General features: G+C 27.3%; 3 protein-coding genes across 4 annotated transcripts; all 3 read right to left on the bottom strand.

The window, feature by feature from the left end:
• Window positions 1-15,695: 15,695 nt before the first annotated feature.
• LOC145849136 (uncharacterized) lies at window positions 15,696-25,682 on the bottom strand. 2 transcript variants are annotated; one of them, XM_082954232.1, is made up of 17 exons: window positions 25,607-25,682; window positions 24,899-25,060; window positions 23,872-24,451; window positions 23,469-23,742; window positions 22,856-23,302; window positions 22,418-22,609; window positions 22,227-22,331; window positions 21,834-22,028; window positions 20,870-20,975; window positions 20,415-20,481; window positions 19,470-19,528; window positions 18,896-18,941; window positions 18,515-18,526; window positions 17,690-17,810; window positions 17,415-17,529; window positions 16,946-17,150; window positions 15,696-16,727 (listed from the first exon to the last, which is right to left on the bottom strand). In XM_082954232.1, exons 1-17 carry the CDS (start codon window positions 25,647-25,649, stop codon window positions 16,088-16,090), a joined length of 3,369 nt encoding a protein of 1,122 aa, XP_082810358.1. In that variant the 5' UTR covers window positions 25,650-25,682; the 3' UTR covers window positions 15,696-16,087. The 2 variants fall into 2 exon arrangements, with proteins under 2 accessions (XP_082810358.1, XP_082810359.1); XM_082954233.1 differs by lacking the exon at window positions 18,515-18,526.
• Window positions 25,683-30,772: 5,090 nt separating this feature from the next.
• LOC145836189 (NTPase KAP family P-loop domain-containing protein 1-like) lies at window positions 30,773-39,142 on the bottom strand. Its single transcript, XM_082944010.1, has 15 exons — window positions 39,091-39,142; window positions 38,799-38,960; window positions 37,765-38,341; window positions 36,878-37,301; window positions 36,366-36,557; window positions 36,167-36,271; window positions 35,844-36,038; window positions 35,653-35,746; window positions 34,964-35,045; window positions 34,195-34,253; window positions 33,770-33,827; window positions 31,996-32,116; window positions 31,722-31,836; window positions 31,231-31,423; window positions 30,773-31,025 (listed from the first exon to the last, which is right to left on the bottom strand). The coding sequence occupies exons 1-15, from the start codon at window positions 39,140-39,142 to the stop codon at window positions 30,773-30,775; spliced, it is 2,682 nt and encodes an 893-aa protein (XP_082800136.1).
• An 8,444-nt stretch (window positions 39,143-47,586) lies between these two features.
• Window positions 47,587-53,866, bottom strand: LOC145832625 (nucleolar complex protein 4 homolog). The gene is made up of 4 exons (XM_082939929.1): window positions 52,982-53,866; window positions 51,189-51,338; window positions 48,807-49,005; window positions 47,587-48,211 (listed from the first exon to the last, which is right to left on the bottom strand). The coding sequence occupies exons 1-4, from the start codon at window positions 53,857-53,859 to the stop codon at window positions 47,912-47,914; spliced, it is 1,527 nt and encodes a 508-aa protein (XP_082796055.1). The 5' UTR covers window positions 53,860-53,866; the 3' UTR covers window positions 47,587-47,911.
• Between the last annotated feature and the right edge of the window lie 18,223 nt (window positions 53,867-72,089).

Here is a 72,089-nt window from a genome sequence, read left to right as displayed (position 1 = left end):
ATTTAAACATCGAAATTTGCCCAACAACTACCAAACACCTGCCGACCTCTGTTTTAATGTTTTAAACTGAAGTAAAAAATCTATACTTATTTTATTTAAAAAGTTGGTTTAAATCTTGCAGTTTGCCTGTTTTTTGTGCATAAAAATATATGGAATACTGATATAATTTTTCAATTGATGTACGAGTGATAAACGACTTGACAACCGAGAAGTCTTTTCGTAAACTCAGGTCTTTAGACCAAAATATTTTTGATCATCTTTATTTGTTTGTTTTTTGTTCAATAAATTTATAACTTATGAATGTATGATTTAAATTTCCATATAAAACACGCCAGTATTTATTTCGGCCATCGTCAACAAGTTGAGATGTTTTATGCCATCGAATATAAACAATGAACTTCACCGCACGATCTACATCAACAGCATCCGAGACAATCCTACGACCGGTCGTAGGATTGTCTCGGATGCTGTTGTTGTAGATCGTGCGGTGAAGTTCATTGTTTATACATATAAAACACGAAAATACTCGTAAGTAGAAAGTATTAGAAAGTAAACAAAATAATAATAGTACATAGTAATGGATAAGAGAGTAATACAAAGCAAACAATCTATTAAAAAGTAAAGAACAAAGTTTTATTTCAATTTTTTGAACTTAAAACTTTACTTATTTTTCTGTTACTTTTCACCATAGTTTTGTTTAAAAAACCTTCACTTCTAGTTTTTATGGACAAGTGTAAAAAAGTATTTAACTTTAAATATAAATTAGATTAAAATAACAAAACTTTAGAAACAAATTGTTTTGATTAATTGTTATTCACAAAATTTTTTAAACCTCTGATGAAATAAGAAACTGTTTTATGATTAGAAGAACTAAATTTTTAAGTAATACATTAACAAAAGTAATTTAGATAACAGAACCATATAACTTTATTTCGTTTTAAAACGAAATTTAAGGAATAACAATTAAGCGTTTTTATTTAGAGTTAATTAAAAGAAAAATGATAAGATATTTACAACATGATTTTTTGCCAAAGTGACCATTTTTTTAAACATTTTAAAACAAACAACCTTACTAACACTTTTTTATTTCAGCCTTTATCAATTACTCTATCAAAATTGGATTACATGTTGTGAAATTAAACTTTAAAATGTTGAATCTAGTTTTGTTAGACTGTTATGAACTTTTGACATTAGTTGAGAAATAGAGCTGAATTGTTATTAGCCTCAAATTAAAAAAAAATACTATATCAAAACAGGTTTAATTAAGTAAATTTATAAAAAACAGGTTTATTAAAACAACAATTTATCCTATAGTAAGATACAAGTGTTTACTCTATTAGCTGAGATGAAAATTTGTACTTTCAGTACTAGTTCATGTCTTAAGACCTTGGAGTATGAATAAAACTTGTAATTTAAAAATAAATCACTACCATTAAAATACATAAGTTTACGACTCTCTCTGAATCTTATGAATATTCTTTAATTTTTATTTTAAATACAGTTAATATTTTTTCATTTAAGGATTATATTGTAAGTAAGAACAAAGTGCTTAAAAAAAATTTATTTTATACAGTGCATGTTTGTCATATTCACTGTATTATATCATAATATTTTAAAACAAAAAATTGTAATCATACCATTTTTTTTTGGATATATGTCACTACTGTTTTTCGTTTTGAAAAGTTCAACACCTAGTTTGAAAAGACCTTTTAACACCTACTTTTTCTTTAAAAGACGGAATAAAAAATATATTATTATCAAAAATAATTATACTAAAGTATTTATTAACCTTAAAAATATAAATATATATATATATATTTTTTTTTTTTAATGGTATTTTAAATATTAAGAGCTGCTTATCAGGGTCCCCATTATACTGTATAACTAATGAAAATACAAACTTGACAAAAAAACAATAAAAAAGCACTAGTAGATAAAATGTAGAGTATTGTATGAAAACACTGGATTATATATTTCATGGCAAATAATAATAATAATATTAAAAATAGTTAATTATAATAAATATTTACTTATAAAACAAGTAATTGTTTATAATAAATGTAATTGTTTGTTATAAAGATTTATATTGTTTATTTTAAAAAATAATCAAGTTAAAATATTAACAAACATTTAAAAACCTGTACGTTTATTGTTTTAACATCTTTTTATATTTTTATATTTTAACCTGCTTTATCTTCAGTATAAAAGTCACATGTGTTGTAAAACTTGGTTTTAAGTTTTGGGTAACTAAGGAAAATATTAAAATCTTTGAAAGCATCCAGAAGGTTTAAGAAAAGTGAATGTTTTACCTGGAAACATAGAAAGTTTTTACAAAATAGTGAATTGTGCAAAAAAGAGTGAATTCAGTGTAAAGGGGTTTTTGTAATTGAGCATAGGGAAAATATTAAATTGTGGCGTTAGATGACAAGTTGAATTGGAAGGAACATTTTAAAATACTTTAAATCTAAGTTCTGAGAAGTTGTTATATGATGTCAATATTGAGATATGATTTAGATTTTAAAAACCTTTGAGTCTAGTACAATAATTATATGTAAAACAATGAGGTGTTTATTATGTTACAATCAGGGTTGCCACACACTCAGGGAACTCAGGGAATATCAGGGAATTTTCAAACTGTAGAAAATCTCAGGGAATCTCAGGGAAACTCAGGGAATTTTGGCATTTTTCTTTTAACTCAGGGAAACTCAGGGAAGTTTTGATTTTTTCTCTAAATTTCAGGGAAATTTTTGAAAATCTCATGGAAATTTTTTTCTAGATCTAGAATGAGGTTTAGTTAATCCAGTTTCAATATTTTGTTCAAAAGTAGTAATTTTTATTATTTAAGTGGTTATTTAGACCACAAGATGGTTAGAGTCAAAGCAGGTAGCTGACAGAGCCATTTTAATTTGGCCTAATGTTGTTAAAATGGTACAGTACTGGAAAAAACTGCCTGGTTACAAACAGCCACCAGGTCAAGATTTTATAACTATAAGCAATGCTATAAAGGATGATGTTGTGAAATTGAATTTTTTTAGCTTTGTTGCCTCAATTTTGGTTCCATAGTTAACAAGCTATCAGGAAAACAGCCCAAGCATTCCTTTCATGTATGATGATATACAGAAGTTAGTATACAAGTTAATGAATATTGTTTTTACTACTTCTTTCATGGAAGCCCATTTAAATGGAAAAAAGCTACTTGAACTAAATAATGAGCATTTTCAAGATAAAAGTTTTCACAAAAAAGATGTAGAGTTAGGATGTGCTGCTTCTACTTTAATTCGAGATTTGCTAAATCAAGGTAAAGTTTCTAACATTTTTTTCAAGTCATTTCACAATGAATGTAAACTTTTTATATTTGCTATAATAATAAAAATTAAAACACGACTGACTGTTGGTTTGAACTTTTTAAGAAGGGCTGCTGTTTTAAATCCGGCATGTCTAATTGGAATGGGTAAAGACCGTTGTGTCAGAAACTTTACAAGGTTGGTCCAACAACTTGTCAGCATGAAGATACTAAAAGCAAAAGAGGGTGATGACAGCATTAATCAATACATTGATTTGTTAAGTTCTTCTAACACTCAAATACTTTTTGAAAATTTTCTTGAAAAAAGTCACAGTTTAGACACCTTTTATTTTGACACACTCGATATCCCAAGCAAGTATAAAGATTTAACAAGAGTCCTTGAGGCTGTTTTTGTGCTCACAATGGCCAGGCAAGTGTTGAACGGGGCTTTAGCTTAAATAAGGAAGTAATATCAACTAATATGGGAGAGATGACAATAAGGTCCCGAAGAATGATCAAAGATCATCTATATGCAAACAGTCTAGAACCAAGCACAGTTGAACTAAGTTCTGAATTGTTAAAATTTGTAAAATCTTCTAGGGCCCAATATTTAGCATATCTTGAGCAACAGCGCTTTGCTTAAAATGTTCCAAATAAAGGTGATGCTTTGAGCAAGTTAGGAGAACAAAAAAGTAAACTTACAAAGATTGAGTTTTTGAAAACAGTTTTTTTCATAAATTTAATGCAGAAGCATACACATACAACCTTCCTTTTATTATTAAAGAAGAAAAATGACAATGAGGTATTAATAATTTGTGTTAGAAGAGAAAAAAAAAATTTTAAGATTTGAAAAATACTCAGGGAAACTCAGGGAAATTTAAGGTTACTCAGGGAAATTTTTGGTCACTCAGGGAAGATTTTTTGGCTCAAAGAGTGGCAACCCTGTACAATTGCTATATATTTCAAAAAAGTGTAGTTTTTTTATTACAAAATACGCTTTATAGTATCATTACAGTATCTTTTCACTAACTTTGTACTGTTAAAACAAACTTTTACATTTTTTTTTAATAATAAAGTATACCAAGAAAACTTGTACTTTTTATTAAAAAAATGAAAAAAAAAGTTTTAAAACCTAGAGGACTTTTTTTTAATAACCAGTAACCACATTGTATGAGGAATTATGCAATATTGGAAAGTCCTTGTCCAAAGTGTCTTAGTGGGATATTGGTATACTAGTATGGTTCTACTGCACCAAGTAAAATATTACACATAATAAATACAATAAACATTTTATTAAGTTAACTATACAGTAATTAAAAAGAAAACAAACTCTGTTTAAAAGTTATTTTTGATAATTATCATTACGTCTTGAAATTATCTTCTGTAGTCAAATGTTTCAAAGTTTGATGCACAATAATCTAGTTCATGTGCTCTTTTTGTGAATTACTGGCTCAAAACTGCTTGAACCAGTTTAACTGCTCAAATAATCACTTGAAAAAAAAGATAACTTCTAATTTTAGTATATAAATTTTAATGTTGAAATTTATAATTAACAAATATTTATTTTTAAAACAAGAATTTTATAAAAATTGTAAACTTGCTTATTCCTTCTGCAAAAAAACATTATCTTCTAAATTTAAATCTTAAAAGTTTTGTACTACATTAAATTAAATAACATCTTAAAAAATACTAATTTGTTTAAAATTCACAAATCTATTTTTTGTTTACTTTTTAGTGCTCCAAAACAAGAAAACTAAACAATGTCTACTATTTGTAAACAAAATTAAAAATGATTCTCAATTATTAAATAGATTGATTAGTAACACATAACTTGACAGATTCACAGCTAAAAGTTGTATATTTTTCAAACTATTATTCTATTGTTTTTTTTTACATGTACGTAGTATAAATAGTGCTTGATAAATAAAAAAAGAAGTTTGCACAGAGGTGCACTTAAAAATCAGACCTGTGCAAACTCAACAAGTGACAGAAGCTATGATATCATAGAAGAGTATAGCAATATATACTACCTTAAATACAGTATTTTCTATAGAGATATATGTTTTTCTGCAGTTTTAATATAATTGTACAATTGTTATAATATAGAATAACATTCAAAGTAGTTTAAATCACACCCACTATAATATTATCACCTGTTAGTCCTGCACTATACCACTAAAATTATACTATTTTTCAAAAAGCTACTATTTTTCTCAATTAATTTATCTCTGTTTTTACAAATTTATTAATTTTTTTTTGAAGTATTAACAAATTTCATGTTTAACAAAAATTGGATGTTGCAAATAATTCTCATAAAACAATCTAAAATGTTTAAGACTATGTGCACATAAAAAATATAATATGTCCACAAAAAATCTCTGATTTAAGTGATAGTATATTAATTTAAAATGTTTTAAGCAATTTCAAATTAATATGTTTGAAAATTATTATTCCTGATCTTTCAATTTAAAATTAAAAAATGTTTAAACTCACAGCAAGCATAGTTTTAAGAAAAGTTTTTTGTTATGAATACAACTTTGCAAAGGTATTCTGAACCAGGTGAGATACCTGAATCAAGTAGTTCTTTTGAAACCAGCAATGCTTGGGAAAATATTCAGCCTGATGAAGTTGTACAAAATAGCTCTTGCAGTTCTGACCCAATATCGAATGAACTAAGATCGCCTTTGTTGGCAAGCAATGAAAGCTCAGATGAAGACTTGGACTTTTTTGACTTTACTTACGATTTGAACTCTGAAGCTTGCAAAAGCAACCAAGTATCAAGGCCTCTTGTGCATGGTAATAACAGCTATTCTGAGCCAAAGCAAAGCTATCACTGTTCAACCTCAGACGTAATTGATTTGCCACCAAAGAGAAATTGGATGCAAATAAAACGCCTAGATAGGGTTCCTCGTAAAAAGCATGGTCTGCCCTTGTTTGACAGAGATTTTCGCATCTTTAAAACTTCAAAAAGTGCTTATGATGCCTTTACTGGTTAGTTGTTTGTAGTATAGTTGCTGAAATTAAAATTAAATGTCTTAATGTTTGTTAAGTTAGTATTGTAAGATATGTTAAAAGTTATTATTTATAAAGTCTGCTTTGTTTTCAAATATCAGATTTAGGTTTAGAAGAACTAAATTTTGACATTTCTTTTTTTTGAGTTTTGTATTTAGAATTTAATTAAAGCAATAGTGTAGATGAATTTATTTACTAATCTTGAAAAAGTTTTTCATTTTAAAGTATTTTTTAGATGTTGGAAGCCTAAACTCTAGCTCTGATGGAAGTAAGGTAATAGTTGTACTTAATTTGTTTCTCTTATAACAGTTGAATGAGTAAATTAAAAATTAAACCTCACAATCAGTGATAATTTAGTATTTTTTGTTGTAGGTAAATAGTGAGATTCAAAGCAAAGAAAATGTACTTGGTTAGTTTTGTTATGTTGAAACTTAGTTGCTAGTCAAATTAGTAATGTAGTTTTTCATAAGCATATTACTAGAAATAAGACTAAATGTTTTATTTATATATAAATATTCTTTACATCTAAGTCAGGTAAAAAAGTTCATATTTTATTTTGTATTTGAATTTTTTTTTTATATATATTTTTAAAAGTGTACATGAAAAAGTTTGTTGTGTTTATACTTCTTTTTGTTGTAACTTAAAATTAAAACTTAATTTTTATACTAAATTAGTTTAGTTATAGTTACTTGTAAATATTTGAGTATTATGTTTTTGATATTAAAAAAAGAACAAATTAAAAGATTTTAAAGCAAAAATCAAGTTGAAAAATCTTTGGTGTAAAGTTCATGATACTATAAACCAGGGTTTCCCAAACTTTATTTTAAAATGCTCCTTTTGAAGAAATTAAAAAAGCTATGGCCCCCTCCAACAAGACTTCTCAAAAAAACTATCATTAAAACTGCCTAAGACCTTTTAATTTTTTTGCTCTTATCATCAAATTAAGAATATCTAGTGTGAATTTCAAATTATGGCCTTGTGGCTCCCCCTTTTACGGCTTGTGGCCCCCTAAATTTTTAAAGTTTTTTCCATATAATATCTAGTATAAGTTTCATAACTACCATTTAAAACGCTTAAGACTTTTTTTTCTCTTCAGCATCAACTCCAGACTTTATGGTGTAAGTTTCAATTTATGACCTCATGGCCCCCTGTGGCTCATTTACTGCTCTTGGCCCCCTAATTTTTTTAAATAGCTCCCAATGGGGCCATATGACCCAGTTTGGGATACCCTGCTATAAACACTTGTATTTTACAACAACAAGTTATTTATTTTTTTGTACTAATTAGGGGTAGGGAGTACACCACATTTTTTTGGTCATGTTGTAAAATTTATATTTTTCTTTTTGATTTAGATGTGTTTTAGCATCATTAAGAAGAATTTAATATTAAAATAAAAAAATTGCCAAAAAAAAAAATTCCAAACCCAAAAATTGATTTTGACCCCAAAAATCACTTATTTTCATTATTTTTGACTTAAATAGTATTAAAGTCACTTATACATGTCCTATACTTATAGTTTTTATCTTAAATTAAAGTTTACAGTTATAGGCAAACATTTAAAGACATTTCAACTGTTTTTGTTACATTATGATGTCATAATCACACAAAATATGTAAATGTTTTCGATAAAATAGTACTTTTTAAAAATTTAATAAGCATAGCTCTATTTAAAATTTTTTATTCTAAAAGTAACAGTTACTTTAACATTTTAAACAAACTTCTTACTTACCTTTAAAGATTCAAATGATGTGGTACTGGTGTGTATATTAGCGTGATGTTTGATGTCATAATTCATTTAGTCATAAGTGTTTAAAAAACTCTTAGATAATTATTCAATTAGTATAACAACAAAATAAATAACCAAACATTAAAAAATTATAATGTATTATAGGCAAGCCATTGTATATAAAGCCATTGCTGCTTGATTTTCATGTTGCACAGCCTTAAACTGCTTGTGATCTGTTAAGGTGCGTGTGCTTGGAAGAACAAACTCATAGATCTTCCATTCTTCAGTAGTGTGCGGAAGGTTTTTAGCAGCTTCAGACAAGGTGAAAGAAGACAGTCTACTACGTTTGGGAGGTTTTATTGATAAAGGAGAAGATGATGAAGTCGACAAAGAAGTTCTTAAATCTAATTCAGATTGATTTTGGATGGCTTCATCTTTAGATAAAAAATAATTATGACCATAAAATGAGCCACAAGCGGTTTTAAACGCAAGCCTAGATGCTTCTAGTGATAAATTACATTTTACTGAAATTTCACACAATGTGTTTTTTATAGTATCAGTAAAATTTCTAACTGTTCGAACTGAAGGACGATTAGAAAGACAACACTGGACAGCAAAATGTGAGTGGTTTTTAGTTAAACGCACTAATCCAGAACGATTAGTGCTAATGATAGTACTTCTACCATCATTTGAACTGGAAAATGAAGGTTCAACATCAACTTCCGAAATGTATGACTCCTCACACATGTCTCGCTTCAGAGCTGCTTGTGCTAATTCTAACTCAGTTTGCTTTTCAGTTACATATTTCAAATCAACATCTTCACTTATACGGCCACAACGGGAACTTAGTTGATCAGTATAAAAACATGCCTCATCTCCAGTAAGAGTATCCATGTTTTTGCCTATGTCAAACAACTTGTCAACAACTAGAGGTACGTTTTTATGTCTACCTGTAAAGATATTAGATTGTCTCCATTCTTTGTTGAGCTGCCTCAAACTCTTTTTGACACCTGATTTATCTCGGGTCTGCTCCTTATACACTTTACTAAAGTAATTATTTACTACAGTTAACAACTTTGATTGTACTTGTTTTATTTTTAGAACATATTCTTCACCAAATGCTTTGGTCCACTGTAAAATGAGAGCTGTTGCATACGCCTTAACACAATTTTTCATCTTTTGTGATTTTGGGTTATAACAAATGTTAAAAATGTTAATAGCAACATCATAAGTTGTTGGTAAGCAATCTCCCAGAATTATACTGAAATTACTACTATTATTCATCTGTAAAAAATTAACAAAAACTGTTTTTTTTAATCTTTAACAGTATAGTGAACTTTATAAATCTTTAGTACAAAAGCAACTAAGAAGTAAGTAATCAAATTTTTTTGAGTAAACTATAAAACACTTGAAGATCTTGTAGATATTTAATACTTTTCAAACCACTTAAACAATAAACAAAAAATTAAATAAATTTCTATCTAGTGTGTAATAAAACTATAAAAAATTTAATAACTATTAAACTTTTAAAATAAATAAATTAAAGCAGATAACATATAATTTAACTTTAACTTTTTATCTAAAACTCAAAATTAATATATTGATGATTTGTTGCACTAGCCAGTTTTACTGCACTGATAAAATAAAACTGATAAAAAGTTGCATCATTGATTCTAAACTTCATTTCTCATAACTGCAACAAGCTCTAAATATTCTCTTGAGTTCAACAATGAATGATGCAAGCATTAGTTCATTACACTAATGTAAAAGCACAACAGCAGAATAAATTAGCTCTTTTTAATAAAATGTACCCTTACAGTCAAATTTTACATATTTTGTGTGATTATGACGTCATAATGTTACAAAAACAGTTAAAATGTCTTTAAATGTTTGCCTATAACTGTAAACTTTAATTTAAGATAAAAATTATAAGTATAGGACATGTATAAGTGATTTTATTACTATTTAAGTCAAAAATCATGAAAATAAGTGATTTTTGGGGTCAAAATCTATTTTTGGGTTCGGAATTTTTTTTTTGGGAATTTTTTTTTTTTTAATATCAAATTCTTCATAATAATGCTAAAACACATCTATATCGAAAAGAAAAAAAAGTCTAGCAAACATCACCCAAGTACTCCCTACCCCTATACTAATACTCATAATTTTACATACAAATTCCAATAAATAAATTTTTTCAATATTTTGTTTATTGTATATTTTTTACAACTTTGTCCAGTATATGCAAACTTCTTACTATTTGTTTTTATATCTTTATTGTTAATTCTTTGTTAATGTAAACAATATTTATAAACAAATGTTTGACATGTCTCACTAATATTTTCAATGTTTCAGGTTAAGTTTTATAATAGCTAAAAATTTTAAACATAAAAACTTGTATTTTTTAGTTTTAACAATTGAAAAATATTTTGTTGTCTGAATACAGCTAGATCAATCAAAGTAATCAAATAAAAAATCAAAATTTGTACTTAATATCAACATAAATAAACTTTGTTTTGTAACTGTACATATTAAACATAGATTTTTCTCACTAATAGTATTTATTATTTATTCAAAGTTGGCTGAGCTAATAGATGTTGATTATTAAATGAAATTGTGATTTTTTAATGTTTGTAATCTAACGAAAAACACATGTTCAACTTAAGATTAACTTATTACTAAAAAAATGTCAAAAAAGGTGTAATATCAAAAACCTGGAGGAATTAAAAAACTTTAAAAAAGTTTTGAAAAACCCTATGGTAACCCTGTATCTAAAAAATAACACAACTAAAGCATCCTCAAAAAAACTTGCAAATTTCAAAATATTAATCAAGGAATGGAGTATGTAGTTAAGGAGACAGGATTTTACTGCCAGCTGTGCAGAAAGTTCGTGGATGGCAAGGCCGATAAAGCGAGGAAATATCACTGTCTTTCGAGCAAGCACAAGAAAAAGTATGAGGTTTGTGTTCAGTTTTCGTTTATTGTTGGGTTTATTGGGATTGTATGTGTTTTTTCAGTAAATGTAAACAAAAAATATTTCTTAATTTTAAATTAATTTATGAATACTTGTTATTTGTAGGTTTTATAGAAAGTGTTTTATAATGAAAGTAGTTTAAAAGAGTTCTATATCTTAGTTAAAAATTATTAGTTAGCAAAACACTATTTAATATTATTCAACTCTGTTATAAAAAGAGTTTTACTTGTTTTTTTTTTATATTTTAACATAAAACTAAAAAGTAGAATATTTTAAAGTTAGTGTGTTCAAAATAAGTCTTCAATAAATATTGGTTTTTCTTTAGGCTTTAATTCGATAAGCAAGTATACGTGTTTTTATAAGATAAAGTTTAAACGTTTGTAAATTCAAAAGTACGTAAGCTGGAACTAAAATAAAATAAAGTAATGTCATTATGATTCTGCAATGAAAAACATGTCTGCAAATTTTAAGTTGTTTATATAAAGAATTTTTTTTATTATATATGTCAAATAGTATTAATTATATTTTTTAACCTAAGAAGAACAACCCAAAGAGAAATCAATATTAGTAAATTACAAATTTCGAGCATGTAGAAAAGACTCACTTACATTTAAAAAAAATTTAATAAATTACAGTGATATAATTGTTTATAAATTATAATTCTGTTTTTATACAGAATCTCATACAAAAAGCACATAGTAAAACTCGAAAAGAAAAACCAACAGTTAGTTCCAAAAAAAGTAAGTCCAATTTGAGATTTATTTAAAGATTTTAACAAATGCATTTATAGACAAAGTGTAAATGTGAAAAAAGAATATATTTTGAAGATTTATTATAAAAATAATAATTTAAACTTATTATAAAATAGTATCTGATTCTTTTATATTTTTTTCCTTCAGTTGTTGTCATAGTTTAGTTTTTTTATTATATTATAACAGAGTTATATTATAACAGATCGACTTAATTCAAAAAGTATGAAAAAATTCACTGATTTCGCCTGCAAGAAAGTTTGTTTTTGTTCGAGTGTTTCCTTTTTATTTTTATAACTTTGCTTATTTAAAAAAAAAGTTTTTTTATAGACTTGATAATTAGCATTTTTTACAACAACTCGATTGTTATTAGTTATTAAATGAAAGTTTTTTTTTCAAGGAGCCTTTAACAGATCCACGCTTAGCCGATATAAAAGTGGCAGGACTTGTTGTGAAAAAGGAAATAAAAGTTGAGCCAGAAGTCCAAGGGTTCTCAGGTTTACTTTAGTTATCAATTAATTTCAAAAGATAACATTTTTCTTTCTTTTTAGCAGCTTTATTCTAGCAATGTTTTTAAGTTTAACTAATTTCCTTTTTAAAACAAAATAAATACACACAAAAATAATTAATCAAACAAAATATGGGTAAGCTTAAGAATTAATGAATAGTTTAATAATCAAAATAAAACTAGTCAAGTTGATTTATTTTTAAAACTAAAACAAATAATTAGAACAAAAGTGTTTTTGTTACTTGTGTTTTTGTTATTATATTTTCGTTCAACCACAAGTATGTATTATTTTTCAAAAGAGCTTCAGCTGCTTAAAAATATTTTTATTTTTTAAGTAAACAAATACTTGTTAATCTAAAACTGCTATTTACAATAGTTTTGTTTGAATTAGCTAAAAAAAGAATAAATAATGAAGTAAATAATCTCATAATTATCTCAAAAAACAAAATTATTTATGCCTCATTTTTTTTTTGTTTTTTAAATTTTGTTCAACTGAAATATACACTATTATAAATAACTTGAATATTTTTCTGATTCATATTTAAGATGTTTTTCAGAAAATATTGAAGCTGTCTGCACATACAAAATGACCGAAAATTGCAGCATAAATAATGGTTGCTCTGCTTTGAACAGATTAATGTTGTACAAGTTGTTGGACAAAGTTGGTTGCTTTTATGTTAGGTATTACTTTTCAATTAAAAAAGGAACTGGTTGGTTTTGAAGTGTAATAATTTTGCGCAATAAGCAAATATGTTTTAGTCATTTTGTTAATCTTTGTTTGTTAAATTAAATTAAACATTTTCAAGTTGCTGAAAGTGTTAATTAGATTAAAAAAGTTTTTTTTTTTTGTATTTTATTGTGTAAATGGTATTGTGTGTAAGTAATATAATCTAAAAACGTCTTTTAAGCTCTTAAATTAAAAAATAGTTTTAATAACTAGTTTTTTTTGTCTACCAAGGTTAGATAAAATGTATATTTTAAAACATAGTCTTTTTATTTAACTTTTTTTAATTAAAAAAAATATACAAAACTGCAAAACCACAATTTATTAAAACTATGTTTAGAACGGGTAGCTGTCAAATTTGCATGAGTGTACAAAGTTGCACGAGGGCACAAAATTGCACGGAGACACTTTTGCACGGGCAGACAATTTTGCACGGGTTGATTTTTTTTTATTTTATCACTGTTACCCCTAACCCTTACCCTCGGTCTGTAACTTTTTTTTTAATAATACTTTTTATAAGTAATTTTTAAATTTTTACTATAACTGCTAACCCTTACCCTCGGTAAGTAACTTTTTTTTTCTTTTTGTGTTTTGATTAATTTACTCGCGCGCAAAAATGACCCTTTGTGCAAAATTGTGACTCGTGCAAAATTGACCCTTGGTGCAATTTGTCCCCTTGTGCTAAAGTATCTTCGTGAAATTTTGACCCGTTGCCGTTTAGAAGGTTGAGTACAACATTAAATTTTACTTAAATCGAAAACTGCTATTATTAAGTGAATAACAAATATTAATGTTAATACATTTACAGATGCCGCAAATAAGTGAAGTGATCTCGGTGAGAAAGAGGTCTTCGGAAGAGGACATGCGAATGAAGTGGAAAGTCAAGGTGGTAATTGAAAGTTCGATCAACGAGTTCACAGTTCGGAACGAGGGAGCCGAGTATCTGTTTCGCAAGCGTCCGTAACGTTTGATCATTTTCCGACGAACTTTACGTGTTTTCATTTTGAAACGTTTTTTATATGCGGTCTAGTCAAAATAGGGATAGTCTGAATTTTATAAGCTCACTTATCAAGCACAAACTTTGTGCTGGTAGATTGCACTGGCTTTTTTAGAACAAGTAACTTTTGATCAGTCACCCCGTACTCCAGTGAGTTTTTATTTACTTTTATTTTCAAATTTCTTTCAAATCATTATGCAGTTTAGTCAAAATAGACAGTTTAAGTTGCACTAGCTCACATTTTAAGAATGAGTTTATTAATACACACCTTTTACACTGGTTGTTTTAGAAGAAGTTATTCGATTTAAAATATTATGAATTTAAACTTTTGGTTTAAAATTAAGCTTTTTATAAACTAAACACCTAGTATCCCTGAAATTCTAATAATTTAAGTCATGTTTTTACTGTAGCAATTTGAATTAATTAATAAGTACAGTTTACTTAGTTTTAAATGACTTTATAAGGTAATTGTAATTTAAAAAAATTGAGTGTTTTTTTTTCGTTTTATTGTTTAAATTAAGCAGTTTAATTTACCAGATTATGTATTTTTTGAATTTTCAAAAATAAAAGCTTTGATTTTATAACACTTTTTTTAAGTAGTTTTATGTGATGGTATGCCAAATTTCTTTAATGAATAAAGAGTGAAAAAAAAGAATATATAAAATTATTTCATATAGTTTATGGTTTCAACATATTTTAAACGACAATTATGAAAGGATATTCTAATAATCTAATATTTATAATAATGATTGCCTTGAAAAATAGTTTTTAAGTTCTTTACAAATTATTTATAAAACTTTTAAATTTCTACATGTGCTATTTGTTAAAGTTTAGTTGTGTACTAGTTTCAGCCCAGCTAAATATTTATCAACTTGTTGATGGATAATGCTTTACTTTGACCAGGGTTTCTCAATATGGGCGATTATCTTATAAACTAGAAAATAGTACCTTTATATAATTAACAATAAATTTCAAGTACATCAGTTTAATAATATTTTTAAATGTAATTGAAGAGATTTAAATAGTAAATTATTTTTGGTAAAGAATGTTAAGCTTCGAACCAATAGAAACGCGTAGTATTTTTGATAGGGAGTGGAAAAAATAAAAAAATATATAAACCTCCTTATTTGATATTTAAAAAAGGTAATTTAGTAAAATAAAACTACTATGTATACAACAATCTGTTGGTAAATTAAAAATATTTTAGAGCATCTGCTCCACGACACCCCTGCTTAGTTTTTTTTTTTCAATAAAAAAACCATTATGTTTACTTAGTTGTTCTACAACCGTTAATTTAGTTTCGTCCTTAGTTATATAAAAAAAAAACTTATACTATATACTTTGTTTTATCCAAAACTTTACTTCTGTTGATAGTTGACTTTGCTAAGTGTTTAAACAACAAATATTGAATTAGAAGATTAAGAAAGATTTCACGCATGTTGTGCACAACTAGCAGTAAGCTTAAAGAGATTTAGAAACAAAAATTTAAAAATTATGTCACAATGAGTTTATATTTTAAAAGAGCTTCCATGTCAAAGGAAACTTTTTTATTAACCTCCTTTTTTCAGTTGAAATTATTTGTTTAAGTAATAGATGATCGCTCTGCATTGTTTTTTAAGTTTATCTTCATAAAACTAGTATCAAATACTGTTGACTTACAAAACAACTAATTTAGTTAATTAAGCGTTTAACACTAAAATATAAAACATATTGAAGCCAGCATTTTTTAACCTTTCAGAAATATTTTATACAACAAAAACTTTGCCTAAAAAGTAGTCTCCCAGTAAAAAAAGAAAGAAAAAAGACACTTGCACAAATAAGGTACTGTAATTACAACGATAGCATTTGTGTAATTTATAGTGAAAAACAGCTGAAAAGAGTTCTTATTCAGAAAAAGTATTGAATGTTTTTTGATGCTAAGTAGTCAATTTTAACACTTTATCTAAAAAATCACTTGAACAGACATTAAATTCATACAAAAGTATTAGAAAACCTAAATAATTAAACTTTAAAAGGTCTAGAATTTTCAAAAGTACATATTCTACCAACTTACTTAAGTCACTCATATGCTTTCACAAAATTACTTTTTAGTTTGTTTATGAATTTTATACAACTTATTAATCTTCTTCCTCTACCTTTGAACTTCCATCGACCGCGTCTTTTGGCTTTTCAACTGCAGCTGGAGGTTTTTCAACTGGGGATTTTTCAGGTGACAAAGCAGAAAAAGCTGGTTGGCTAGCAACGGAAGGCTGAGCGGTAAACGAATTCACAGGTCTCAACTGGTTGCCACCCGGATATGGCATCCTGGGGTCGTTGCCACCCTGATAAGGCATTCTGGGGTCGTTGCCACTCGGATACGGCATCCTTGGGTCGAAAGCGGCGTTATAAAGACCCGCACCGTAATATCCCGGCCCGTAAAAGTACGGGTGTAACATTTCAACCGAGTCCTCTTTCTTCACGGGATTCCCCTTTTCCGGAACCTCTGGCTCCACATCAGCTGTAGGCTCCATCGCGTCCATGCACGACTCGACGTCGGAGACGGACCTCAGGTAGGCGATGTTCTGCCGCAAACTCTGGTCCAGGTTGACGGTGAACTTCATGAGGAGCTTGACGGTGCGCTTGGTCAACCGCGGCTTGCGGTCGTTCTGCAGGTCCATGAGGAAGCTGAAGAAGATGTCGGGGTCGTGATCCAAGGACATGAGTGACGCCTCCTCGTGGCCGGCCTTGAACTTGTGCAGCAGCGGCACCACGTGTTTTCTGACAAAAAGTTAAAACACTTTAAACAACTTAAAATAATTAGAAGTTTGTTACTAACACTTTTCTACAAATTTATATCTCTATTTCTAACGAAATATTGTTACGATTTTTTAGAAACTATATGCTTATTACTTTCATATTTTAGACACTTAAATTTTATAATTCATAAATTTATGGTACTTGGGAAATATTCCAGGTTAAACAAAAACTTCACATACCGATAAATTTCAAGCAGGGACATATCTTCGTGGATGGCCTGGTCTTTTTTTCCGGCCAAGTATCTCTGATCTGCATCTTCTATTATCTGCAAGATGAAACTTATTCTGTACGGCCACTGGTCCGTCAGTATGATCCAACAAACCAAATTTTCAGCAAATAATTTCGTACGCACGTCTATTTCTTTGTAATTGTCTTCGCTTGGTTCTAAGTTACAAAATAAACACATAACTAAAAAGTTTTCTTTAAAATTTGATTAGTAAATAAAATTTCAAGTTTTGTTGAGTTTTATTAATTTTATTAGTTTTGATGGTTAATTCAAAAAATTAAAAATATTTATCTAACTGTTTTAATTAGTACGATTAGTCTAATATTTCTGTGTCTTGTACTAAAACTGCACTTTTACTGTGACATTTTTTAAAACTTATTTTATTAACGCAAATTGTTTGCAGACATCAGAGAATGCCTTACCTTCAGTTTGATTTGTTTCCATCATAACTTTACCGGCTGGTTGACTTATGGCCCCATTGTTTTGTTTATTTCTTGATTTTTCCGATAAGTTTCTCAAGAAAGCTTGCTTCTTTCTCTAAAATTTAAACATCAAGTTTTTTAAACTATCAATACCAAGTTATAAAAACATGTAACTTAGGTTCAAATTATTCATAACATTAGCACTTAAACAGAAGTTTGTCCACTTTCCTAAAAAACCAGTTCAATAAATAAACCATATGTTTGTTTAAAAATACCTTGTTGTAGTAGCAGTTTATCATCAGTGTAGTGATTGAAAGTATATTGAAAATACGCTTGATATTTCTCGGAACACCATGTAAATGTTTATGCACTGTGCTACTCTGGTAGAAGAAGCGTCTGCAATTCCATTTTTTCAATTACTTTATCAGCAACTTTTTAAGTTTTAGACTTTAATATAAACTCTAATTAGATACGCTTTTATGGATACTTTAGAAAAATTAAGTATAAATAAAAACTTTACTTAACTATACACATTTCTTTTTTGAATAAAGACGAAAAAGAAAACAAATTTTATTTAAACTTAAACGAATGAAATAACATTAGATTACAAACCATATTATACTTTAGTACTTACCAAACTAAACTGTACAACAAATACAGTAACAAAATCTATCTAATATGAACAGTACTATTAACTAGTTCAGTAGTTGACTAATTTAATTTACTTAACAAAATGATAATGTTCATAAGTGATGTATTCATGAATTACATTAAAACGTTTGTTTTATGTACACCAAATTAGAAACTTTAAGTTTATGAGTTTAACTTTGTTTTAAATGATCAAAGCTTTTATATGATACTCACATAATTAAAAAAAAAGCTTTTTCAACTGTATAAAAACTAAATTAAATTTATAATGTATATATTCTACAAAAAAAAACTTACACAATTTTTTTTACAGTTTAGCAGTTTAAATTATTTATTTTCTATGTTTTTTTTTTAAGTATAAAAGAAGACAGCAAAATGGTTGTAAAACAAACAAAAAGCAATAAACCAAAAATCAAAAGTAGGAAAAAAGAAAAGATCGAAAGAAAACTTACGCTATTTCAAAGCTGAAAAGAAAAAGAAAATTAGAAAAAAGATAAACATAGAAATGCAAAAAAATTATAACTTACATAGTTTAAAAATTTTCACTAAAATTTTTAATAATCAAAAATTATATTGTTAAAATACTTTATAAGATAAAGTAGGACTATAAACTATAATGCTTGTTATAACAACCAAATACAAATTACTTTAATAGTAAATAGCTTATATTGTCAAATAAAACTTCTTCATTAAGATTTAATAACTATTTTTTTGGTTTTCAATTAAAGTATACAGATGTTTAATGAAGTAGTATAAAAAACTTATACATAATAAATAAACTACACTTTATTCGAAAACTCTAAAAATTATGTATAATATAAAAAATTACATACCTGCATTCAAATAAAAAGTTTTTGTCTCCAAAATTTGGTGTCATACCTATTTTTTTTATATACTATCAGTTACAATAAGAATTATGATTTTATTTAAGCTAGCTAGAACTAACTAGTATAATAAATTTGTTCAAAGAATTTATAATAGTGTGAAATATTAATAAAAACAGCTTTACAGCTACTATAATAGTTACATTAAACGATAATGTGGCTTATAAGGGATTAAAGTAACTGGCTTTAAACAGTTGGCACAACATCATAGCTTTAAATAACACTTACAGTAAAACTTAAATTTTATCAACTACTAAAATATTGAAAGTTAAAAAACATAGCATATTTTATTGATTTACTACTTTTATGATCGTAAAGTTAAAATACTAGAAATTTTGTTTATTTAGATTTTAATCATAAATAACTGCTGTGCAAAACATTTTACTAAGATTAAATTTTTTTAAACAAAATTTTGAAAACTTGTTTCCTTGTGTCTACATAATTTAAAACTTTTATTGATCAGTTATGACTATAGTTATAACAAAATCAAATAGCGACTAATAAAAAATAGAATATAACTTACACTTATTATTTCTAGCAGTTGGTATTTCTCTTATAGAATCAACGTCATCGGAGCGGTTTCTGCAACAATCAGTCAATTAGCTGGCTTATTGCTTACAATAAATGAACTATTGATACCTTGCAATTTATATTACTTACTTCAGACAGAAAGTGTTTACGATTTGTTTCATACTAATAAAAAATCCACGATCCAATTTTTTGTCAGCTAGTTTGTTTTCGTTAAAGTATAAGTTTTTATAATCTAATTTATGTACATTATGAAAATAGAATTTGATGGTAAAATAAACTTGTAAGGTTGTTTTCGTTAAATTATAGTTTTTTAATTAACTTATGTATCTTATAAAATTTAAATTTGTTGGTAAACTAAATTTCCAAGTAAAACGTTTTATATTTTAAGATTTTGATTTATTTTACAAAGGCTTTTAATAACAAGAAACAACATTTGAAAATAATATAAACGATTTTCATTGTTTTGATTAGTTTTGTATTTAATTTAAGTCGTTAAAAGTTTAATTAAGTAAAAGTTTGATTTGAAGTTTAGAAAAATAGTTTTTAAGGAATGAGATTTTAAAACATAACACATTTTATTTGTAATTTAGTTAAAAACAAATTTAATATTTATAAAAATTATTTAAAATTTGTCTGCCTTAATAAAAACAGCGCTTGGTTCTAATTCTTTTAAAGTAAAAGTTGTAAGATCAGTATTACTTAAGATGATAAAATTATTTTTGTAGTTAAAAAAGCACTATTTGCATTTAGTCTTAATATATTATCTTATCTTTGTATATTAATCTAAAAAACCTTTTTCAGTTGATTTAAGTTTTAAAACACTCAAAGTTGTTATGGTAAAACCAAGAACAAATTGTTAAGTAATTAACTTATATTCGCTTGAATACAGATAAAAATTACAATATAGTAGTGGTTCAAACAAATAAAAAAAGTTTACGTGATAGGAGTAGAAAAAGTGTTTGTTCTTCCGACTTCTACTAACGTCGGATGTTGTGTAGTAGGTGCTGTAAAATAAAGTAGAATATATAAGTTACGCCATAATTTAAAAACTGAGCAAACATAAAAACATGCATGATGTGATATTTTTTGATTAGATATGTTTAATTTTTTTTTATATGATATTCTTTTACACAACAGTATTAAACTACTTAATAATAGTATTTAAATATTAGAAAGTAAGGTTGTTAATAGAATAATTAGTTTAAGCTTTCGAAAGCAACTAATTTTCAGGTTAAATTAAATAAGTTATATGATTGCATTACTACAAAAGTGCCATATTTCTTTATATTTTTTAAGACGACAGTGTTAAATTGTAAACTAAGCATAGAGTACCTATTTAGTTTCATTTTACTTCTTTAAAGACAGAAAGTTCTGGTATGTAAAACAACTCACCAGCAAAGCTGCTAGCTTTTGTGTTCTTGACCATCATGATTCTCGTGGTCCTATCCGATTGGTCCATTAATCCGTCAATAAAACTCTTCTTATGTTCGTCGTCGATCTGAAGTTTAAAAAAATCAGTATTGTTGCATCAACTTTCATACAAACAATAAAGTAAGTTAAAATTTATTTAGAAACAACATTCTTATTGGTTCAAAAATTTACTGTAAGTTTTGATAAAATTTTTTTTTGCACAACAACTAATTTGTTAGCAACTTTTTTATATCTTAAGATTTGGCACAAATGTATAAACACAAATTTAGATAATAAAATTGTAAAAGTATATGTGGCAAGTGTTTCACTCAATTGCGTAAAAAGTTTACTCAGAGTATAAAATAAATACTAAGTAACAATTTATACATACAAATCAGCTTAAAGTATTACATTAGAAAGTTATTATCGCAATGGATTATTTCTTTAATATCTATTAAATGATGTTTATGACTCTACTTACCAAAAGATATGATAAAAATATATTGGTTAAAGTCTAAAATTCTTTAAAAAAAATTAAACAATTACATTATTAGTTAGAACTTTGAATTTATAGTTTGTACAAAGATTTTTCGAGGTAAAATTGACTTCGTGTAAAACTGACCCGTTTAGAGTCTGTAGATCAAGGTTTCCCAAAGTAGGCGATGCCGCCCCTTATGACGTCTTTTTTTACCAGGAAAAAAATAAGTTGGCAAAAAATGGGATTGAACTAGGAAAGTGGCGATATCTAATAAAACAAGGGGCGATCATTTATTAAACTTCTGCAAAGGGGGCAACTACGAAAACAAGCTTTATGAACCCTTTTCTATTTGACGAAAATTCGTTTTAAAGTAAATAAAATTCTAATGTTATTTCTGATACGCTTTATACTTTTTCATGATAAATTTACAACTCAAACATCGAGTTCACAAGAAAGTTGAAAAACAACCTCTGGTATGCAAAATGGCAGGTTGATGATTTTTCGCATATATTCATGCCCGTTCACATTAGCCTTCAGCAATGTTGAACCCATCTCACCTTCTATGCACTTCACTGCGATGCGAGAATCTACCGCCACCAGGCATATAAATGGGGAATTCCCATCGCTGAGAAGTATGCTTACCGCGTCTAAGATCGACTTTATCTGAAGAAAAAATATTAGCTAAACATACTATTAGCAATTATGCGCAGCTAAAAGATGTACAGAGTGATAAAATAAAAACACAAACTTTGTTAATGGTGAGTTTAAGTATAAAACTTAAAGGAAATTAAGTTTATACTTTTAAGTTTTTTCAAACCTTAAAACTGTTATAATATATTTTATACCAAAACTTCAACATACCTTATCAAGAGGAACTCGGTCAAGGTCGTCAATGCTAATTACGACCTTGTATTCCCTTCGATTGACATATTCAATCAACTTTATCAGTCTCGTCATTGTTCGGACCTATCAAACGATTTTGAACTTAAAGGATGCAATGTTTTTCATTATTATTTTATTAAATTTTAATTTAAAAAAAATTGAATACCAACCTCAGTTTTTACCTTGTCCATAAACCCTAACTTGTCCTTCATGTTTCCCCTGCTACCTTCCATTGCCGCCTGAACCCTGCTCCTTTGCGAGTTGAACATGGCGTACACGAACCTGATCAGGACGAAGCTGGCCGACGCTGCTCCGGGAAGCCACGCGAATATCTGGATTCCAACAGGCACGCTTCGCGGGTACTAGTGTAAATAGTGTTGTTTTTACAGTTTAAAGTTAATGATAATAAGCAAAGTTAATAGTTGTTAAGTATAAACACCAAATTACGAAACAACCATTCACAGCAAGCATACAGCAAGTGCAATAAAAATTAACTTGTGACAAATGTTACTGAGCAAGCAATATTATGTGTTTTGTGACAATTATGATAAAACACTAATTTTTAGTTGTAAAACAAACACCACTTGACACGACACACACACCTTTACCTTGAAAACTTTCAGGTCGAACATGACTGCGACCACATACGTCAGCACTGGAACCATGACAGCGGTCGTCAGAAGCAACACCCACCAGTATAAAGTGGGCACTAGGCAACTGGTCTTCGGGTACCGTCTGTGGTGAGAGCAAAACGACCGCTGGTCCTTGTCCTTGGGTTTTTCGTCGCCTTTTTCATTTTTCGGGGAATTTCCCAAGAGCGCGCCCCTTTCTTGCATTTCGATGTTTTCAACTTTCCCGAGCTTCTTCTTTCTCGGCACGGCGGGTTTGTGCGGATCCGACAGGCTCGTTTGCACGCCCCGCAATGTCAGGTTCTGGCAGGCCGACACGGCGGCGGACGCCTGGGTGAACTCGACCACGTACCAGCCCCGTTGCGCGCCCCTCGTTGCCCGGTAACGCTTGGGCCACTCCTGGTACTTGTGGCAGCCGTGAACAACCTGTTAAATTAAAATCAAATTTAAAGCACATCAAACCAAATGCTTCATAAAGCATCTTCTACTTACTTAGAAAACTTATTTTTACCACCCATCTAAAAGTGCTAGAAACTATTTTTTTTTTTTTTAATTCTTAAAATTTTATTAAAAATAACCAAATTTTTCTAACCCCAAATTCTTTCATGTTGTCAATGAGCTCATCAGACTCTATTTCGGTTTCCTCGCCAAGGTTCACGAACAGAGTCTCCCAGAAATTCTCCTTTTTTCTCGACTTGCTCTCCGCAGGGTCCTTGGAGCACGTAGCCAGGCTGATCGTGCGGAAGAGACGGCAGAGAACGACGCCGAAATGAGCTTCTATGACGTCAGAAAGGTTGGTGATTATTCCCGCCCACAAAGTGTCGCTACCAATATACTCCCACGCTTTGAAATTGACAAATATAAACCTGTTAAAAAAAAAAAAAGTAAATAAAAGTTTTTCTATCCACCCCATTTTGAAAATAAAAAATGTTCAGGTAGAATTAGCTGATTTTGATTTTTTTACATTGATCTACAAAAAAAGAAAAGTTTTAAACCTACGATTGGTTTTCGCCGGGGTGATTTCCCCCACCCCGAAGTTCATCTGCAGGTTCTGGTTAGTCCGTATATCGTGCTCGGGAACATGACTCTTGACTCCAGAACTGCTCGCTGGCTCTTCAACGGGCAGCTTCGTGAAAGCGGCGAACATCAGCAGGTTAATGCAGTCCATCGCCGAGTGGGCCGTGGACTTGAACATGGACCCGGCGTCCACGCAGAACGTCACCATCGACAACGAGAAGATAAGCACCAGGGCAACTATGACGGCACCGGCAATCCTCAGCCGACGCATTATGACATCATTTGTCGACTCGACTGTCGCTTGAGTGGTTGTTGCATTTGTCGTTGTTGGTGTTGGTGTTTCAACTTTTTGTTCAACGATTTGGTTGAGGACGATCTCAGGGCTGAGGACAAGAACGAAGGCGAATATGGTGCTGACAACGAGAAGCAGAAGGACTATAATTGGACAAACGATGCCGAAGGCCGACTTTTTATTGGTTGGTTTGTTTTGCTTTCTCTTTTTGTTTGACTGCAAAGTCTCGCCGGTTATGCTCTGCTGCTCGAACTTCTTCAGAAAACCTATGTAAATGTTAACGTTAGAAAATCTACATTAGTGTAAGATTTATATATTTGCAATCTATAATGTGTTGGTTTGTTTCGTGCTAACTTCACTATTTTATAGCTACCAATATTAGTTTATACAAGCAAGATTAAAATTACGTACTGATAGTTCCTTTTTTAGTTCATAACATAGTTTTAAATTTCTTTCAAGCTAGAAACTAAAAAAAGACAAAAAAATGTTAACTGTACACAGAGCTCACAAAAAGGCAATTTTCTAGTTTGAATATTTAACAGCTAGAAGCTTTCATTGTAAGATAATAACGACTACGCTTATACAATATTTTAGATAAAGAAAATAAAACTTGAAACACGTTATCAAACAAAAAAAAATTAAATTATAAAAAGATTACTAATATATTTTTTCATCTTATTTATACAAAAACATGTTTTTAAAACGGTGTAAACTTTGCACATGTTTCAGCAGAAACGACTTTCCACTGCCCCACCGTGCGAACACACCGATGGTCAGGGGAGTTGGAACATTGAGTATCCTTCTAGCAAGAGCTTCAGCGTACACTGTTGTGCCGAGGTAGTCATTTTCACATTCGTTGTCGTTCAACAAGTTGCCTACATGGTATAATGATATTTTTATTTTTATTTGTTTTTGTTTGGTTTATGCTTAAACTTTGTTATGTAATAAATAACTTTAGATATAAGTTTTTGTCAAGTTAACAAAAGTTTCAAACACAAACAAAAAGCTTTGTTTTACTAGTTTCTCAATTTTTTCTAACCAAAAGAAAAGTTTACAAACTAATATTACTAAAATTAAAATCTTACTGAACAAGTTGTTTAATTATTTTTATTGATCATAAACCGTCAAATTAAAAGTTAGTAGATTTATGTGAACAATTAAAAGCTCCTTTGTGTAAAAAATTAAATCAAAAATTAAATGTAGTACTTTTTAGTTGTGAAAATTCTTTTCTAGATTTAACAATACTTAAAGTAATGTTAGAACTAAATAAGATAAAAAGGTTTAAATCCCTACAGATTGAAAACATATTTTATTAAAACTAAACTTTATTTTTACTCTAAAATACTTTTTTACAACGTTTTTTAAAGTTTTTTAAATTCACTAAAAGTATTTTTGTTTAGTTTTATATGTTTTATGTTTACCTTCTGGTTCAATTTGTTTAACCACATAGGGTTTATCTGCCATTTATTGTTGAATTTTTTCTAAATAACACATTCTGTATAAAAAAATCAAATAAAAGTTTATTTAAGCCTGATAGTTTTTTTTAAACCACTTGGTAGTCAATCAGGCATATCGTAATTGATCTAAAGTATCCAGTTGGTTAAACAAAAAATATACTAATAATAGTAACAAAAATATGTTTTATTTCAGAAAAAATATAAAACTGTTGAATAGTTGGAACAAAGAAACAATTCTTTCAACAAAAGCTGCTTCTTTACAACGAAACTAGTTTGTAGTGTTAAAATTGAAATAAGCCGCGTTTCGGCGTATAGTAAATTTTTCTGCTACCTTTTTCTTCTTCTCGTTTCAAAATGTTCTTTATACTATACAACACTTTCATTTACATAATTATGACGACTGCTTTAAATTAGGTTACATTTAGTTCATTTACACAAACGGTTTTTTTTAATTTTTTACTTATTTTACTTTTAGTCAACTTAAGCTTTCTTTTTAAATTTGCAAAACTGGACAACTATACTAATTAAATTGAAAAAAAAGTTTTGAACTTTTTAAACTTTTTAAAATGAAACGTAAACTATTAAAGTTTTTTATCCCAATGGCAAGTAAATAATTTTTATAACCAATTTTTTTAAAGTTTTTAATGATTTATATACTACATTTTCGTTCAACTATGTAATTTTTAAGTTTTATGTATTGTTTTAAGGTAAAAAGATGTTTTAGATATTTATTGATTAATTGAAATAAAAGTAAAAAACTATTGCAATAAAATTATTAGTTGGCATTACTTTGTAATTTTATTATAAAAAACTATATTACAAAAAAATAAAGTTTATTATTAATTAAACACTTTTTACAATGCCGTTTAGCTTTTAAAGGTTTTAAAAAAGTTACATTTTAGACCTATGTAGTTACTCTAAACTTTTTTATACAAAACAATAAATTTGCTTTTAAAAAATCTTCTAATTTAAAACTTCAACAAAGTTTTGAACAATATTTTAAATTTCAACTTACTTTGTAGTAAAAAACTGTAATCTTCTAAATCTTTTGCTTCATACGCTTCCATTTTTTCCAATAAACTGTTTATATGTTGTAATGTGTAAAAGGAAAAGAAAAACACTTCAAATTTAAAACTTACGAAAAAAAAAGGTTCTATGAATATTTTATGAACTAAAAGTTGAAGTTTGAAACAAATAATTAAATTTCAAATCATTTGTTTCATAAACTGTATAAATATTACAAAATAGAACAATAATAAAGCTTACTTTAATATTATTAACTAAAAAGTATTTAACAGTTATTTCATGATTAGTACATATCAATGTCATTCAAGCTCAAAGTACAAAGATAAATTTTAGCAGTATACTTTTATACCTAATTTATACACAAACTTTTGCAAAACAAAATTAAATAAAAAAACTATGTCAATTTATTTTTTTTACTGTTAAAACCTAATTTTATTCAAATTTTTTTTGCCTATCTAAAAAAAAAATATTTTAAATACTAACAAATAACTATATTTTAAACAAACTATGATATAGATTTCAGTACAAACACTTGGTAGCATGATAACAATAAAAAGTAAGTACTGATGCAGGGGTCGGCAAACTGCGGCCCGCGAGCCAAATGCAGTCCTCGAGCTACTTTTTAGCCAAAACACATACTTAAAAAAATAATAAGATAAACGGTTTTCCAATAAAGGCTTACAATTAGGCTCTTGATTTAATAAATACTCTTTAAAGGTGCTATTTTACTGCTTATTTTGTTATATTTTTGGTTTAAAATAGTATTGTTCTACTAATTACTATATTTGTTTTTAGATAACTGCGGCCCTTGGCGACTTTTTTCTAAAATTAAAGCAAGCAATCGTCCCGCAAGCAATTTTATCTGAAAAAATTAGCCCGCAAATTACAAGAGGCTGCCGACCCCTGTACTAAAGCAAAGTGAGAAATTAGTTTTGGACTTTTTTTCATATTAGATAGTTATTAGAAAAAACACATGTTACAATAGTCAACACTCGCAAATAAACAAACTTAGCTTCTTCTTTTTTCTGAATTTTGTTGTAGTTATTTTGTAATTAAATAATCATTGACTATCCAACAATTAAATTCTACATATTTACCTTTCTCTTATTTGTTAGACAACTATACTTTAAGTAAAACAGTTTTTAATAAGATATAACTCGTTTTTTTTATGTTAACAAATTAATTTTTTAAACAATATTTTTTAGCACAAGCTGGTTTTTGATGCGTTTGTTTACTAAATTGTATAGTTTTATATCTATTTTAACTTAAAACTAAAATTTGTGTTATATAACAAAATCTCCTTTCTACTTTTTATACGTTTAAACTCCCAACTATCAAAAATTTTAGCGACTTTTATGATAAGATTCAGTGACCAAACATACATAATATAAAGACAAGTTTAAAACTTCTATTTTTCTTTTTACATTTAAAGTAAACTTTATTTAGCATTTTTTTGTTCTTTTATGTTTTTTTTCCAAAACTCTAGCTTAAAGTTAGGTGTTTAAATATTCACAAAAAAAAAAAAAATAATAATCAAACTAAATAAATGTTATGTTATTAAGCTCTAAAAACGAAAACAGCTGCAAAAGGGCAAAAAATATACTTTTAATGTTTTTAAAACTTATAATAGTAGTGCTTGTTTTAATTGTTGTTTAATTGTATCACATAAGTACTGATCATTACTAGGGCAATTAGAAAGTATTAAAATTATTTTTTTTGTTTGAGCTCTCATCTATTTTATTACGAACATATATCATTTCGCTAAAATAAAACAAATGTATACTTTTTTGTATGCAAAAAAAAGTTTAACTTTTAGAAAGTAAAAACATTTTAATATAAGATATGATATGACAACTAATTAATGCTTAAAAAAGTTTAAATTACCTTACCTTTTATAGTTCACCATTTTTTTTTGCTTACTCAATGTACTTATTTTCAATTGAAATGAGATTTTAAACAATTATTACATTAATAAACTAGTACTAGAAAAAATTGTTTGATACTAAAAAAATGTTCTTAAAAAAATCTTTTTAAAGTTTAAGTTTGATTCTTAAAGCCACATCAGTAAATAACATCAACAATTTTCTTTTTTAACATATTTAATTTAACTAATGACTTTAAAAAAGGTTTTTTTTTTGCTTTTTTGTAACACTGTTGTTATCAATTTATACTAATTTATACAAAAAAATAAAACTAAAAGTTGTAATTTAAAAATTTTGACATGAAATACACTTTTAGAAATATCAGTCTCCTTGATAAATCACTTTTATCAAAAACAAAAAAAAATATTTCTTGACTAGAAAAGTCGTACTGTTTTAACTACAAAAAAGACTTTAACATTTAAAGTTCATGTTCTACATTCAAATAAAGTCATCACCTCAAATAGTATATATAAACATTAAGTTTCAATACAAAAATATTTATAAAATATATTATACACACGTGACTGGGTACACCCACAGAATATAAACATTTAAAATTTAAATCTTTTTATAAATAACTATTTAGTTCTGAAGTCTACTTAAACAGCTTCTCAACATTGACTTTGAACTTAAGGATATTTCAAGCCTACACTTTCTACAAATTTTACAATGTAAATAAGTCATTACGAGTTTTGTGTTTAAACAACTTAAACTCATGTTTCTAAAAAAACGAAGGAAAAAATCATCATTGTCGTTCTAGAGTTCTAGACTATAAAACATTTTAAGAATACTTATAGTACGGTTATAAAATACTTAGGAAGTTTTCTTTGTTTTTTAAATTTCACACATCCTTTTGAATTAAAAAAAAATACGTTCCATATTTTTCATGAAAGTCTACATTTATATTGTCTGATCAAGAACATTAGCTGGTTTCTGCTTTTGATTTACTTAGGATATTATTTATTAAAGAAGAAAGTTGTAAACAAAAAACCATTTTTTTCTTTGGACTATGGTGAGTATAAATTGCCACCACCAACGGTTTTAAATTAAATAAAATTTTATAAAATAACAAGGAAACCAATAAGTTAATTTATTGTTGATCTAAGGAAATATAAGTATTTGTTTTCATATTTTAAAGACTGTATAATATTGCACAAATTTATTAAAAAAAATTTCGATTTAAGTAAAAATTGTTTATGTTTTATATCGAAAAATAAACTATAAAAACTAAAAAAATAAAACCACTCTTAACTACACATTGGTTTTTATTTTTAATTAGTTGTTTAATACAAAACTTTAAATTTGTTTAACTTAATACTTCGTGAAGAAATTTAAAAGCGTAGTTTTACAAATGTTATAATTATGTACTTAGTTGTAACCATAATTTAGTTAATTACTTTGTAAGAAATTTCAATGTTTTCATAAAGACTTATAATTTAAACACTATCAAAAGTAACAAATTACTCGTTTTTTAAATACTACAATAGTTTAAGAGTTTTAGATAGTTTTTGATTAAAAAAAAAGTCTATACATTAAAAATTAAACAAAAATATAAATAAAAAAGCAGGAACCTGTAAGTGTATAAATTGTTTATAGTTTTATACAATACAAAAAAGTATAATACTTGTCTTCAGTTGACGAAATTTTATTTTAATACACTTTTGATGAGTTTCCTGACAACATATATTCTAAACAAGTTAATTTACGCAAATATTTTTAATTATACTTTTTTTAGACCAGGGGTCGGCAAACTGCGACCCGCAGGCCAAGTTTTTGCCAAGATCTGCGGCTCGCGAAGTTAATTGAGCTCAAATAATACCATTTTAAAAACATTAATAAGACAAGTTTTTGTGGTAAAAGTTAAAAACTTCGCTCTTAATTCAATTAGTTAATTTGCTTCATTAGTTGCTTTTTTATCATATTTTTCGTCTAAAATGGTACTTTTATTTTGTGCTGATTAATACAAAGGTTTTAAACAACTGCGACCCCGAAAGACTATTTTTTATTTAGTGCGGCCCGTGATCAACTTTTTTTAAAGAAATTGGTCCGTTAGTTATAAAAGGCTGCTGACCCCTGACTTTAACAAACTTTTGAGATCAAGCAACAAACATGAAATATACATAAATAAAAAATCAATAAGTCTAAAATTTTTACAATTGATATTTAATCTACTTTAAACACTTTAAATAGCGTCCATGCTCGAATCAACGTCAAAGACGGACCGGAGATACGCGATATTCTGCCGCAAGCTGTGGTCCAAATTGATCGTGAACTTCATGAGCAGCTTGACGGTTCGCTTGGTCAGCCTGGGCCGGTCTCCCTTTTCGAGGTCCACGAGAAAGCTGTACAAAATGTCTGGGTCGTGGTCCAGTGACATCAGTGACGCATTTTCGTGACCTGCCTTGAACTGGTGGAGCATGGGTATCACGTGTTTTCTAATAAAAAAAATGGACAACTACCAGCGAAGCTATAAGACAACAACTTTGTACACACTCACATAACTAATTCTTAAAAATATTTCTGACTAATTATATCAATTAAAATACTTAAAGTTTAGTTTTTAGACATTTAAAAATTTATTGCTCATATTTTTACATATACTTTAAAATTACATTCCGGCTAAGCTTAAAATTAACAAACTGATATATTGCTAGCAAAGACATGTCTTCGTTGATGTACTGGTCTTTCTTTCCTGCCAAGTATCTCTGATCTGCATCTTCTATTATCTGCAAGATGAAACTAATCCTGTACGGCCACTGGTCCGTCAGTATGATCCAACAAACCAAATTTTCCGCAAACAGCTTCGTACGCGCGTCATTATCTCCGGTTGGGTCTAAGTCAAAACGTATTTTTTAGAACAAATAGTGTGAGCTAAAATAATATTTCCTTCATACTAATTGTATTAGTTTTAGTTGTTTGGTGGACAGACTTGAATTTTTTTACAACAGTTAACTTGGATTGTTTTTTAATACAATTTTTAGTTTAATAAATCTAGTAGATAATCATTTCGCAGTTGTTCTGAGCTAAAAACTATATGTTAGTTTTTATATAATTTTTTTTAATAGTTTTAGATTTAATCATGAAAACGTTGTATGCGTCAGATAGTTATTTAATTTACTAAATTGTATTACCGTAGGTTTGATTTGTTTTCATCAGGATTTCATCAGTTGGCTGATTTAAGACTTCATATTTATGTTGGTTTTTCGATTTTTCCGATACATTTTTCAATGAAGATTGCTTTCTTTTCTAAAATTCAATTTTCGATTAAAAATCACAGTGATTAAAATTGTTTTAATATAACAACAAACTAACAAAGAGTATGTGGACAATTTTAGCATTTAAATAAAACTACTAATAATTTTTTGATAAAAAAGCACTAAATTCTTATACTTCTTTTTGAAATACCTTGTTGTAGTGGCAGTTTATCAACAATATAGTGATTGAAAGTATGTTGAAAATACGCTTGATATTGTTTGGAATTCCGTGCAAGTGCTTATGCACTGTGCTACTCTGATAGAAATATCTCCTGCAATTTGATTGGACAATTTAATGTATAGTTTTTATCTTTAGTACAACCTCTAAAACAGGGGATGTTTGAAAATTTAAATAGAATCCGGCCCGCAAAAGGTAAACTGCGGCCCGCGAGCATATAAATCTGGCCCATTAAACCAAAATTTGCAACTTAAACTATATTTCTTGATTTAAAAATTAAAAGCAGAAAAAAAGCTACTTTTGTAAACTAAATGAAATTGAAACGATCTAGCCCGCCAAGGACTAAATTTTTACTTATATTGTCCGCCTACAAAAACGTTACCAATCCCTACTAAAACATGGTTTTCTTAGTAATTTTATAATCAGCCTCGTCATATCTGACCGCCCCCGTATTAGATATAACTGCTTTGGGAAACCTTATTCTAAAAGCAAAAACAATCAATTAGCATTTAAACTCAGTAAACACGTTGCTACTTTTGACCATGCACTCAAAGTGAAAAGTACTTTATTTGACCTCACTTAAATGCAACGGTATTAGATTTAAACTTAATAATACATAAGATATTTTACTACTTTATTCAGTAAAACTAGTTTAGAGACTGTATATTCGATAAAATCCTTACAAAAGCTACTTCCCATAAACAAAATTAGGAAATATGAAAAAAAATGATTTTTTTTTTACCCTATATAGTGTCGATTTATTATAACGATTAAATCATAAACTAAACTTTTTTTTTGAAAACAAAACAAAAGTTTCAATAATTTTGGACTTTTTAAAAGTTTTTATTAAAAACTTACAAAACTTAAAACACAAGCTTTTATAAGAATATCAAACTAAAATAAACTATGATAGTAAAAACTCAAGAAAAAAAGTTTAACTTATGTCTTGTAACCTATTTATAATAACAAATAGCAGTTGAAACCATATATGTATATTTTTACTTGGTTTTTAAACATAAATTTGATCAGTGAAATAATTGTAAAAAATCAAAAGTATTAAAGAAAAACAGAATTACTAAAAAAACACCAACGGCAACTTACGATATTTCGTAGCTGAAAAATAAACAAAGTTTGTAAAACAGTAAACATAATAAGTCTGTAATAAGAAGATAAAACTATGTTTATACTTTGAAACTTACAGTAAAATTTTAACTTTGTAAAAACATCACTTTTAATGTAGCCAAACTTCATAAGTTATTAAAACGTAGCAAGAAATATATGTAATAATATTTTCTGACTTTAAAAAAAAAGTAAACAAGTTCAATATAATTTCAAGAAAAGTGTTTATTTGATAGTGTAGCTCTAAGGCTTTCATAAACAGTTTTTTGTCGTCATTTAAAATTAAAATAATATAACTTATCTACTTCAATACACATATTGTAAATGAAAGGTTCATTGCAAAAGTGTGTGTTATAAAGACTAAGATACTTTTCAAACTAAGCTTCCAGACAAAAAGGCCTAAAGAGTTCTTTTATAAGATTATGTATAAAAAACTTGGTTTATACTATCATTTCATTAATGCTCTTTTTGCAATCAAAGAAAATTTTTTCAATAATTTTAAATAATATATTTTTGAGTTTAAAATTATATTACGCAGATCTTTAAACAAGTTGATAGACAAAAATATTTTAGCATAATAATTACACAAAATGTACTCAGAAGATTATAAAACTCATGTTTAACAAACACTTTTTTATACCTGCATTCAAATAAAAAGTTTCTGTCTCCAAAATTTGGTGTCATACCTAAAAAGTGTTTTATTTTTAGTTGTAGTATAGTAGTTATTATGATTTTATTTAAATAAGTTGTAGCTAATTATTAACACACTTTTATTCAAAGAAATTAAAATAGTGTGACTTATTGATTAAAATAGCTTTACTGCTACTGAACTAGTTACACTAAACTATATTTTGGTTTATAGTTTTAAAGCAACTGGCTTCAATCGATTGGTGTAATATCATGTCCTTACTTAACACTTACATTAAAACTAAAGTTCTTACAACAAATAGTTTCATGAAGATGTTAAAAAACAATGGTCTACAAGTCTAAGTTTACCACTTAGCTTAACTTAAATATATAAAAATTACTTACTAAAATTAAAATACAACTTACATTCAACTTTTTTAGGTGTTGCTATTTCTCCTATAGAATCAAGATTGTCGAAGCTTTTTCTGAAAAAATCATTTAATTGCTGCTAATAAATTAAACTATCGACACCTTGTAAATTTTACCAATACTCACTTTTCAATATTGTAAGTAAAACTGTTTGGTTGTAGTTTTGCCATATTTATTAACAAAAAGTGGTGTTTTAAATTTTATATATAATATCTAAAACTTTTAATGCAAAGAAATATAAAAATTACATTTAGCTTCGTAAAAAAACGAAAGCTTGGTAATAAAATTTTTAAATTACTAAAAAAAAAATATTTGTTTTTAATCTTAGTTTTAACTTATCTCTGTATGATAATCAAAACTTCTTAAAATTAAAAACAATATAAAGGAACGTTTCATTCAGAACATTATTAAGTAAAAGTTTATATTTTAGTTATATAAAAAAACTATTTCATGTTATAACTCATATTTTACATCTGAGAAAAACCAGCTCTTAAAAATAATGATATTACTTAAATGAGCTACGTAAAAGTAGTTTTTAGTTTAACAAAGTTTAATCTCGACAGGTACATAGCAATGGGACCTCAATTAAAATCTACATTTTTTAATATTTTTAAGAGTCATCATTAATATATGGTATAACTAGATTTCAACTTAAAGTGTATATACTTTAAGTATGTAAATGATTATATTATCATAAGTAGTATTAAAAAGTACTGTAACTTGAATTTGATTAAAATTTATAAAAATAATAAATATATAAATTTACCTTTTAAAAGTTATAGATGTGGAAATTGTGTTTCTTCTCCCTATTTGTCCCAAAGCTGGATGTTTTCTAGTTTGAGCTTGAGCTTTAAAAATAGAAATAGTTGCTTGTTACAGCTTAATTCAAAATATACATTTTAATTTAACAAAAATGTTAAACACAGTTTTAGTCAGACACATTGAATTTATTTCAAAATATAAAAAGTTTTTATTAACGAAGGAAAAGCATAAAATGTATCTTAAAGCAGGGTTTCCTAAATTTATTTTCAACCCTCTAAGCAGAAATTTAAAAAATAATCATCCAATTTAATACATGTTATCCATTTACTAGTTAATTACCCAGTTAATTTGTTGCCATCTTACTAATAACGCACCATGATAGCCAAAATAGCCTGTAAAGGGGCGACATTATCTACTTTGGAAACCCTGAGTTGAAGAAATGTAAATGTTTTAAAAGTGTTTGTGGTAAAAGAAAAAAAAAACATTGTTTTATTTACTTTAAAAAACAAGTTGTATATATGCTTTCCTGTTGTAAGGAAAAAACTAAACTATTTCAACTTATTTTAAGTGCTATACTTCAAAAACACCACCTTAAGTCTTGAGCATTTAAAATGTAAATATAAAACGAAATACCTTAAAAAAATTTCATCTACAATTTGTAGTACTAAAATTTGTAATAAAAAATCTGCTTACCTGCTAAGCTGTTTCTAAACATCATAATTCTCGTATGGAGATCTGATTTATCCATCAGTCCGTCGATGAAGCTCTTCTTATGAGAGTCGTCGATCTGAAATTAAATAAAAACAGATGAGCCTTGTTAATTCGAGAATGCTGCATAAAAAACATTACTGTTTCAGTATCGAGTTAAAAAAAAATTCTTGAACCTCTGGTATGCAGAATGGCATGTTGATAATTTTTCGCAAATACTCGTGACCATTCACGTTAGCCTTCAACAGTCTAGACCCCATCTCACTTTCGATGCACTTCACTGCGATGCGGGAGTCTACCGCCACCAAGCATATAAATGGGGAATTACCGTCGCTGAGAAGTATGCTCACCGCGTCCAAGATTGACTTTATCTGAACATTTATGTTTTTAGTTAGAAAAATTCAGTCTCTTATAACTGTCTTGATTACAGAACTGTTCAAAATGTAAAGAACAAACAGCGTATTTTCACATAAAATAAAGTTATTGAAACCGAACGTACTTTGTCGACAGGAACCCTGTCAAGGTCGTCAATATTGATCACGACCTTGTATTCCCTCTGATTGACGTATTCAATCAACTTTAAGAGATTGGTCATTATTCGAACCTGTCAAGTGATTTTTTGTAAACTTAAACAATTGACTCTTTGTAGTTTTATTCAAACTCGTTAAAAAATGTTACAACATCTAAAACAAACTAACTTCAGTTTTTACTTTGTCCATGAAACCCAGTTGTTCCTTCATGTTACCCCTGCTGCCTTCCATTGCCGCGTGCACCCTGCTGGCTTGCGAGTTGAGCATGGCGTACAAGAACCTGATCAGAACGAAGCTCAACGATGCTGCTCCGGGCAACCATGCGAATATTTGCACCCCGACCGGCACGGTGCGCGGGACCTGGTGTGAGTAAAGTTGTAGTTTGATGTTTTGTTTTAGTTTGAATCAGTTTGCTCTACATTTATAGGTTTATGGGTTGAAACGAACGCTAGCTTATACACGTGTTTCCAGTAAACTTCCTCAAGCATAAGTTAAGTTAGATGTAAGTAGTTCACTAATGAACAATGAACACAACTGTATGTACACTAGACAATATCAAACAACAAGCTTAAAAAAATTTTAGGAATATAACTTAAAAAAACTTTGTAAGCAATTAAGTATATGTGTATTTTGACAGTTATGTTATTTTGCAAAAATAAAAGTAAGCACGTCACACAAACCATCAACACTCTCCGGTTCAGCATGACCGCGACCACGTACGTCATCACGGGTACCATGACGGCGGTCGTCAGGAGCAACACCCACCAGTACAAAACGGGAACCTTACAGCTGGTTTTCGGGTACCGCTTGTGGTGGGCGCAAAAAGACCGCTGAAATTTGTCCTTTGGTTTTTTCTTGTTTTCTTCGTTCTTTAGGGAATTTCCCGTGCATGAACCTTTTTCTTGCATTTCATTTTTCATTCTGTTTGTTTTAATCTCAGCGGGTTCTTTGGAGCATGTTGCTAGAGGAAAGACGGTGCGGAAGAGACGGCAGAGAACGACGCCGAAATGAGCTTCTATGACGTCAGAAAGGTTGGTGATTATTCCCGCCCATAACGTGTCGCTACCCACGTACTCCCACGCTTTGAAGTTGACAAAAATAAACCTGTCAATATATTTTTTTTTACTGAATTGGTTAGAAAAAAGTGAAAAATGTTCAAAGCCTTCTAGAAATTTTAAACTTCTTTGAGCTAACCATGAATCTTTATATTCAGTTTTAATATTTTACTGCTTTAATTTACGCTAAACTAAAGAGCACGACCAAACAAAAATACACACAACATTCTTCCACCTGATTTCGTCATAATTGGACTAATTAGGTTACGATGAAACATTTAGGATGAACCCTTGTATCAGCCTAACCAAGCTGGCGTAGTTATTTCAATGCTTCCCATCAGAATGTGCATGGATTTGGAAAAAAAGACTTAACCAAATTATCGTTTATGAAAATATATGATACTTAACAAGTAGCAAGTTTAAAGTTAACTTTTTTTTATCACCTTATGAATTAAACAGTTAGCTTAAGAATATTAAAAGTATTACGTTTACTAAGAAAAACAGTTTTTAACCTACGATTAGTTTTCGCCGGGTTAAGTTCTTCCACGCCAAAGTTCATGTTTTGATTGCTTCTAATATCGCTCTCAGGCTCATGCGACTTGACTCCCATATCGCTCGGAGGTTCGTTGATTGGCAGCTTCGTGAAGGCCGCGAACAAAAAAAGGTTGAGGCAGTCGCGGGCCGAGTGCTCGATTGACGTGAAGAAAAGGCCGTCCACGCACAATGTTACCATGAACAACGCGGAAAGGAGTACCATTGCAACGATGACGACCCCGGCGATCCTTAGATGATTCGCAATGACGTCATTTTCCGACGTCACGGTGGTTTTCCCCCGCGCAGTCGCTGCTCTTGCATTTGCTGCTGTTGTGGTCTCGTTGTAGGTTTCTTCTACTGCTTCGGTTAGGACAATCTCAGGGCTGAGGACGAGGATAAAGCCTAATATAGTTGTAAGTATGAGAAAAATGAGGACGATCATCGGCCAAACGTGGTAGATGGTCGACTTTTTATCAGTTGGTCTCTTCTTCTCGTTTTTGTTTGATTCCAAAATTTCTTCGGTCGTGCTTTGCTGCTCAAACTTTTTCAGAAAACCTGCATTAGTTTTAACGTTGAAAAAATAAGTTTTGTTTATTTTAATTATAGGAAACGAAAGTTAATTTTTCTCGTAGTAATTTTACTATTTTATAGTTAACAGTGTTAACCTTTAAAAATTTATTTATAATTATATGATGACTGGTTTTTTTTATTATAACACTTATTTAAAAACTAGATTAAAATAATTTCAAGCCTGCAGTAAAAAAAAAATGAGGTAATAAATTTAAATATTATACAATTGGTAAATATAATTTTTAAGTTTATACTTTAGAATAAGCTTTATTACTGTACTTATACAATGTTTTTTTTAGTAAATGGTAAATTGGACTTAAAAACAATTCTTGAAAAAAATATAATATTTAAAGCACAAATACAGTATTAGTACTTTTTTTTTATACAATTGAAAAAAAAACATATATATTATTAAACATAAAGTTGTATTAAAGTAACAAACCTTCGACTTTGTTCAGCAGAAACGACTTTCCACTACCCCACCGTGCAAACACACCAATGGTCAGAGGAGTTGGAACATTGAGTATCCTTCTAGCAAGAGCTTCAGCGTAAACTGTTGTGCCAAGGTAGTCATTTTCGCATTCGTTGTCGTCCGATAATTTTTCTAAAGTTTTAAAACTTAGATGGTAATATAACTTTTTATTGTTGTTATAAAATTATATAACAGTACTAATATATGATAAATAGATTTATATAACTCTACTTTAGCACTTATTAAAGAAAGCGTTACTTACTTTGTTGTTGAAAGCTATACTTTTTAAATTCTTCTAAGTTATACTCTTCCATTTAAGGTTTAATATACTGTTTATTTATTTCATGTAAAAATAAGTTCTATTCAAAGCTGTAACTTAAAATTTATTAAATAAGATAGAAGCTTGAGTTTCAACCTAGTTAAAAACCATATAGAATACAAGTTTAACTAAAATAACAACTATCACTCAAATATTTTATTAAAGTTTTGTATAATGTTTAATGTATGGTTTTTATTACAAGATAACACTTAAGCACAGAGTACTTGTTAAAATTTTAGAAGTTTACTTATTCATATACTATGTATACACAAAACTTCAAAAGTTAAACTATTTTAGACTGTTTAGAAATATTTTGTTATACGTGTAATAAATGTATATTTGATAATATATTTGTTATAACTATTCTTACTTAAGTCTATCTAGTCAAAAAAAGTTAAAACAGCTACTAATATAACGTATACTAGGTTTTCTTAGGTTTATTTTTACCATACTAGAATGAAGATTTAGTCTTTGTATATTAAAACATGACTTTTTGTTATCACTTTTTATACAAAACAGTTTAAAAAACTTCTATTAGAAAAGTAGACGCATAGTTAAAAAAAACTTTAGCATTTTATAAGTGAAGAACTTGGAAGTTAACAGCAGTGTTAGTTTTATATGTAAAATAGCACTTGCTATTCAACGCGTAGTATTACGTATCCTATTTACTCTACTTTAGTAAATAAGTCACAAACTAAATAAAAATATTTCTTAGGTTACAAAAATAAAAAAATATTTTATCCTTTCTTGTTTTATGGTGTGTAATTTTTAAAGTAGTTAAACTAATCAGATTTTATAATATATTTTTCCTCGTAAGACTAGATTTTTAAACTTTTTAATACTTAGATTATACACTTCTTTATCTTTCTTGCACTTAGAGCTAAAGATTGACGATTAACAAAACACATTTTTGTATCTATTACTTAGTTTAAACAGGCAAATGTCAAAGTTAGCGGCTTTTATGATAAAAAATATAGCTTTACGTACTAAGTTAGTACTACTAACTATGCAGAAATTTAAGACAAGAGTAAAATTTTAATAGATATAAAAGATTTTCTTGATTTTTTTATTTTCAATCTAAGCTGCTTATTACAAAAGGATTTTAATAAGACTATAGCTTATAATGATGTTTAGAAACTTGCGTATAAAGAAAAAATTAACTAAGTTGAGTAGATGTTTTTTAATCAAAATTATAAACTACAAGCATCTGAAAAATATAAACATGGTACTTTCACTATTTCTGAAACTAGAAGTAATAATGATTTTGGATAATTTGTTTAAATACAACACATAATAACTCATGAATATAAGTTTCATTTAATTTATTATTAGAGATTGTAACTTTCTAAACAACATTAAATCTTGCCTGCTAAAAAAAGACAAAATAAATACTTTAAAAATCTTTAGAAAAGTATAAACGTTTTAATAGTATTAATTTTTGATTATGAGAAAACTCTAAAGTTACCTTACAGATAAACGTTACCTTAGTATTCTATATAATTTTAAAAGTTGTTCAATATAAGCGTTACATACAAAATATCATACTGATTAATTTATTTTTATGCTAAACCTATTATTGCCTTACTTTTAAACACTGCTTTTAGAGGTTACATTTTTTTAAGTTGTAGTCTAACTTTTACAGTTTTATATCAAAGCTTATAGAAGTGTTTGCTTTTAACATTTTAAACTAAAAATATATTATCCTTTATTCTGTCTTGCCATTTTCAAAAAACTACTGCTACCGACTGGTATATATATATATTAAATTGTCTTTTATCTATAGCTTAAGCAAATGAGATGAAGCTAATAAAAAATTGTAACTTTTCTCTTATATAAGAGTTTAATTTCCTTTTTTTAGTTTTAAAATAAATAATTAGCATTCCTCCGTTTATACAGTAGGGCTTAATTACACTAAACTGGAAGCGGTATTGTATATTAAACTTTTATTTTATTACTATTTTTAAGTTTTATCAAAACCAAAAGTTTTATGATTTTACCAAAAACATTTTTCTATTTAAATTAAATTTTTCAAGTCTAATTTAACTTTTTTTTGATTTTATATATATTAATAAGCTCAATATGCATAATTTTCTTACAAACTTTACAGTTTTACAAAAATAATATTTTAAAACAAAAAGTACATAATCTAAGGTCAAGTTTCTTTTGAAAGTTATCTTTTAGTAAATAACTAGCTAAACTTTAAAATACAATTAAAAACATTTAAAACTAAAAAAAGTTATGTAACTTTTTTTTTTTTTTTCCTTTGAGGTCGATCTTCAGATTTTAAAGTTATCCAAATTTGACTAAAGTAAATGCCTCAAAACGAGCTTCAAACGGTCAACAGGCATAAGATTAGTTGTAGATGGAATTGTTTAGTTTCGTTTGAAGCTCTAAGTTCATTAAAACTTAGGCTTTCTGACCACTAGTTATAAGAAAAAAGTTCTTTTTTTATCCTTTTCCAAAATTCAGGCCCACCGTAACTTTAATATACTTCTTGAGCATTGCAATGTACTGCTTTTGCGCAATGAGTATAAAAACAAGTAACACTTACTTTTTTAATACTACACTCTATGACAAACTAAACAAGTGACGCCATACTCTTAAAATACTATCAGTGTTCAAAATCTTTTTAATAACATTTGTTGTCAAAAAACGTTCTAAAACTTAAAGATAATTAGTTATAGGTAACATATTAATTACACGTAATTTAGTTTATAAAACAAAAAAATAACAATAAAGTTTCTTAATATCCTTTCTGCTTGAAGAATTTTTAGTTTAATAAGATAATTTTAATTGGTTTCTAATAACATACATTTTAAGCAAGTTATTCTTGACAAGCTTATGATATACTTTTTTATTTAGGATTAATTGCGTAGATTTCGCTGTAGTAAAATTGTAGTAAGATATTTTATATAAAAAAGTATAAATACTAATATGTAAACACATAACATGATGATAGAGAATGATGTTTTTTGAAATTGCTCTTGCCAAAAAAAACAAATTACTCGTTTAGGTTTTAGATTTTTATTAATTTGCTGATTTATTTTAAAATTTATTTTGAAAATCTTAATCTCATTTCACGAAGGTATTTAACGTATAAAACGTCTTGCAAGAGAAAACTAAAAATTTTACGTATAAAAAGTTTTGATATTTTCGTATATTTCTTGCTCATCAATAAATATTAAAAGTTTTAAAGCCTCTAATCTGTATAGTTTTTTTTTTGAAACATTTTTAAGTTTTAAACCTTTAAGCATAATTTAATGTACTTATAAGCGGCTAAAATATCAAAAACTTCTTTTATTATTAGGTTAGTAGTAAAAATAACTTAAAAACAGAAAAAAACTCTTCTTTTAATCAGTATTGCAGAAAAATGAGTATAATAAACTAATTCAATAAAAAAATTAATTGGTATCTTTTAATATTTAAACTTCTAAGCTTTGTCAAGAGCAGCTAAATCTTGGAGCTTGTAGTGTATCTTGATATAGTTTTTTATATTTGAACTTAAAACTTCGTAATCTTTTGTTTTAATTGAATCAATACTTGTGAATTTTAATAGAAATAACAAGACTTAAAGTTGTTATGAGTTACTATTTAGACTCAAGAAATTTAAAGGCTAGATATTAAAAATAATAGTATAAGCGATGGGATATTCGAAACTTATACTAGATGTTCTGGAGTTTAAATGGAGGAAGATGACCATTATCTAAATTTTCCAAAAAAGAGCAGTTAAGAATATGAGTTTGGAAGACCCTAGTCTAATTACCATTTTGACGTTACAAAATTTATTTTAAAGGACAATTGTATTCATTTATACAAAAAAATTGCCTGTGCTGATATCTGAACAGTAATAAATTAAAAGTAACTTCCTACAAAAACTTTGTTTAATTAGTTTAAGGTATGCAACTTTACAACTTTTTGAAATTTTTTGATGTATGATTTATTTTGCAGTGATAAAAAATAACGATTTTTACTCAGACCTCTCGCATGAACAAAAGCCGTGATGGATTATATTTTGTTTTTTCAAATTAACTGTTTATGTTTGTAAGAATAAAATTATCATGTTTTATATTTCAATATTTATACTGTTTCGTTCTTACAAAATAAATAGTCTTGTTTTATCAATTTCAACTCAGAAGTTTACACTATTTAGACCAGGGTTTCCCAAACTCAATAACTAAATCGCCCCCTTTTCAGAAGTTTGAAAAATAATCGCCCCCCACGATTTTAAGAAGTATTTTTTCTCTTGAGTACAAACTTTTGGACCTAAAAATTTGTAATCGATATGTAATTTAGTCTGGTATTTCTTATGCACGCACTTTTGGGCTGTGTTTAAAGTAGTTTACAGGGCTTGGGATATTAAGTTACAGTTGTTTTATTATAAGCCCAGTAAAGTGTATTAAATTACTTTAATTTTAAAAAGCCTTGTTTAATCAGTAATCAATCCTGATTAAATATGAACTGTTTGAAACTAATGAAACTTTTAGGGTTGTGGTGGACAACTTTTGTAGTCAGCAATTCATATTTACTAAAAAATCTTTTCTTGTTTCAACTCGTTAAAAAAATGTAATTGCAGGCTGCATAATTTAAAAAAACAACATAGAGAAAATTAAAAAGCTCGAGCATAATTGTAATAAAATGATATACTATTATTGTGATCTAGGAAATACTAAAGTAACTGAAAACCAAATTGAAAGTGTATTTCAAAATCATAAGCATCAAAAAACTAAATTTTGTTTAATTTGCAAAAGTATTTTTCAAGTTACTTAGCGGGTCGAAATTTTATTGGATCTGGACCGTACGCTACCCATCTGAAATATTAACTAAAACCTGACATTATAACTATCTCTCGTTTAACGAATTTCGGACATTTAGAAGTGAATACTAAGTAACTTATTTAAGCCGCACAAAATACTTAAATTATTTTATAAATAGGCATGTTCTAAAATTAAATACCAGAGATTAAAAAACTATAAAAGAATGAACAGATTATTTTACACATAGTAAAATAAGTATTAAAACACCATTGCTGATCTAGTTTTAGGAAGTTTGACCGACTGGCTTATTATCTCATGAAAAGTGGTTTTATCAATAGCTTCTGTTAAAGCAGTAAAATTATTAATTTCAATGCTAAGATATATTATAAGCAAGTTAGTTGTAAAATTAAAAATTTAATTTTAAACATTTTTAACTATATTTTTTGTAGTAGAATACCATTAAATAACCATAGTTTGACTTTGAATAACCTTTAGGAAACTAAACCTTAATTTTAACATTTTTTTCTTAATTTAAATTCAAAAAAAAATAACATGTTTTACAGTTAGTTCTGGGAACAGAAAGTAATCAATTAAAAATTTTTTTTAATTATGTTAAAACTTTGTTTTGTCACTGTAGCAGTCTTTTTGATGGCTTATTTAAAACTGTTTAGTTTTATTTTTTCCCTAGTTTTTAGCCTATAATAGTTTACCAGAAGAAAATAGTGAAAAACTAAAAGCTATCGTTGAAATATTAAATTAAACAACATATTCTAATTGGTAATATATTAAAAAATAAGATAAAACAAAAAAAGTTGTATTAATAGTTTAAAATTATTTAATATATATAGATTTTCTAACAATAATAAATCAAGTTAGAAAATAAATTTGAGTTTAACAATCTTTTAAATAAAATATGAAGTCATTTCAAATAGAGACATCAAATCTATACTCTTTTAAAACCAAAAAATAACTTTTGAAATAAAAACTTTAATGGTTATCAATTTTTTTTTATAAAGATTAAACAAGTAAAGACAAAAATATGTCAAATAAATTTCATTCAAACAAATACTTTAACCACTATGCTATAAAAAATTTTAGTGTAATGTAAATCGACAAATATAAACTACAAAATTAACCAGGTCAAAACAAAACTATTAACATATTTAAAACATAAACCATTTTATAAATACAGTAGACTTCCTCTTCAGTTCGCACTTTGAACAAAATCAAAAATATTAAACTCAAAAATTGTTACTATTTTTTGTACAAAATGATAAATTTAAATATGTTATATGCAATAACGTTATGAATAAACATGAAATCAACTAAAACCTAAAACAAACATTCATAAAAAAAAGATCTATATAAGCTATTAAATATTATGTATTTTTTGTTTTATTAATACTTAGTTAGTAATAGACTTTTATTAAGTTAAATTTAAGAAAATATAAATTTGCACCTTTTTTTGGTTAAAAAGTGCGAACTCAAGAGGAAATCTACTGTAATTAATATTTATTAGGAATTATGCAAACCTGTTATAGAATAAATAACTTAGAATAATTTTTAATATAAAAAGACTACTTAAATACAATACAAACTAGGTTAAATATGAAGTATTTTAAAAGATCAAATAAATAAATAAAATATCTCATAAAATAATGTCTGCTACTGAATTCTAATATAATGCGAATGATGAGGTTCATGAATGCTTGCAAATTTTTCTAATCTGATTCTAAATCAGTCAAATAAAGCCTCAAGTCACCTCCTTTACAAATATCTAGATTAGATATTTTGCTCAAGATGTTGATAACTAAACTAAAAGCTTTCTCAACAACATAGCTAGAAGGAAAAACTATACACAACAATTTAAATTCCTCTCAAATGATTGGATACTTTTGCTTTAGTTTTTGTTGAGTTCAAAATTACCATATCGTTCATTGGAAAAAATTACTTTAAGTTCAAGGCCAATTTGTAAGTCTGAGGAGGTTTCCTGTGAGTCGTTTACTTCAAAAAGATCTGCCACGAAAAGGATCTATATTTTTATCTACATGATAGCTTTTTTGTGTCAAATCGAAATTTTACTACTTAATATGTTGAAATTGTTGAAAATTCCAGATTTTTAGATTTTTTTTTGCTTATATTGTCAAATTCCAGGTTTCTAGGTAAATTGTCAACCCTGTATATTTTTATTTCTTAGTCTAACTTAATGACTTTTCAAAAAACAATTGGAAGTATCATGAGGTTTAGTTAATATAGAAAACATAGAATTTTACAAACCATTTATAAACCTAAATAACATATATTTCAGCTTAAAAAATAGGGAGAGGAATTCCGATCGTCTATGATCTATGTAATTGTTAAATAAGAAAATATATGTAATTAACATGAAAGTAGGAGCCATAAGTACTTGATTTTTTTCTCTATATTTTACATAAACACAATAAACTTTTTTGTTTAAGTTTTACCTCAGGGTCAAATATTTAATAGCAAGTTAAAATTATTAAAATAGCAAGATATAAAGTAAAAATTTTATGACAACCCAAAATTTTAAAATCGCCCCCTTTTCGCCCCCTTACTAGTTATCGCCCACCCTTTCGCCCCCTTACTAATTATCGCCCCCCAAATTACTAAAATCGCCCCCAGGGGGGCGATATCGCCCACTTTGGGAAACCCTGATTTAGACGAAAAATGCAGACTTTCACATACATTTCTTTCTATAAAGAAAAATTGTTAGACTAAAAAAGTTTAGTTTCCAAAATAGTAGATTACTTTGAGCATATCCAACATAAAGTATAGTTTAATATAATCATTTTAAATAAAACATTTTTTCTGACTTTATTTATATTACTAATATAATTCTAGTGCGCAAATTTTCAAAAACGTTTCTTTAACAAACCCACAACAAAAACTAGGTCTACCCCACTGAAAACTTTATTCGATTTTTTTTAATATATTTATACAAGACTAACTAAATTTGTCATTTTTGTTAACCTAATTTATTAGTTATTTTAGAAAAAACAAAATAGAACTGTATTTGGAGTAATAAATTCTGAAAATAAGGGTTTTAATATGTAAAAATTGATCTTGATTAAATATTATCATGGTTTTGTACATAACTAGTAGGAACTTTAAAAAAAATATTTATCAATAACAATTTAAAACTAATAAACAATAATTTGAAAATATTTTCACTAGTAGTTCTAAATTTTATATAGCTTATGCTTTTAATCCATTATAACTTGACTATTAGAAATAAGCTAACATTTTAATCAGTAGGAATGTTTTTTATACTTTTAAAGTGGAGTATGGCAGCAAGTATTGTATTGTATAAATATAAAATATTTGGTATAATTTCAAAACGTATTAAAAATTATTAAATTAAATTTTAACGTTTACGATTTTTATAGATAAATGTTAGTAAAACATACTATTATAGAGAGTTTAACTTCTGGTTTCAATTAACTATAAGAATTTTGCGAACTAAAAATTAAACAAAACTGTATGAAATAAATGTAATTCTGCTTTTAAACTATTTATTCACAAAACTTCATTAAAGACTGAACGTTACAATTATTTCTAAAGACGAATTCAAAACTAAGTATAAATAAGTCACTATGTAGAAAACTTTATCCACAATTTATCAATAAAAATCTCTAGTAAAAACTATTAACTATTGTTAGTTCTCTTAAATAATAAATCAGTAAAAAGTAATTTTAAAACAATTAAATTTAAGCTTTAAAATAAGTAGTGCTGGTGACGTAAACTGCATTCAAACAAAGTGCAGCCAACTGGCAACCTAACCAGCAGTAGTGTAAAATAATTTACCAAACTAGCAAAAATCTAAAAATTTATTTTTCAAAAACAACTAAATTCTAAAACATTCTCAGTGCTAAACATTAATACTTATTAACAACTACAATTTGTCTAAACGTCCTTAACTAGTGAAAGCTCATAGCAAACGATCAAATTTAAACAAAATTACCTAAATCAAAAACTTCCATTTTCACGACCTAACAGAAAAGCTCATCCACAGTGGAAGCCGCGTCCCCCACCCCGTTCAAAAGATCCTTCTCAAACTCCATGTCGTTGTACTTCTCCATCAGATGGTGCTCTTTCTCATCCAGCAGCTTGCCTATCTTCATCTCGAACTTGCTGTTCAGCCGCCCCTTCATCTGCATCGGGTCGGCCACCTTCCTCACTGCCGGCAGGAAGTGCGTGTCGGCGAGGTGCTGCAGCTCCCACAAGGAGGACTGAGTGGCACGAGTGTTGCTCGGGTCCTCGCTGTAGAAGTCGAACGGATCGGACTCCAGCTGTGTGGGTGTTGGTACGATCAAGTAAAATTTATTTTTGGCAAAATTTTGGAGCATTCAGTGATTATATGTATATGATGATATATACACATATTTGTTTTGGTTAAAATTGTTGAAGATTTGATGATTTTTTTTTTAACTATTAATTATAGGTAAGATTACAATTAGACAATACATGACTTTTATAAAAGCAATTAGGAAGTTAGTAAAATTTTTATGAAGATTGCAAATTTATTTTTGTTTTCCACACATAGATTTAGAAAACAAAAACAATCAATGATCTAGCATTAAACAGGGTTGCCTCTCATTTTTTCCAAAATTCCTCCAGGTCTTTAAAAGTAGACATTTTAGGGTCTATTTTTAGTTTAAAGTTAAGTTTAAGGTAAGAAACTGTGTTAAATAGTACAAAAACATGATGATGATGACAAAAAAAAAATTATCTATACGATAGACTTTTTGTGTCAAATCGAAATTTTACTACTTATGTTAAAATTGATAAAATTTCCAGGTATTTTTTGATTGTTCAAAAGTTCAGGTTTTTCCAGGTAAAAATGGCAACCCTAATTAAACCACCACAAAAACCAACGAAACTAACAACAGTGGAGTTGTCTTCGCGGTGAATGAGGTACTGCAGGGAGTGCCTCTTAGTGAGGTTGATCACCAGCTTGCAGCACAACAAACAACCGTTGGGTGGCGCCACGAGCGACAACCTGGCCAGCTTCTTGACGAACGAGGCGATGACGCGTTCGGGCACGTGAGTGGAGTTGAGCGTCACGTCGAGAAGGTTGAAGAATCTGGTAAATACTTGAAATTTGAAACTCGCTTAATTTGTTTACTTTTGTTTTTAGCTAATTAAAAAAACCGAGTTAATCGTAAAAAAACATACACACAACAATTACTTATTTAATATAAGATTGAATTATTGCTCAAGGAAAAATGTTTTCACTGTTTGTTAGGGTAAAATCTGTTTGACAAAAACTTTAATTTAGGACTTGCTTATTAACGTGACAATTATAACTTTACTTTTTTTTTGGCCATTTTAAAGAAAATCGGGTTGACTGTATAAACAGACACATACAAATCAACTATACTCTTACTTATTTAATATTAAATTAAAGTTTAAGTTAAAAAATAGTTCTTATTAAGTTTTAAACTGTTTAATTAATTGTACTTTCATGAAATCAAAAGTCTATGTTAAAGACAAATAAGAATTTAAAACATTGCTTCATGTTTAAATATTAAATAAGCTGATATACTTAATGCGCCAGTAAATCAAGATGTAATTAGTACTTAACATTAAATATTAACAATATAGTTAATGTTATGCTGAAATTTAAAATGTTATTCTTATCAAATTAACTAAATTCAAAACTTTATTTTTAGATAGATGACAGTTAACATGTTAAGAGGTAGGGAGTATTTTGGTGATGTTTGCTGGATTGATGAGTACATATGATTTGGACGTGTTTTTGCTTCAATATGAAGAATCTAAATTAAAAAAAAATTGCAAAAAATAGGCCGCGCAAAAAACTAATTTCAACCCCAAAAATCACATATTTTTCGATTTGTTGACTAAAACAGTAATAAAATCAGTTATACATGTTCTATACTTATAATTTATATCTTAAGTGAAAGCTTATACTTATTGACATAAATTAAAGACATATTAACTGCTTTTGATTTATCATTACGTCATTATCACCCTAAATATACAATTTTGTCTGTAAAATGGTGCTTTTTGGAAAATCAAAAAGCATAGCTTTCTTAGTGATTGTAATAAAAAAATAATTTTAAAACAAAACTTTTTAAGTATACTTAACTACCTTTACAAATTTAGGTGATGTGGTATGTATATTAACAGGATGTTTGTGTCATAGTTCATTCAGTTTTAAGTGTTTAGAAAACCATTAAATAATCCTTCAATTACCATTATAAATAAGTAACAAAATATTAAAAAGTTATTATTTATTTTAGGCAAGATAATGTTGTATAACACTATTAATTTAATGATTGCAAAATAAAGACTCTTACAAAGAAATAAAGTACATTGCAAAATAAAACGAACATTGTACTGTATCATTTAGTATTAGTACTTAACATTATTCAAGGTTGCCACTGACTTTTGGCAAATTTTCTCCAGGCTTCTTAAAATACTTGTTTTCTAGTTTATTTTTAGTTTAAACTTAAGTTTAAGCTAAAATACTGTGTTAAATCTTAAAACGACATATATTAAAGTTAGAAAAGAAAAGATATATTAAAGTTTCTTTAAATGTATTTTTTAATAAAAAAATGTTTGATGATGACAATTTTTTTGCCAATACAATAGATTTTTTGTGTCAAACCAAAATTTTACAACTTCAAATGTAAAAGTTGTTCAAAATTTCAGGTTTTTTAGCCTAAATTGTCAAATTCCAGATTTTTCCGGATTCCAGGTTTTTTAGCAATCCTGTTTTAAGAATTTTTTAAATATTTTATTAATTTTTTTTTTTAATATGAACTTTATATACATATAATTTTTGTTTTTAATTAGAAAAATTGTTAAGACAAACTTTTCTTAATGTTATAACAAAAATTTTCTGAATATTTAAGGTAAAATTTGTAAAAAAATGTATGAGGAGACATACAGTTTTTTTTTAATTCTACTGTAAACAGATTTTCTTCATATGTTTGTATCAAAAAGTTTTTACAAAACTAACTGTTATATACAAATATTTAAATAGTTTTATAAAAACTGAAAAAATAACCTATAGTACATACTTTAAGTTTAAAAAAAAGGCTAATGTTCATTTTTGTTAAAAAAACTTTTAGATTACTTCGATGACCTTGTGATCAACTTTTTATAAACTTTTATGGTGTAGTATAAAAATATACAAAATAAACAAAAAGTTGAAGCATTGTTTATATGCATACCAATATGCAAAACTTCACCAAAAAACACAAAAATACAAACTTACTGCAAAAAGAAGAACAAATTTACCTCTTCATGTAGAGTTCTTGGAACAATCTTGGGTGCAGCATGTTGTAGAGATTTTTGAAGAAATCATCAATTTGCACATTGTGGTCCACCATCAAGTCGAAAAGGCTGTCCAATGCAAGCACTGCTAATCCAGACCCTTTTGCTGACACACTGTGTTTTATCAAAAGTTGTTTATTTAATTTTTTCCATACAAGAAATTTTTTCTTAGATAAAAATTAAGCTCTATTTGACTGTCAATTTTTTTACAATAGCAAATTTTGTTACTATTTTTACACTTTTTTTTCATATACTTAAACTTAAATTTATGTAAATTAAGAAAGCCCATATAAATATAAATTCTTTCATTAAAATACTTTTTGTTTAGTTATAAAATAAGTAGTAAAACTTGGAAAATAAATATACAAGGTTGACACTGGTTTTTGATAAACTTCTTCCATAATTTGAAAATACACGTTTTTGGGGTTATAATTAAAGTAGGGTTTAGGTTTAAAAACTGTGTTAAGTAGTATAACAACATTGAAAAGATACTGTAAAACTACCTTAAATGTATTTTTAATAAAAAAAATTTGATGATGATAAAAATTCATACATACATATATGATAGATTACTTGTGACAGATCAAAACTTTACTACTTAACGTGTAAAAATTAATATATGTTTTGATTTTTAGAAAACAAATAAAGAGATCTCAACTACTGGAGGTAAAACAATATATTTATTCTTTCAAAACTTTATTATGCAAAATAAGTTTCGGTCAAAGAGACCTCATCAGTGCTTAAATAAAAAATCTAAAAAATATTTAACAGTCATTGGAAGTAGTATTAAAACAATTAAATACTATTTTCTGTGACTGTTACATATCTTTTTAGATTTTTATAAATAATTATGTAAAAATATGTTTAAAATTCCAGGTTTTTCAGTGATTTCTGTTTAAAGTTGCAGGTGTTTTTAGCCTAAACTGTCAAATTCTAGGTTTTTCCAGGATTCCAGGTTTTGTGACAACCCTGTATATACCATAAAACATGAACTATTTTTTCATTAGTAAATTTCACCATTAATTAATATATTTTTAAATTATAAGATTAGCTATTCATACTTTAGTTATTCAATTAACTTGTTTATTTAGTAAATATAGAACATTGATAAATAAACTAGATGTAACTAATAGTAAAACTGTCAAAGCAAAACTTTACTACTTTACTTTAAGACTTTGTAAACAAATTCAACATCTAAAAAATTTTAGCATTACATATTTTATTTTTTTATCAAAATATATGCTTAGCTGTTATATTAGTTAACAATTACATAATTTATTAGTAGAGTAAATACTTAAAAACTCATAACTATTAATGTAATAGACTTTTATAAAATATATCTAATTATTCTTAGTTTACCAGTATTAATATTGCTCTTATTAGTAAAATAATTTAAATGTTTAATATGATTGCATCTAATAAGGTAAACCAGTTAAACAATTAAAAAAATATTAAGCAACAAAAACTATTATAACTTATCTTAATTATAAAAGTACTTTTTTGTGAAAACTAGAAGTTAAACAAAAAGTATTCATAATTAATTTTAAATTAATAAAATTTACTCTTCTTTTTAAGTATGTAAAAATTTTATTAAATTCCCCAAAATTAAACCCTCTTAATTTCTAATTTAATTTTAATTTAGTTTATGAAAACTCTATTTCATATATATAACTCCTTAAACAATTTACAACTTCCTTTAATTATTATCTGTAAAAATTATATTAGTAAATAATTAAATTTATACAAACGTAACATACTTTAACAAGAAGTCAGTAAGAAGCCTTGGTTGTTGTATGTTTGGTATGATGTAATCCTTGAGCATTATCAGAACATTTTTCACAATACTACTGGGCAGGTTGAAATTCAGAAACTCCAACCAACAGCTGGAAAACTTCTTTTTAGCGCATTTTAAGCTGAGCTTCTTTTTCCTTTTTTTAAGAGCAAAGTCTGTTGGTTGCTGTGGATCGAGTAAATACTTCTCCTCATTTGCTTCCACTTTTTCTGCTATTGACTTGAGCAGCCCAAATAAATACTTCATTGTTTCCTGTTCTGGGTCTCTTTTTGATGTAATTTTAGCTAAAATTGAATGAAGGAACGCGTGATAAAAATCCAAACAGGACAAACTTTTCTTTATATAGTCCATGTTTTCTTTTCCACTTTCATTTTCTTTTCTTTTAGAGGCAAACTCGACCAGTGCGGCAATGTCCTCTTGCCTCAAGCCTCCCTGAAACTCGTCATCATTGAAAAAGCACTCCCCTGACATTTTTAAAAGCTCCAAGTATAAGTCCACCAATTTTTGCTTCAAAGCCTCCTTCTCTATTTCTACTAGCAGCTCCCCAGCATGCTTCAAGCAATCACAGTGCATGTCAAACAGCCAACTTGGCACCTTGTCTTCTGCATTGACTTTGCTTTCATCCTCTTTAGTGCTTTTCTTATGCATGCCAAACTTTTTTTCCACTACATAATATTTAAGAAGTTGCAAAGAGCCGTTTAAGGCATGAAAGCGAGAAAGGTCACTGGAAGAGGAAGAAACAAGATCTACAAGCTTAACTAAGTTGTTTATGCTTTTGTTTGTTTTGTCTTCTTTTGCTTCGTTGACCAGCCTATCAACTTCAGTTTTATTTTTAGGAGCCATTTTTAATACTTTTGTTCTGAAAATATTATATATATATACTTTTATTGTATTTAAAAAAATAACTTTATAAAGGACGTAAGGAGTAAATATTTTCATTAATCTCTAAGCTACCATCGTTCATCACTTTTTTTGGAGTTCAATTTTTGACATGTTATCTATGAAAGTTGGAGATAACAACTGGCTTCTTAATTAATTAGACTTTTTATTGAACATGTAAACTTTACTACATTTTTTAAGCAAATAATTTTAACTTTCAGTTTAATATTTACAAAACAATAAACAACTTAGAAAAAATTGTTGTTCTAGTTTGTAGTTTAAAATAAAATTTAATTAATAAAGTTAAAAATAAATTTATTTATTGATTTTAAAAATTAAGTTATAATATTTTTCATTAATTTTATTTATCGACTTTAAAAATTGAGTTATTAATTTTTCTTATGTTATTTCTATTGAGTAATATTCAAAACACATTTTCTAAAAGTCTGAAGATTGGTTTGAAATTCTAGGAGAATCAATGATTTTAAGTTCTGAGAATGAAAATTTCTCTTTTATAAGTTTATATTGCTTACTTACTATGTACAAGGTGGCTACTGGTTTTGGAGAATTTTGTTCAAAGTTTTCTGAATTTATTTCAGACTTTTGAAGGTACACGTTTTTGAGTCTATTTTTAGATTAAATTTAAGTTCAAGGTAAAAAAAAAATATGTTAAATAGTATAAAAACATTGTAAACATACTGTAATTACATAAAGCTACTTTAAATGTGTTTTTTAATGAAAAAAATTTGCTGATGACAAATTTTTTTTTCATCTATATGATAAATTTTTTGTGTCATATGTAAATTTTATTACTCAACATGTAAAAATTTTTTTAAATATTCTAGGTTTTTCAAGGTATTTTCAATGATTTCTGTTCAAAATTCCAGGTTTTCTAGGATTACGGGTTTAGTGGCCACCTTGTATGTATAAAAAACCATCATGTTTGAAAAATGTCAACAAAATTGTATTTCACAAATCACAAATAACTATTGACCTAACAGAAGGACAAATTGACAAACTTAAATATTGTAATATTATAAGAGTACATTTAGCTGAAAAAAGCTTTTTTTACCTAACAATTTTAGCCATAGGGGGGTCCAACATTTTTTTTTTTACAAAAATAATTTTGCTATTTATTTAAAAGCTTCAAGTACAAACTACAAGCTAGTTTTTATAGAATTCAAAAATATCATTTAACTTTTGAGATATCTTATTTTTTGTAAAAAGTTTCAGCTACAAATGTATGGACCGCAAATTTATTGGGTTCAATTTTCTAAGAAATTTAAGAAATCACTAAAATCTATTTCCTTTTTTAATTTTCAAGGAAACTTCTTCAAATTTTCAGGAAATGTTCCTTACATTATAAGAAAAAAAATTTATTTATAAACTTTAACAATTAAAAAAATAAAAATTTATGACAAAAGTTAAAGAAAAAAGTTAAAGAAAAAAGTCTTTTTTTTTCTACTTAAAATGTAATTTTACTTAAAAAATTTTAAAGTCTAAAATCTAAAGTAATGTTTCTTTTTTGTTATTGTTTAAAGATTAGACTGTGAAAGTTTGAAGAAGATTGCTTGAAAAATGTAGAGAAATATTTTAAACAAAATAGTTTTTTTTGCTGTTTTAGTTTTCCCTTTCCATAGGGGACCTATTATGTGGCCTGACTTTGACCGGTCATATCTCAAAAACTAATTAGAGTTTTTTAAACAGTTAAAAGCAATTTGAAGCTTTGTAAAAACTCTATAAAACAAGATCAACATGTAAAAAAAAACATGAAATACCTCCCCTATGGCCTTAAATCTATAATTATAAATTTCAAATTAGATGGTAGAAGAAAATGCAAGAAAAATTAAGAATGGAAAACTGTTTCAACTTAATCTTGACTAAGTTCTTACAAAATAAAAATTAAAACTAGCCTGAGTTTTTCATGATACTTATTAAAATTTTAAAATAACCTGAGTTAGCATGTGTGACTGCACTGTTTAAATTCATTACAGTTAAAATTGTATTATACAAATGATGAACATAAAGATAAAAATATGTTGAACAAAAGTTGCTTATGCAGTTTTTGTGGTCTAAAATAATTAAGTGATTTCTAAACTTATCAATAATTAATAAATATTACTTATTGTAATAACTATCTTATAACCACTTCTTAAGGCTGATTCAAGTTTGCCACAGATCTATCTGAAAAAAATTCCTGAGATTTCTTAACCAAATTCTTTACTAAAAATGATTGAAAAACAAATAACAAAAAATTTAAAATTGTGTAAAGTTTTAAATCTTATTTTTATACAATTTTAACAACAGTTCTGTGCAAGAACAAAATATTTTAGAAAGCTTCATTGGCAAAGTGCAGTTTTTAAATATAAATTTTCTTATTAAGAGCATGTTTATATCAAATTTCCTAATTTAATTAACCCTTATTTTTTACTGACCTTTCCTGACTTTGTGGCAACCCTACTAATTGCTAGTAGTCAAAAAAAATAAATAACTTAAATTTTGTCATGTGTCAACCATTGGATTTAAATTTTCAAGGCCATTAGGATACCTACCTCATCAGGCCACTTTAATAAACCTTTAAATTTCCATCTGTATAACTATAAAAATTAAAATAGCTCAAAATAGTTGTTACAATACAGTAAACCAATTCATTCACCATAGATGTGAGTGTTCACATTTTTCTTCCTCTTTAAACATTTGAAAAATACTTTTTGCTGAAATATTTCAAGCATTCTGGTTATTCTAAAGTTTACTACGAGCATAAAGTTATTGTTATAGGAAAATTTATTAATTTTTCAAAAAACATAAAACTTTAATGTCAATTATTTTCCTTATCTTAAAAGCTATCTAAAAATTTTTTTTTATTTTAGAGAACGCACCTTTGCCTTTAATTTAAAAAAAAAATTATTTAATTTGGGGTTGGAATTATTTCATGGGGTCCCTCCAAAAATAAAGGTTTTTTTTCGTTTTTTTTCATCAAATGGTATTAGAACCAAAAATAAATATTTTTTTTTAATTTTTTTATTTGATTTCCCTTAGTTTGCATGTTATAAAAACTCGTAAATAGTTATTTTATAAATAATGTTAATATCTTTTACGATTTGGCCCAAAATCAAAATGTAGTATATTACACTATCATTTGCCTTGGCCATTTCCTAGATAAAAAATTGATAAAAGGAAAAAAAAAGTTAATAAGAATGTGAATTACATCAAACTAAATTAAAATAAGATAATTTAATTAAATTTGTTGTATATTCACATTCTTATTAACTTTTTTTTTCCTTTTATCAATTTTTTATCTAGGAAATGGCTAAGGCAAATGATAGTGTAATATACTACATTTTGATTTTGGGCCAAATCGTAAAAGATATTAACATTATTTATAAAATAACTATTTACGAGTTTTTATAACATGCAAACTAAGGGAAATCAAAAAAAAAAATTGAAAAAAAAATATTTATTTTTGGTTCTAATACCATTTGATGAAAAAAAACGAAAAAAAACCTTTATTTTTGGAGGGACTCCATGAAATAATTTCAACCCCAAATTAAACAATTTTTTTTTTAAATTAAAGGCAAAGGTGCGTTCTTTAAAATGAAAAAAAAAATTTTAGATAGCTTTTGAGATAAGGAAAATAATTGACATTAAAGTTTTATGTTTTTTGAAAAATTAATAAATTTTCCTATAACAATAACTTTATGCTCGTAAGTTTACTGCATGCTTATTGATTTTGCTAAAACTTCAGTGTTCAATTCAGGTGCAACACCAGAGACTAAAAATAAGTTTACAACTGACATCAACAGTTAGCTAAAGCTAAAGTATGCTTATGAACCTAAAAAACAAAAGTACTAAAACTGTTTTCTAAACTCCTAATAGTTTTTTTTTTTAAACACACAACAACTTTTTTTGTAAATTTAAGCATAGTCTCAAGAGTCAAGGCTTTTATTTACAATCGCCACAAAATTATCTGAGCGTATACTTTAAATTAAAACGAGCAAACGAGTATTTAGAGTTCAGAACTATTTAATTATGGATTCATAGTAATCATATCTGATTTTTTTAAATTTAAATCTATAAGATTTTTTTGTTACAGATATAGTTAAAAAACATTTAAATATAATTGTTTGGAAAAGTATAGTTTGAATTATTTAGCATTTATTTTAATTTATTTAGTACCATTTGCAGCTAATAATTTGTGCAATTTGGTTTTTTTTCCGGTGATAGAAAAACATATGCGCCTTCCAAAAAATTTTTTTTTTCCAAAATTTAGTAGAGGTGTGCAAATTAAAAATTTTATTCAATTTATTAAATTTGCACACCTCTATTTAAATAAGCTCTTTACATTCCAGTAAATTGAGCATTCTTTTTAGTTAAGACAAATAACTATATATTTTCTAAAATTTAAAAATGCTTAGTCTTTTTTTAAATCTAGTAACACAAAATCTATCATAACTATGACTAAATTTTACAAATAACCATAAAGTTATTAATGATTTTATTTAAGAAATATTTGATTTTTATGTATTGGGTAAAATATAAAGCTAATATCATAAAACCAGAAAACTTTTACTAGTTATCAGTAGAATTTAAGTTTCTACGACTTATTCAGGTCAATATTATAGGCTCTAAAACTAATAATCTGTTTGAAGATGGTAATGGATAAGGCACTTTGTGCTTTAATAATAAGAAAATAAAACAGTTGCTTTTAAAAACTAATAACAACTTAAAACTATACTAGTTTTATAAAAACTAGTTGTGCTTCTTTTTACCATGGTTTGTATTTCATTACTTAATAAAAAAAGAGATAAAAATAATTTATGAATGAAACTCTGCTGAGATGTATCATAAGAAAACTGTTTATTACAGATTTGAAATGAAAAAAAAAATTATATAAAATATTTTTAGGCTGCAATTACTTATTTTAACTGTAAGTAAATAGGTTTGTACATTAAAAAAAAAAGTATTTAAAATTACAATAACAAAGTTATAAAAAAAAATTAATTAAATAGAATATTTTATCAAAAATTATTTTTAACTTTGTTAAAAGTTGAACTTAGTAAAGATAGAAAAATAGTTTATAGACAAAATATTTTTTAGTTTTCATTAGTTTTTGAACTTAAAATTATGCTTGCATGTAAGATGACTTTTAAACTATTTTTTTATTGTCTGGTATGTATCTTAAATTCTTAATGCCTCAATTTTAGAAAATTATTAAATCTTGCTAATACTTTTAGACACTCTACAAAACTGTGAACGAAAGAAGTCGAAATTAGTTTTGATAACACAATGTTTTGTGAAACCGACGGAGTTGTTATGGGGAACTCTTTCAGACCCGACTTTAGCTAATATCTAATCTAATGGGATGTTTTGAACTTAAATTAATCCCAAAATTAAAAACTAAGTACCCTAACGCTAGATATACGAGTGTATGTTAACGGTTGTTTTGTAATAACAAGTTATGAAGAGGAAAAAAAACTTAAATTTTTGAGAGTTAAATGAAGCTATCAAGCTCACCAATAGATGTGAAGCAAGTAACTAATTAGACTATCTTGATGTGTTGGTTGTAAATTTGAAACCAAAGTAAATAAAAACTAACTTTTACAAATAATTACTTAAATTTTCAATACTTTCGTAGCAAATGCATAAAAATTAGTCTGATTAAAACTCTATATTAATAAAGACTCGATATAGAAAATATGTTCATCCTAAGTTTTTAGAAGATTAAATAACTAGAATAAAAACATTTCTTAAACTAAATAAGTACGCTGAAATGTTAGTGAAAAGAACAATAAAGTCGCAGTTAACACGGTTAAACAAAGCTAAACCTTTACGACTGAAAAAATGCCCAATGTTATTGAAACTACAATATGTCGGTTCTGATTCAAAACTAACTGAGAAAAAGATAGTGGACATAACAAACAGAACCTATTTTTCAGTAAATCCTAGAATTTTCTTTACTTCTAAACCAATAATCCAACGATCTAGAAAAGACCCTATGTTACCAGAAGAAAAAAAAATTTTGTAATCTACAAGTTTAAATACTACTGCGAAAGTAGCTACATTGAACAAACTTCCCGTTACCTAAAAACAACAACAAAAGAGCATGTTCCAAAATGTGTTATCTCGCACACCAGTGATAAAAAATTGGAAATAGCGTAGCAGTCAAAAATGCGATGAAAAAATCAGCTATAGCTGAACATTTAGTAAACAATACTTATTGTGGAAACAATTTTGACATTTCAATATTTAGTATTATGAGACAATGTTCAAACACTTTAGAATTAATAAAGCTGAAAGTCATTGTAATACATTTAAATAAACCTAATTTATGTTAAAAATGGTATACTAACATTTCCAGCCCGCGCTCAGTTCCCACCCACACGATTCCAACCCGATCAAATCCCACCCGAATCAAATCCCACCCGAATCAATTCCAACTCGATCAAATCCCACCCGAATCAATTCCAACCCGATCAAATCCCACCCGAATCAAATCCCACCCGAATCAATTCCGACCCGATCAAATCCCACCCGAATCAATTCCAACCCGATCAAATCCCACCCGATCAAATCCCACCCGAATCAAATCCCACCCGAATCAATTCTAACCCGATCAATTCCAACCCAAATCAATTCCAACCCGATCAATTCCCACCCGATCAAATCCCACCCGAATCAATTCAAACCCGATTAATTCCCACCCGATAAATTCCCACCTGGATCAAATCCCACCTGAATCAAATCCCACCCGATCATTTCCCACCTGAATCAAATCCCACCCGAATTAATTCCCACCTGGATCAAATCCCACCCAAATCAAATCCCACTCGATCAAATCTCACCCGATCAATTCCCACCCGAATCAATTCCCACCCGATCAAATCTAACCCGAATCAAATCGAACCCGAATCAATTCCCATTCGATTAATTCCCACCCGAATCAATCATTTGCATGTAGTTGATCTGAAAGAATATTAAAAATTTATGACAAAAGTAGTACTTTAGTAAGTTTTACAAAAACTAAATCTATTTTTAATAAGCTAATCAACATACATTTGTATGCTTTTGTGGTTTTTGTTTTGTAATGCAATTTTCGGTCGTAAGCTTGTAAAGTTATTAGCTATGTTTCGAAGTTTTATTTATGATTTGAAAATTATAAGGTTTGTGTAGTTCTAGTTAATATTTTTAAAGGATGGTTTTTGTTGTATCTAAACAATTAACGAGTAAATTTATGTAAGCTGTCACTAAAAAGTAGATTTCTAGCAGTATATGTTTTTAATCGTCCTAACAAAATGTTTAAAGCGTTTAGAAATATTCGTCGTAAAAAAAGAAATAAAAAGAATTGTGTTAATAAAATTAACATGAAAGTTTTCCAAGACTTTTATTTATTTCAATTTTTGTAATGTTTTAGGTGTTTAATTTGTTTAGTCTAGATAAATACGAAAACTTAATAAAAGTCCTGTAGAAAGAATTTATAAAATGTGTTTGTAGACTATGACTCGATGACTGTTTTTGTACACAGGTCCTTGGACCAAGCTTTTTTAGTGCTTTCGTTTTAGTCTTTCATTAAGTAATTGTAAATAAATCAAAAACGAGTCTAAATTAGTTTATCTCTTTTTAAGTTTTATTTATATAAAAAGAGTAAATAATAAAACATAATTATGTAACGAAAAAGTATTAAAAACTATTGAGTATAGTTTGCGAAAACTAAACACATTTTTTTGATACTTTTTTAATACGATAAGTATAAATAAACTAATCGTCAAAATTTTATACTAAGTTTTAAAAATATTATAGATATAGAATATATAATATTTATCTATATCAAATATAATAAGTTGTTGTTCGTTGACAACTAAAAATATAAAAATTTTTAGAACAATTATAGTCATTATTTTGCATATAGTTTGTTGTAACTCAAACGAATGATGCAGGAACTGTAAATTGGGATTAATTAAGTGATTATTTTCCAATTTGGGGTAAAACATGAAAAACAGTTAAGAACCGCTGGTCTAAAGTACATTTAAATGCTAAACTAAGAATTTGTTTGCTGTTTATCAGGCTTAATAACTTGAATCAATATAACTTTTTGAAATGCAATAGAGTGATACTGATAAAGTAAATTACAACGTAAAACTGTTGAGTAATTTGAATTACTTAAAGATATATACTATTAAATATTTCACTTTAAACCGAACATATTTGTTAATAACACTAAAACTCAGTCTTTACTTAACTTTGAGCTATAAGTAGAATTAAATTACTTAAAAACATACAATACAAACCAAACAATGTTTAAATAATAACATAAATTAGATAGAAGACTTTTATAGGTAAACTAACTGGTATGTATAAAATACAATAGAATGATACTATTAAATCAAATTACAGTAAGTGAAGTGTTATATATAGAATAATAAATTGACTGTCTACTCCAAATGTATACTATTTGGAGCACTACATCAATGTTATATACTATAAAAAATAAAACTTTACTGTAATTCAGATGTTTTTATGTTTTATGAGTTACCCCATAATCAAGTATCACAAAATATACCTGAAATTTGAATTAAATTACAAACGAGATTAAATCAAACTGCTTTAAGCACATTTTTTTAATAAAAATATACTAGTCATTATAAACTAATCATTATAAACAAAAGTTTTAGACGTTTTATGTTTTCTATTATAGCTTTTGTACAATGTTTATTAATACAAAACATCTTTAGTTAGAAAACAATGTTTAAGTGCATATAACTTGATTAGTCAATTATATTATCAAGTTGTTCACAAATTTATAGTGCTTATGCAAAAAATTTAATATAAAGTTTGGCAACTATCAATCAAACTCGAACCCAAAATATTTATTGGAATAAGCACAATGGAGTTAACTTGAAGCTGTATCAAAAAGTTTTAGTTTTTAGTGTATAAATACAACATTTAACAAACTTTGATGCTTTTTATACCTTTCAAAGACAATTCACTTTTTATTGCACTTTTGCGCAGTTATTTAATTTTACTATTAGTGTTATCCCAAACCCTTGGTCGGTAACTTTTTTTATTAACATATTTAAAGAAAGTTTTCTGGTATCATTTCTCGTTTTTTGAAAAAAAAAAAGGAAAATCAAGAAAACTTACAAAAAGTGATAAAAATTGCATTGACATAAAGTCAAGAAAATTATTTTAGTCGTTTCAAATTGTTCACAATCTGTTTGTGTGTAGCCTAATTCAAAAAAAATCAGCTTAAAACTTCAAGGTCGCATTTTTTGGATCCCATACATTTTGAATTGGGGTGGTACTTTTTGAAAATCGGTTGGAGGTAAGGTGAAAGCTTCTTAGAATTATCTAAAATTATGCAAATGGTGTTTTTATGTTACTTTCAAAACTTGAAGTTTTTTCCAGTCGCAAAATCAAAAGTTCCTGTAAAAATAAGCACACAAAAATTTTGTCAACACAGAAGAATTAACACCAAGGCATAATTTTTCAACAATGTTTCCGACCATATTTAGTTCAATGTGTTTGTTTGTAATGACATTAGAACTATTTTATTCAACGTATGTTTTTTGAATTAAGTTTATTTTATCCGTTGATATTTATAAAAACCTTCTATTACGGAAGTAAAACCGCAAAAACGCAATTTTTTAAGTCAAATTGTTTAAAGTTTATTCATATCTGTTGTACAAGCTACTTTTGTACATAAAAAGGTTAAAGAATGACATAAGATACTGAACAATTTAAGCTGAAATAATTTGCTAAAATTTTATCAACAAAAAGTACTGATCGCCGGACTCGACCTCACTACCTGCGGCTCTTGCGGCAGGTTGACAATCGCTAAGCCATAAGACAATCACTTCAATGCTGGTATTTAAAGTTAAAAAAATACTTTATGCTTTGATTTTTACAAAACAATTAAAGAGATCTCAATTACTAGACGAGAAATATTATATTTAATTCTTTCAAGACTCTATGATGCCAACTATGTTTCGGTAAGAGACCTCGTAAGTGCAAAAAAATATAGGTAACTTTAATTTTAAACAAGTTTATTTAGCTATTACTTTCTAACTTTACTATAAATGGTTGTTATACTTTTCATTTGAAATACACGTACAAAGATAAAGCTGTTTGTTTTGTACAAAACTTTTACGTGAATTTTGATATTTGAAAATTTTCCATTCAAAAGCTGCATAAGCAGAGCCAGTGTACATATTAAACGCAGTTTTGATTTTTGTTGCTTAAATCTCAATGAAAGAACGAAACTTATTAAACGCTTCGATAATCAGAAAATTTGAAATATGTTGATAACAAATATTTCTGCCAAATTTTAATTGCAGCTTTAAACTTCTGTTTAAACTTAAAGGTTTTTATAAACAGTTAAATGTCTAAAAAACAAACAAACATTAATGTAAAAACTATATAACTTATTTACAACAATAAATGTGTAACACAAGAGTAAACTAACAAATATATTTGTTAAAATATAGATGCACTTTTTCTTTCATTAAATCAAGTTGACTTTTTTAGAACAAATTTTTATTAAACTTTATTTTAGGTTTGTTTTAGTAAACTTCTATTAGTTTTAATATTCAACGCCATAAACATTTCAGGTCAATTACATTTATGCTGCAATAAACATGTGAATAAATGTTTAAACGGACACCAAGGGGTAACTTAACTTTACAAACTATATTAACACGTACAAAATTATTAATGAAACTGTTAGTCAAAGTAAGTATTGTTTAATTAAGTGTAAAAGAACTAACTAAATTAATAGACTTTATAAAAAAGCTGTCTTCTTCTAAGTAAACCAGTGGTTCCCAACCTTTTTGATGCCCCGCACCCCTAAAATTTCTTAATTTGATCTCGCACCCCTAACACTATATGCTATAATTATTTATTAATAGTTTGATTATGAAATCATTAACTTTATTAATTAATAAATTGTATTTTAATTTTTATGGTAGTGTACTATATTAACAAAAATAAAATACTTGGAAATTTAAAAACATAACAAACTATATTCGAACAAGTTTTATCTATTTTTATGAGATAGAAAACATCTGAACGTTTATAACGTTTTATAAGGTAGAAAACATTAGAAGTGAGGAAAAAGCACTAGAATAGTAGTAATAAATATTAGGCTTAAACTTAAAACTAAATTTTTTATACATTTAGTTATGAATATATGTACTTAAATAATAAAAATCAGCTGTTCTAAGTTAAGCTTATGTAATGTTTTATTTTCAAAACTATTAGCAGCTAGGAGGTTTCAAAATAATAAAGGTTTGAGTTAAGATTTTAAAAAGTTAAAAGATATTCAGTCTTAAAGTTTCAAAAGATATGTATAAAACAAATAAAAAAAAAGTTTGTATGCTTACAATATAAATAGAAAAAAGTATATTGAAAAAGGTAAACGGTTTAACTTCAAAAAAGGAATGAATAGAAATAAAGTTGATGCATTGAATACTTTTTGATCTATAAAAATTGGTTTCACTAAAGCTAAAAACAAGTTTTCTTAAATGGTATAACATAGAGTAATTGCTGTGAACTTTACAATTTACTGATGTTAAATCTTTAAGCACCACTTTCTGCAAAACTAAGCTTAATAAAAGATTACATTATAAATGTAATAGACTTAACAGAACCTGTTCTTAACAGCTAATAAAAAACCTGCTGAAGATACTAATTTTTATCTTAGTATTTAAATTAATATATATGCAAGCTCATAAACTGTTTTAAACAATTAATGGCCAGTTAAGAAAATAAAGTATTTAAAGAATAGATGATTAAAATTCACAGGTGTAAAACTCTAACAAAGCTTTACTGAAATGTTAATTCTAAGCTAACATCTGTTAAATGAAATAAGTAAAATGAATTTACTTCTAGAAAAGCGCTCTTGCTCTATGACGTATTAACAAAATTAATTTATTCAGAAAACTAGCGCCAACTTCTTGTTATAACAAAATGTACTTTCAACTTTATAAACTTAATCAGAGAGTGAAATCTCCTTATTTATCAATCAAAAATGAAATGCCATCTCGCACCCCCAAGGGGTGCGAGCACCCCTTGTTGGGAACCCCTGAAGTAGACTGTAATTATTTAAATTTATGCAAATTTTTATGCAACAAAATTGAATGATTATGAACGAGTAAAACATTTTTTTGGAATTTTTTTCTTTTTCGTTTTAAACTTGCCAATAATTAAAAATAAGCATTTCCATCGTTCTTTGCGGAAAATTTAATGCTAAAAAACACCAAAAAAATTATTAAAACGATGAAAAATAAGCAAAATGGAGTTTTAAAACTTCAAAGCTTTGAATTTGAACTATTTGGTTTTTCTAATACCTTTCAAACTTGTAGGTTTTTGCACTTGAAAGCCGATGAGCATATGTTTGACCAACTTTGAAGTCTTCTACTTGCCATAATTTGGAAAAATGTCACATTTCAACACAATTGTCAACTTCTGCTAGAAGCTTCTTGTATCAACAGTGGGTAATTTCCCAGTTTTGTGATTTTTGTTTCTTTTCAGAGATTTTCAACGCAAATTTGGAGAAATAACAAGAGATTTCAAACGAACAATGTTTAAGCGTTGACTAAGTAATCGACGGTTTTTAAAATGAGAGTTACTATAAAAGAAATGTTAAGCATATTAATTCTCAATATGAACTACTATATTTTTATAGAAGTAATTATAAATTAAACACGGACAACTCGAGCAATTCATCTGAAGGAAATGAGAGCATATATCGGCTATAAATTAACTTTGATCCTTTAAAGCAGAAAAGTAAAAGATGACTATTGCGTGCTAACTGATGCAACGATTCGAGAGGTACATAACAAGACACGTGACCTGAGCAAACTCATTCGTAAAGCCAACAAGTGTTTGTCGAGCCCGCAGTTAAACTGGAAAACAAAAGCAGCTCTCAGTTGCTGTCGAAAGCTAGTTTGCGTCTTTCTACTGTGCTTAAAGTTGCTGAAGCTTGCAGTAAGATGTTACAAGAGAGAGAGTATGAAAGTCATACATACGTAACTAGAGATACTAGTGTCTTTCAAACTAATTGACAGCAAATTTATGCTTAGATATAAGACATTAGAAAACACTGTATATAATAAGCATTATTAATCGTGTAAACTTAAACCTTGGCTGAAATGGCACTATAAAAATTGTTATTTAAAACAACTCAAATATAACCACAAATTATAACGGTAGTTAGTTGTTGTAACGTTATTTGATTTAATTTATCAAAAGTACAGACCTTATACCTACCATTACTTAATTATTTTAACACACAAATTGTTAAATAAAGTTATACATAATGGTTAAATTTAAAAGAGACTTTTAAACTCATAAAGGCTCTAAATGGGATCTTTATTTGAATTGTAATGTTTTAAATTTTTAGTTAAATAAATATATTAATATAAACCAGCGCAACAACATGATAATTAATGATTAAGTATTATTAAGATTTGTTGTAATTAAAAAATTAGCTTCTTTTATATAGTATAATATTTAAGAGCTAATTGCCGTATATGTTTGTATCTGTTAGTTTAACTAAGATACACCTTCTCCATTACTTATTATGTACATACAATTAGATACATTTGAAACAAAATTAATAATTTACAATCCAAAAGACAATATCCATATACAATTAAAGTGTAAGTAAAAATTACAAAGTTTTTACTGTATGCGACTACAGGGTCATGACGTAATAATTGTAAGTAGGTGAAAACAAAAAATATTACAAAATTACCTGAAAATTTGTGGACGAAAACGGTATTTTGTAAGTGTCTAATTTAAAAGATGTCCAAACTTTATTTATACAATTTAAGACTTAAATACTTACTTGTTTTTTATAAATGTTTAGCTTAGTTTCTGTCTAAGTGGCATAAACCTTCCAAATACTTAAACCTTAGATATACTACTTACAAAAGTATATGGTTCTGTACCATTAAGAATGCAATGTACCAATATTAATAACACATTTTGCACAACCATTGTTTTTCTCTTTCAAGCCTAACGACGCTTAAATCTCAGTAAGTAATCTACTAGTGTAACTCAAACAAATGATACAGGAACTTTTCTTGTATCATTTGAGAGCCTTAAGTAATTCATAGAGTAACCGGCACCGAAGTAATGTAAATTGGGATTAATTAAGTAATTATTTCCAATAATGGGTAAAACGATAAGAACCGCTGGTCTAAAGTATAATTAAATACTAAACTAAGAATTTATTTGCAGTTTATGAGACTTGGTAACTTGAATTTGGTAATTTGAATTGCAATAGAATGCTACTATAATATATGCAATAGACAGAAGACTTTTATAGGTAAACTAACTGGTATGTACAACTAGCAAGTTTATGAGACAAAATACAATAGAATGATGCTAATAAACCAAATTACAATAAGTGAAGTGTTATATATAGAATAATAAATTGATTGTCTACTTCAAAACTGTACCATTTGGTGTACTACATCAATGTTTTTTACTATAAAACATAAAACTTTACTGTAAGTCAGTTATTTTTAATATAAACATACATCTTTATACTTTCAAGTATATAAGAGAAAAATAACATACTAAAAGAACGTGCGTAACTACTCATACATCAAACGAAAAACTAATTAGGTGCCGACCAGCATAAGGACGCGGCCTAAAGGACGGCTTTCGTTATTTGTGCAAAAGTCCCGTGAGCAAGAATTCCTCCGGGGGACCCGGCGAAATGCCTTAAAAAATCATTCTTATTATCAATCTCAAAAATTTCCCGCCACATTTTCACTTTGGGGAAATCCCCATTTGTGAAAAAAGTGTGTGGCGGGCCTTAATAGTTTAGTGCGTACCTTATGCGTGTGGCGGGCCTTAATAGTTTAGTGCGTACCTTATGCGTGTGCGTATTTAATAGTTTAGTGCGTACCTTATGCGTGTGCGTATTTCTTAAATCGCGTACCTTACAGACATTAAAAATCACTTTAACGCATTGTAACCATACTACCTGATGTCAAATCATTTTCGTTCATTTTAAAAATCCTTAACTACTTGCATCTTTAATAGTTCTAAGGTCCGGCTGCAGTTCTAACGTCGCTTGTGATTGGCTAATATATTACTTGTTTACTTGGGTTAGGGAAAGGTTTTATATTAAAATTTTGGTAAGGTGGTTGGGGGTGTAGATGCTTTTAATATTCTGCTGAATTATCACTTTACACGTTTGCATAATGTTATGAATGAAAACACATACAAAACCTTACAACTGCAGCCGACCCAATTAAAATATACACATTTTAGCCTAACTTACCTTATTCAATTTCTATACTTGCAACTAACATATTTAAATCTAAACTACCACTGTCAAAAACTCCTCTTAACTAGCTATTAAACAACAACATAGAATTGCTATACAATATAGTTATAAAAATATTTAACAGAAAATTCTATTTCTTTTCAAAAATTTTTGACAGTGTTTTTTGTTTAGAAAAAAATGGTTAGCACACTTGCATATTATTTATTAATTGTTTAAATAGTCTTTCTTTAGAAGTTTTGTGGTGACGTTATCTAATAGTATATCATAAGTATTTATTTTGTATGGAATTTCATATTTATTGAGATTAAACTAGAAAAACACTTTATTTAATGCTACACATAGCATCAAGTTGAAGAAAAAATAAATGCTTGTGACATATTTTTTTTAGTGTCACTGTTTAAATTCCAAACATAGACTATTTTGAAGTACTCTAAAAAATTAAGTTTAACATATCTGTACAACATAGTCTTTTTATAAAGATCATACATAGTCAGATAACAGTCTAGTTTTTGTCAGCTAGTTACAGTTTTCTTATCATAACTCTATCAATTATAATGGTTTTCAAAGTTATAATACACTTAAACTTTGAATTCTATTATTACTGTTAACTATAATCACTACAAGTGACTGAAACAAACCAGACTCTTATCTAACTTAGTTATATAAACATATAAAAACACTAAACATCAGGCAGTTGATCAAGCTGCCTGAATGTTTTTTGTGCTCCTATGTGTTCACATGTAAAAAAATAAGTGACTCATACACAAACAATTTACACTATAGCTTTAACAGCTTAGTGGATAAAAACAAAATAATAAAACATTTACTTAAACAATTAATAAAAATGTGTCTTTAAAAGTGTGCAAAGATTTAAAATTAACTACTTAATTTTCAAGCTTGTAACATTCACTAAACAAAATAACAGCTTGATTTTTAAAATGATAATTGAACGTTTACATTGTAATTTCTTTATAAAGATTTATAACAAATAAGTTTTGACATGTAGAAAAGCTAATGAAGTTTATTAGTAACAGCTGTTATTTACTTTTGCACACTTTAGAAACTCTATAAGATATTTTTTAACTAAAATTTTATTGTATTTAATTCTTAGTTTTATGACATGCATTTATAAGTGCCAGGGCTGCCACTCTTTAATTCAAAAACTGTACTCTAAAAAACCAAATTTCATCTTAACTTGGATAAAATTAGAAATTAAGCAGCAAAAGGTGTAAATGTGTTATGTACTTTACTTATACCAATTGATTTTGAGCACTAATTTATACTAATGATATTCTAAAATTTACAAAAATAATGACAATATTTAAAGAAACAATTAATTTTCAAGTATCTAAAAAAAACCTGAGCACTACTATAAATTAAATGTTGGCAAACCTGAAAAATAATCTTATATGAAGTTCATTATTTTATTATTAAATACTTTGTATAACATATAAAGCACTTACCTCACTAAGAGCAGTAAACCAAGAACAGACCTGATATCTAAATTTCCACAAGAAGATTAGTGGCTAGAAGGATTGATATAGATGATTGCTGTGAAATTGAAATAGAGATGCCCAATTTGTTTGTGCTTAATATAAAACTTTTCAGTGCAACTATGATTGAATAGAAAGACATGATTACTAATATAATGTAGCAGACTGTTGATTTGAGACACTTTTTCAACATAAAGACTTTTCTCTGAAATCATGAAAAAAAGATAATGAATCACATGGTTAGAGTAGAAGACTGTTGATTCAAGATACTTTAAAAACATACAGACATTATTGATTTCTTTTATGTACATTTTTTTCAAGCATAGACAGTTTAAGTTTCAACTGTTAAAGACAATGCTGATTTTTTTTCAAACCAAGTAATTGATTTTGTGTATCTGCTTTTAGTACCTTTTATTACTTAAAAAAAAACATATAAAAAGGTAAACTCTAAAATAGTTTATGAAAGTAAAGTTAAAGTAAAAAATGACAAGAGCTGCTACCAGTAACAAAACATTTTACAAATGAATGCTATTTCATTAAAAAATTCTGCAAACAGAAATTTTTATAATTACAGTAGACTACCGCTTAAGTACGCACTTTTTTTGGTACGCACCCTGCCTTAAGTACGCGCTTATCCAGAAAGACAAAATCGAGAATCCATTCTCATTTCCGCATTGAAAATCCTAATAAGTTCCCTCATACTATCACGGGAGAAATATTTTGGCTTTGGTGGTGCAACTATACCTTTATCCTTAGACTTGTTCCATAGAGTCATATTCTGACGCTTTCCATCCATTTTTCTTAATTTTTCTAAAATTTCTAAGTCTTTTTTTATTCAAAAACTTTCAGAAGATCTGCAAAAGAAAGGCTAATTTTAATGTGACATAATACAAAACAACAAAAAACTAAAGTTAAAAAAAATTAATGAGCATCTTATCATTGTGCACTTATACTATAAATGTTTTTACTGATTTAAACTTTCTTACAAAAACAGTCCTGAAACGTTGTTCTGAAACGAAAGAATAATGATATTTGAGCTGTAATTATATAAAATAAATAAATCTAGATGATAAAGTTAAAAATACCTACAAATACAACATAGTTAAGTCATAATTTAATTTAAATGTACACACATTGATGTTTTGAAAATATTTGGTAAACCCAATGTAGTTTGTTACTTTCCCTCTAACAAAACACAATATAAAAATATGGCTTAATATTCTTCTTTTAATATCATTGACTGACATTGACTTTCTATATTAGATGTATGTATTAATTATGTAGAAACTTTTTATAGAAAAAATAAATCATTTTAAAATCTATTAAAAAATTTTGCAGATTAGAATTATGTATTAAATGTTATTTAAAATAAGACAACTTGTTTATTTGGTGGGTAGTTGTAA

The sequence above is a fragment of the Thalia democratica genome, chromosome 1 (genome assembly GCF_965202585.1).
Source record: "Thalia democratica chromosome 1, ktThaDemo2.hap1.1, whole genome shotgun sequence".
NCBI lineage: Eukaryota > Metazoa > Chordata > Thaliacea > Salpida > Salpidae > Thalia > Thalia democratica.
Note: the sequence above shows the minus strand (reverse complement) of the source record. Positions and strands in the feature narration are given on the sequence as shown.

What these genes read in the sequence shown, in the direction of transcription:
- LOC145849136 (XM_082954232.1), bottom strand. Translation starts at nt 25,649, where the DNA reads ATGGCAGATAAACCCTATGTGGTTAAACAAATTGAACCAGAAG. An exon ending in TCGACCTGAAAGTTTTCAAG is followed by an intron (nt 22,610 to 22,855) that starts GTAAAGGTGTGT and finishes TATTTACACTAG; the next exon opens with TACCCGCGAAGCGTGCCTGT. An exon ending in AACTGCTAGAAATAATAAGT is followed by an intron (nt 18,942 to 19,469) that starts GTAAGTTATATT and finishes TAAAAAAAATAG; the next exon opens with GTATGACACCAAATTTTGGA.
- LOC145836189 (XM_082944010.1), bottom strand. Translation starts at nt 39,142, where the DNA reads ATGGAAGAGTATAACTTAGAAGAATTTAAAAAGTATAGCTTTCAACAA. An exon ending in TAAACTGCCACTACAACAAG is followed by an intron (nt 31,837 to 31,995) that starts GTATTTCAAAAA and finishes ATTGAATTTTAG; the next exon opens with AAAAGAAAGCAATCTTCATT. An exon ending in TCTTTGCTAGCAATATATCA is followed by an intron (nt 31,026 to 31,230) that starts GTTTGTTAATTT and finishes TTTTTTTATTAG; the next exon opens with AAAACACGTGATACCCATGC.
- LOC145832625 (XM_082939929.1), bottom strand. Translation starts at nt 53,859, where the DNA reads ATGGCTCCTAAAAATAAAACTGAAGTTGATAGGCTGGTCAACGAAGCA. An exon ending in CTTACTGACTTCTTGTTAAA is followed by an intron (nt 51,339 to 52,981) that starts GTATGTTACGTT and finishes GATAAAACACAG; the next exon opens with TGTGTCAGCAAAAGGGTCTG. An exon ending in CAAGAACTCTACATGAAGAG is followed by an intron (nt 49,006 to 51,188) that starts GTAAATTTGTTC and finishes AGTATTTACCAG; the next exon opens with ATTCTTCAACCTTCTCGACG.